Genomic DNA, 72,089 nt, shown 5'->3' on the forward strand with positions numbered 1-72,089 from the left:
CAAGAAGTCTCCCACTGGCCTTTAATTGTATTTTATGGTCAAATATCTCTTCTGTATTTAAGCAAATGTAAAAGATAAAAAATATAAGTGAAAGCACAGAAGTTAATGTTTAGTTTGCAATTTTCAAATGCTCAGAAAACATTCTACACCTATATTTAAGAATATAACTTTATCTTGATATTATTAGGTTTTTCCAAATTTTTAATATTACATTAAAAAATTATAAACCTGGTATCATTGTCAGAATAATGTGTACATCAGAAAACAGAAATTGCATTACACCCCAAAATTATTTTCCTCACAATGACTACAAAAATCATAGAATGTGGGTGGCTTATAAAATAAAGTCTTACTTATTAAAACTACTTTTCTATTCTGTTCTAATATCCAATTTCATGTCAAGAAACATCTTTGATTAGAAGATGTGACAGAAAAAAAGGAGACTAATCACAAAAATTTTTTTAAGTAACCACTCATTTTTTAGTAGTTAATTAGTTCATAGTTATATGAATTTTTTCATTTTTTAATTATTTTTAATTCTCACTTGAGGATCTGTTTATTGACTTCTAAAGAGAGAGGAAGGAAAGAAGAAAGAAAAAAATTGATGTAAGAAAAGAATATCAATCATTTGCTTCCCAGGCACAACCCAACCAGGGACTGAAACCACAGCAAGGTATGTCCTCTGACCTGGAATGAAACCTGCAGCTTTTTGGTGTATATGAAGCTGCTCCAACCAACTGAGCCACCCACCCATGCAAAACAGTTTTTATTGCATGAGAAATTTGTGTGATGTAGTCAGTTATTGCTTATAACTTTATAGCCTGGCACAGAAGACTCTTAAAATATTATTTAAATATATGTTTTCCCAAATAAATAATATAGAGTATCCTATTCAATTGTTATGCATGTAAAATAATTTATTAATTCATATTTATTCAATAAAATAATGATAGTTTATTCATGTATCATTCAAAAAATATTTGGTGTTGCTGTAATAGATTTCAGTTTTTAACATATACACTCCAGACATGCTTTCTGATTTTCTATTTTCTTACAGTAATTATGAATGTAAACTGAGTATTAGGTTTCACAACAAATGAAGGAAGGGTCCTTCAGTTTTTAGCATCTTCAAAGGCCTAAGCACTGTAGATCAGAATTTCAAGCCCAATACCTGCTGGGCTTATTTCACAAATGCTTAAAGATTGTGGACCTGTGGCAAACTAGTGAATGCATGCTCTTGCCAAGTTATTTATATTTGTAAAAAGTACTTATGCATCATGATGAGCAAAGAAACCATATTTGTGAGTCTAAGTCAACCCATGGGCATCAAGGTTGCAATTCTTTCATGGAAATGCTTTCATGTAATCCTTATAAAATCTCCATGGCTCAAATTGCTGTGAACTTATTCTGGTCTATGTCTTTCCAATGGCCCTAGAAACTATAGGAACTTGATAAGGCATTCCCATGGGCAGAGATCCAAGGACCAAGCTCTGAAGGATCCTGAAAATAAACAGTGCTAGGAGCATCTCTACGGGTGAAAAGTGTAGTGAGAAATTAGCTATTATTTACCAAATTGAAGACTGTGCCAAAGAATACTTAAAAAGCCTTCAGTACATAGCCAGTTGCGTAGACCGAACAATTCTCTGGCACCAAAGACAATATTTCTTAATAGATTATTTTCCCCAAGATCTAAAACAAAGCATTTAATTGTCATCCAAAGTAAAAATTCACTTTTATTAGCCTCCACAACACCCAGCTCTCCCACATATTCTTCCATAGCATGCAAAGTAACAGAAGGCACAAGGAAGCACAAAGCACAGTCTTGAAAAGGGCAATATGTACAGGCATATACAAGAAACGAGACAGTGAAACTGTTATTTCTAGAGAACAGGGAAGTTATGTCAGACAAGGAGAATTTAGGGAGCTTTCTATTTATAGTGTCCTTATCTACATGCCTTAACTTTCACCTCCAATAAACACACACATTAGCAGGTGCTGCTATCATTTTAGATTCACTAAACTCCTGCATACACCTTGGTAGGTGTCACTCTCTTAAAAAGGCGCATTTATTTCTTTACACATGTCTTTGCTAGCGTCCTAAATTTGGGTTCCAGGTGATCCAGAAACTCAAGCCCTTCTTCTTCCGGCCGGTCACTGCAGCAGCCTACGGAGCCAGCCATGGACCCCTTTCCTTCATAGTTGTAGGAATGAACACAGTCTTCGGAATGTTTATGCTCCTCATCTTGTCCACACAGGTACACTTTCTGTATTAAAGAAGAGCACATTTTATTATTTTTTAAAAACACTTGAATATATTAGCATAAAAATAATGTCTTTGATTTACCTTTTACTGTTTAATTTTTAATCAGAGTGTGTCCTCTAATGGATTCCTACATATAAAAAATGCACATGATTGGTCTATATTATAGTCATTCTTAAAATATAGCAAATATATAAATGCTCCCTGTGAAAACATTTATGAAAACTAAAGCTACATGTATATCATACAACCAACTTATTATTTCCCACTTGAACATAAGATTTATATAGTTGAACTGGATCTCCGTAGCTTCACATGTTTTGGGGGAAATCAATATTTGCTAGGATTTTTACTGTTCATACACCATTAAATAGCAATATTAATAGAATATATTAAACTGGCTAATATTAACTTATAATGATTGATCTGAACATAAAACAGGGAACTAAAACCCCAAATAAAAGTTGAAGAGTTTATCTGGTTGATATTGACAGCCAGGATTTTATAACCACGTGAAGGATTTAACACACTAAAAATTGTTTATAATTTATGATCTGTGTATTACTCTTTAACAAACATTTCACTCTAGGTGAGATTTCCTCATAATTTTTAGGGCAGAAGCTATCATGTCTACATCGCCACTCCTAGATAAAGTTCTGTCATCCTTATTTTAAACATTGAACTTTACAAAATCATTTTTCCTTTTGGGTTTGGACTTGACATCCCTAGCCATAATAATTCAATATTTACTAAGTGGTGAATTCTGGGTGTCAGAGAAATAAAACTTTTGGAAAATCCTGATTTATAAACAGTGTCTAACTTTCACGGAATAGGAACTCAGAGACATTGGCACTCACTTCGCCAAGCCGAGGCTGGGTAAAGCTGTGCCAGTCGGTGTATGCGTATCGGCTGGTATCTGTTAGTCCTTGTCCCGCTCCCTTGACAGATTCCAAGGTCTGCTGTCCAACTCCTCTGCCAGAATCCAAAGTGTAGCCGCCTTTGACCATCTCAAAGTTTTGCTGTGTTTTGACTCCCTGGCCAAGAGTGCCAACAGATATGCTTGTGTCACAGACGTTGGATGTCTGTGTGGGGAGTCTAATATTTGCTTCCTACAAATAAAGTTAGAATTGTAAAATGAAAAAATCAAATTGAAACTAACAATTTGCCTTTATGTTTTTCCCACCATAGGCAACTCACTTACTTACTGGGGTTCTCAGTTCCCCATACCTAAAATCAGGATAATAATAGTACCCATATGTTAGGTATTATGGGTTGAATTGTGTCCCCCCCAAAATTCGTATGTTGAAGTCATAACTCTTAGTGCCTCAGAATGTGATCTTATTTGAAGATAAGGTCATTATAGATGTAATTAGTGAAATTAAGATGAAGTCATCAGTTGGAAAGGGCTTCTAATCCAAAAGGTGAAATTTGGACACAGATATGCACACAGGGAGAATCTGAAGATTTGATTTATGCTGCCATAAGCTGGGGAACTACCCAGCAGGTGCTAGGAGAGAGGCCTAAGACGGGCTCTTCCCTAGCACCTTCAGAAGGAGCATGTCCCTGCCAACACCTTGATCTTTTAAACTTCAGATCTGTGAGACCATGAATTTCTGTTGTTTAAGTCACTCACTTTGTAGTACTTTATTATGGCAGCCCTAGAAAACTAATACAACAGAATTATGAATTTTAATTTCACTAATACATTCAGGGCACTGAGCTCTGCTGGGCATAGTAAGTGCTCAATAAACATTAGAGGTATTATTAATACTATTATTATATAATAATCGACTGTCATCATTGTGTCACCATACAGTCCAAAAAAAGTGAAATATGGTTTACCATTACTTCTTCTCCAGGTCCTTCAGTATTTGATATAATTAAATTTTGTTGGGCTACATCCTCTGGAAAACATTTCTTTACTGTTTTCTTAGCAGTAACACAGAAACATGTAAAAAGGGAACCTAAAAAATAAAAATATTTAGGCAAGTAGAATTATTTTTTGATGCCGTTATATACTATATCATTTGAATCATATTGTTTAAAAGGTTCTTCAGAGAACTTAAACAATTTTATTCCATACAGTACCCTCGGGTCATATAATTTAAAATAGAATGTTAACAAACATATTAGTATTCAGACCATCTCTATCTTAGTGAGATTATTTTATTAGAGTAAATAAGAAATAGATCAATAAAAAGTAAGGAAGATGAAGTGAGCATAGTTTATTAATAATTCTCTTCCCGGGTCAAGAATTAATTTAAATATTTCTCTTATTTTCTCCACACTGAAATACTAACTTCATTTGATTGAAATTTAAGCTAGTATTATTAGTATTTAAAACCCACACAGAGCACTCTTAATGGGCTTAGAGTCATCAAACAAATGGTTGTAGGCATAACCACATTACGTATCAGGCATAAATACAAACAGGAAAGGCAATTACATAAAATCAGTGACTGGTTTTGAAAGTGTATATCACTAACATAGCACTAAGAGGAACAACCAGTTTAACTTGAAACTCAAATCAATGAATTAGGAACAGCAAAAACTGTGACAAAAACTTATAAATGTGAATAGGATGTGTGTAGCCAAATAGATTGTTAATAAAGAAAGAAAAGAGGGAGGGAGGAAAGTGTGGGCCATGATTTTCATCACTTTTGCATCTCTAAAAAACAGTTCGCAAAATGCAAAATCTTAGCATTCTTTGCATGCATTGCTTTTCCTCAGTAGCTCACCATATGACTATTTTCCATTCATTCCACTCATTAAAGTTTTCTTAAGATATATTCTGTATCATATCATTAATAACATTGAGCATAAACATCTAAATAAATTTTGGAGCTACTCTTTTCACTAATTCTTTTTGTGCATTCACTACTAATATTTTATATGAGAGGGAATCTTGATATTAATTTTATCCAACCTCTTCATTCCACATATGGATAAAAGAACTTAAGAAGAGGAAATGATTTACCCAATGTCTCACAGATAATTATGGGAAGAATTAGGGCTACACCTCTGGAAATTACTTTAATCTGCTCTTAATGATATGTTTCTTCTTCTATGACTCAGAACCCTAAGTCTTCTATCACATGCGAGATTTTCAAAAAGAGCACATTGACCAAAAGGCTATAAATGTCATTGATATAAAGAATTGTCATGTTTTTTTAAAAATATTGGCAACATTCCAGCTAACGCATTCTAGATAATTATACTTACATAACAACAATGCAGAACCCAACACCATGGAAAGAATTGCCCATTTTCCAAGTACGACTTTGGCTACCTTGACATCACGCTCTTTTATTTCCATAGGCATTCTACACTCAGATGGGGTTGTACAGTCACATACTCTGACTGACAGTACGTGTCTTGCAGCAAGACCATGTTTATCTTTTATTTCAATAGGCACGCTATAAATGTTATAATCGAGTTGTTGCTTTGCACGAAGAAATGCAGTCTTATCTATGGGAAAAATAGAAGAGAATATATATTGACATCACCTTTCAATAATAATGTTATTCTGACTGGCATTCTTGGGGTGGGGATCAGGGATAGGAGGCAGAGAGTTTACCTTAGAAGAAAATTTCTAGTGGTTCATTTTTTTCTGAAAAATGATTTTGAATTCTTGACAAATAAGGAAGACTAATTGATATAGCTCTATGCTTATATTAGACTAATCTATACTTAACATGTTCTTCAAATATTATATTAAGAAAATGTGTTCTCTTAAAATATATTCAAAATGAGTCTAAATCCCATAAATACATTATTAAAATAGCAAGGGATTATTCTTATGAGATCGCTAAAATAATTTCATAAATTTAATGCTTAGTTATCATCATAAAGTTAGATGAAAGTCAAAACCATCATCCACCTCAAGTTCCTATTGATTACAAGATTTAGCATAATTACCCACCATCCTTTTTTTCTAAGGTCCAAAGTCTGTTGACAGAATTATCCAGACGGAATTCAAAAGGTGGACCATTCTCAGGTCCATCTGGATCCATAGGTGCCAGAAGAGCAAAATCCTGATTATGCTGGCAAATTGTCACATCTCTGTCAATTTGTGGCGGGTGATCATTATGATCTTCCAACAGAACGACTAATGTGCCAGTGCAAGATCTGCCATCTAAGAAAAAATGAAGAATAACACATATCTTCACTTAAAAATTTGTTTTCCACCATCTCTAAGATACACACTTGACTGCTTTGTACTAATTATCTGAACTTGAATTTCACATTTCTCAGATCACATTACTACAGGTACACAATTATGACAGGTGCTTTTTAAAACTAGAGGTATGAGATTGTGAATAATGCCACTAATATAATAATGAGTTGATTATTGAATAATCAATAAAGTAAAATTGATTCCTTACATTCATCTTTCTGAAGACCTATATTCATGTTCAAAATATAAAGACTTTACATTTGGTCATTGATCACTTCTTCAACCTATTCTCCTGACCCTTTTCCTCACATACTCTTTGCTCAAACTTTAAAATTGGTCATCAAACCCACTAGGTATGCTCCTTCTCATGTCTATTTTGATACATTTTGTTGCTGCTGCCGGAAATACTTTTCCCTTCCTCTTTGTCTGAAAAAACTTCATTATCCTTCCAGAATCCACTCAAATATCACTTCCTCATGAAACTTTCTGTCATTTGCATGAATAATGGCAGCCATATTCTCCTTTCATATCTCACAACACTTGGCTTATCGTTGGCTCACACATTGAACTGTGAACATTGCTCATCCTCAGAGCTAAATCAGATTCATCTTGAGAGCCTAGTGAAATGCCTAGTATGTCTTGGTTAACTTATAACTTAATACTAACACCTTGAGCTGAAAGCACATACTCTTTCTGTAATCTATAAAACAAAAACTTAATTAAATAAGCCATAAACACAAGTTTGCACCCCACCCTGAATCAATTAATTTGTTCTTGAGAATAGGGACTCTTATTCATTACTACATGGCCACTATTATTGGACTAATGGCTCCTACAAGTTTCAATAAATATTTTTAAGTAAAATAGTGCCTATTAGTTGTGTTTAATAGATGATTAAGTTCAGAAAACATGCTCAAATTTTACCATATGTGATAAGATAACAAGCTACAATAAATGTTAACTTTCAAAATTGAAATAAGATAATAATTGATGAGATTTCTCACTGTTTTGCTATAATGCTGGTCTAAATTTTGAAGCATTTATGTTGTTTATCATGAGAACTACTAAAAATCATATGCAAATAAAATCTGATTTTTTTCTTTCGAGTTTGAAATATCACTTAATGTGTATAATGTAGTACATTTCAGTGATTTTTTTCTGTTGAATAACTATAGAATCAATCAATTAAAGGTGATTTTTAATTAATTATTTATAAAAGATAATTACTATATGTACCTATTTTAAAACCATTCTATCTGACAAGTTTTAAAATATCTGTAAATAATAGAGGGGTATATCTCTTATAAAATGAAATCTGAAATAGTATATAAACATTTTGAGACTGCCAGAAAGTTGTAAATGAATCTGAATACATGTAACTATAAAATCAGTAAACTAACAAAGAAGTGAGTTATGGAAAAAAAACTATTTTTAAAGTTCAAAAATATAGTTATAGACACTACAACCTGAGCCAACATGTGTGCTGATTTCATTTAAAAAGTTTTAAACAGAGAGCCATTTCTCTCCTTGGAACAATAGAGAGAAACCACACTACAAGACCAATAGAGAAGTAGGACAACCAACCAAAAGTAAATCAAGACTCATTTAATCCTATAGTTAACCAACATTTACCACATGAATTATTATTTTCCATCTCAGTCTCTATTTTAAGTATATTGTTAAAAATGAATGCTTGATAAAATGGAAAGACTCATAGATTGGCCTTCTGTCCAAGATGGAGGCATAGGTAGATACACTGTGTCTCCTCGCACAACCAAAAGAAGGACAGCAAATTTAAAAACAAAAAATAACCAGAACTTCCAGAAAATTGAACTGTATGGAAGTCCTACAACCAAGGAGTTGACAAAGAAACATTCATCTAGACCAGAAGGAGTGGTGGAGATGGGAAGAAGGGTGGAGAAGACTCGAGGCAAGGTGGCAGCTGGCAGAGCTGGCAGCCCACATTCACATGCAGGTAAACCAGGAGGAACAACTGGGGAGTGAGACAGACAGCACAGCCCAGTATTCCAGCACAGCGAAATAAAGCCTCAAAACCTCTGACTAAAAAAACCTATGAGGGTGGAAGTGCCAGGAGAAACTCACAGAAGTGTTTGTAGAGGGACCTACAGGGTACTATACACAAACCCACAAACCCACCCACCTGAGAACATACACAAACCCACCCACCTGGGAATCAGCACCAGAAGGGCACAATTTGCTCGTGGGTAGTGGGAGAAGTGACTGAAAACTCAACAGAGAGCTGAGTAAGAGGCATTGCTCCCTCTCAAATAGAAAGGTCAATGCTATCCTAGACAGAGGGTGTATTAAAGAGTGCTTTCCAGGGTGACGACAGGAAGACCAGCCTGAATGAGATGATTGACACAAGAAAGACCAGGAAATAAACTGGACTTTTTAAAAAGCTACAAGAATATTTAGGTCATCATCCCGAAGTGTTTGTGAGCATCAAAACTAAATGTTCACGTGGATATATAAACAATTATTTATATATTTGGCCTTTGATGGAATAAAGTTCTAATAAATAAAACCCTTCATGTCACCAATATGGTTTTCCATTCAAATTTATAACACCCTTATCTTTACTTCTTTTTGAGCATATCCAGGTTATCCATAAGCCTGAGGCATAGATTCCTACATTCTAGATTAAGCATTTCATTGCTTCAGGTTATGGTCACTGAATTTCTTTTAGCACTAAAAGACAAAGTTAATATCTTATAGTTCTGTTCTGCATGTTTTTCATCTCTCCAAATAGTACTTCACTCACCAAGCTAATGTATTTCTGTGACACCTCTTACTTTCATCCTTGAATCTGGACAGCTTTTAACTTATTTTCACTTCTTATGATATTTATACTTTCTTTTATGGGGACAGTTTTCATACCATAGAAATGCTTATGAGACTATAACAATCCTTTAATTGATATCATGTGAGATTTTGACCTTGTCTATGAATTCTATTTTTCATAGTAACTCTCCTACACAGTCAACATTTGTGGAATAAATAAGCAAATATAATTATTGCTCAACAGCATAATTATCGTTTTGAAACATTCAGATTCTACTTTTACTTATACAAAAGTAGCAAATCACCCAAAACTACAGAGAAATGACAATATTAATTCTATTTCTCAGTTAATATTGTCCCCATTCTTTAGCATATTTTCTTAACCTATACTGAAAAAATTACATTAAAAGGTCTCAGCCTGTTGATGACCAATGTTATGGGTAGACCGGCCACTTTTCAAAGGAAACTTTGAAAACACAAATTTATTACCTATTTTTCAAAAACAAGAAATTTCATGGCACAGCAGGGGCTACCCAGTGTGGTCACAGGGCAGGGATACAGATGGAGGAGGAAAATTCTCTCATGGACCTTCAAGTCGGGATGGGGAAGCCTAGGATTTCATAGGCTTACTCTTTATCAGTGATTTTAAAACACATGAGCAGGAATTTAAAGAACAAGGGATGGGGAAAGCAGCCTGGCTCCTTTTTCTAGTCCTGTAGCTGGCAAAATATTTATTCGAAAGAGCCATCTTTGAAGTGGATGTCTTAGCAAACACTCCTTAAGTCAGGCACTTGCATTATGAAACGAAAAGCCAGCAGTCAGTAAATATACGAATTACACCACAATGTTACATGTTCACAATGGTTTATTGCCTGGAGTGTCATTCTCAAGGGTTTGGAGAGACTACTTTATGACATTTGAAAAACATTTCTTCTCAAAATAGGTTCTAGAATTAGCCTTGGAAAAGGATTGCAGAGTATAGCAAAAGACTTGCTCAAGAGTCACTGTGTGAGCGTACCTTTAGGCCATAGGGGAAAATTTTGTTCCCCACTAAGAGAAGCTCAAAATCAACCTGCCTTGAACCCAGCTGTTTTAGGCAGTTTAAATTCTTTCAGCCTGTCCAAGTCATAGTGATCTAAACCTAAATTCCCGTACAAAAATGGAGATCCTTGAGGATGCTGCAAGTCCAAGGCAGATATCAAGTAACAAGGACCATGAAACTTGGACTCCCACTTCCTAGCTTTGTGTATTGTTTACTGGAGACTAAATTGAGGTGGTCTCCAAAACATTAAACAATCACAATGCACATTTTTTATATAAAATTTCGATCTGGAAATAAACAAATTTCACCCCAAGATTTTCTATAAAGTATACCCTATATTTATATTTTATTTCTAGAAAATTGCACTCACCTCTATCAGTTGCAACCACTGAAACATTGTATTGGTTGTTCTTTACAAATTTTGATTCTCTATCTAATACTTTTACAGTCCTCAAGTCACCAGTCTGTTCATTAATGTCAAACCAGTTATCTTCATCTCCTATCTTCTTATACCTAATTTTAAGAAATCAATGTAAATGATCAAACCAAAAACTAGATATAATCTCAAATTTTATCACTTAAAAAATACATATAACTTTCCTAAACTTAAAATCAATTCACATCACAATTAAAAATAGGGAACTTTTTGAAAAATACAATACCTTAAGCCTTCCCCACTGCGCGTTTCTGGATCCAATGCTTTGTATCCAAGGAGCTCTTGGCCAGCTGGGAGGCCATCTCTACTCTGAATAACTTTTACTGGTGGTTGGCATTCAGGGCCCTCATCACTGTCTTTAACTTTAACAGTGACAGTTGCAGTGCACATAGTAGGAGTTTTAGAGTTTGGTGCGCTAGAGAATTGCGCTTCATTAACTACGCCAATTTTCAAAATAATTTGGTGGTTGACTTCATAGTTCAATGCCTGTTAAATGACATACTTTAATTAGTCAATGTGTAACACTACATATAGAAGACTTATAATCATAATCCAAGCCTTAGCACAAAAGGGAATATTGCTTTTTTGTATAAAATGTCACCAAAAGAAAGTGCTCATGTAGTTCAAGACTCATAATTAGCTTCCTAAAATGACAAAAATGATCAAATGCAAAACTGCTGTTTTAAATTTCACTTAGCATAATTATCTCCAGGTCTATTCATGTTGTCACAAAAGGCAAGATTTCCTTCTTTTGTACCGCCAAGTAACATTCGGTTGTGTGAACGTACCACAGTTTTCAATCTACACATCTACAGATCTTCGCTATGTAAAAAATGTTGCAATAAACACAAGGATGCATATGTTCTTTCAAATTAGTATTTCAGGATGCTTAGGATATATTCCAAGAGGTGAGATCACAAAATGAAAAAGCAGTTCCACTTTTAATTTTTTGAGGAAATTCCATACTGTTTTCCACAGTGGCTGCACCAGTCTGCATTCCCACCAACAGTACACAAGCGTTTCCTTTTCTTCACATTCTCACCAGTTGTGTGTTGATTTATTGATGACAGCCATTCTGGCAGGTGTGAGGCGACACCTCCCTATGGTTTTAATTTGCATCTCTCTGATGCTTAGTGACATTGAACATTTTTTTACATGTCTATTGGCCATCAGTATGTCCTTTTTCAGAAAAGTGTCTATTCAGGTCCTCTACCCATTTTTTTAATTGGATTGTTTGTGTTCCTGGTGTTGGGCTGTATGGGTTCTTTGTATATTTTGAACATTAACCCCTTATAAAAGCCAGTCAGAGATAGACAAATACCATATGATTTCACTTACATGTGAAATCTAGTGAAAAAAATAAACCAATGAACAAAATAAAACAGAGGCATGGGAATATGGAACAGACTGAGAGCTGACAGAGGGGGGAGGAGAGAAGACTGGATGAAAGAAGGTGAGAGATTAGCCAAAAATCATACATACATAACACACAGACACAGACAACAGTGTGGTGATGGCCAGAGGGAAAGGGGAGAAGCAGGTGGGGGCTAGATGGAGGCAGAGGGCAGGGGATGGGGATAGAAAGAGATTTGCTTGGGACAAAGTGTTCACGATGCGGTGTGTAGATGATGTTTTTTATTGAGTTGTACAATTGAAACCTGCATAATTTTGCAAATCAATGTCACCTCAATAAGTTCAATTAAAGACAAGAAAAGGGACATCAGTGAATAAACTATGAAATCTAAAGGGTCTAAGAAAAAAATAAAGAGTCTGTGGTTTGGCTAATAGTACTATACACCAATGTTAAATTCTTTGGGCAAGTGTAGCATGGTTACATGAGACATTAACACTGGAAGAAGCTGAGCAGGAAGAAGCTGAGAAAGGGTCTGTGGGAATTAATTCCATACTATTTTTGCAACTTTTCCATTAATCTAAAATTCTTGCAAAATAAAAGTTGAGTTTCAAAAGCCAAAAATACTAAACTAAACTAAAATTTAATCAATTTTTCTTCTCACTTTTCTTTGGAAAGTTCTTGCCTTCATTTTTTGCATTATTAATTTAAACATTAATAGTAATACAGAACTGAGGTGTGAATTATTCCAGTTCAAATAGATTACTATACTTATCAAATGGTATAACAGTGATAAACAGAATAGTGGCAGCCACCTCCAAGCTATTATTAGACTCTCAGCATATGTCATTAGGCTATAATGGAACAGTTATCTGAGTACATGAGTCAAAATATATAATCATATTATTAAGCAGCACCTTTAAAAGCACATTATACTTGATTTGCTTTGTTTCTGATCAAAATGCTCAGTCACTAACTGAATAATCGGAAAGAATCCTAAATAATAGTTATATTAGAGACTGAAATCTATCAAGAAAACAAAAAAGGGAAAACATGAAAAGGAAACATAGGAGAAAAAGGGGGCAGGAGAAGCAGAGGAGGAGGAGGAGGAGGAAAAATGGGAGAAGGGGGAGGAGGGGAGGAAGATGGGAGAGGGCAGGAGGGGGGGAGGGGAAGGAAAAGAGAAAGAATAGATGATGTAATTTTTAAAAGATCTCGTTTATTTACTTTTAGAGAGAGGGGAAGGGAGGGAGTAAGAGAGGGAGAGAACATCAGTGTGTGGTTGCCTCTCCCATTCCCCCCACTGGGAACTAACCTACAACCCAGGCATGTGCCCTGACTGGGAATCAAACTGGCAACCCTTTGGTTCGCAGGCCCACACTCAATCCACTGAGCTACAACAGCCAGTGTGGCAATATAATAATTAAAAGATATTTTCTATAAACCTTATGAGGGAAACAAAATTTGTACATAAAGATTCTAAGAAAGTACAGTCTATAAATAATTAATTATGAAAGTATGTTACAGGTTAGTGACAGCAATGGGAGAAGGATTTAGAAGAGAACCAGGTTCAGTTAAAATAATAATTTTAGGTGCCTGTAATAGCAATTGAATTTTTAAAATTCTAAAGCCATGGCTACCTCAAAATATAGGGTCATTAATAGGCATACCTGCTTTATATTTAGTAAAGTGCCTTATAAAATAGACTACAGAAAGGTAAAAGTATAATATGATCATCAAAGAAATTGAAAAGTCAGGAGGTTTGATTTCAAATAGTGATGCTTTCATTTTTCTCTATCTTGTGTTTTATAAAATAAGGGTTTTGGCCCTGACCAGGTGTGGCTCAGTGGACCTCCAGGTCCTGTAGACCTAAACGTTGTACATTCAATTCTTGGTCAGAGCACACATCTGGGTTACAGGTCCTGTCCCCAGGTAGGGCGCATATGAGAGGCAGTCTATCAATGCTTCTCCATCATATCGATGTTTCTCTCCCTCTCTCTCTCTATCCCTCCCTTCCCCCTCTCTCTGAAATCAATGAGCATGTCTTCAGGTGAAGATAAAAAAATAAGTAAATAATAAATAAATAAAATAAAATAAAAAGGATTTTGGGTAAGTGAGTATCTAAAAATGCCTCTAAAGCTACTATCTAATTACTAATTCAATATTTCTCTGCTTTGCTTTGTCACATCTATAGAACAGTAAGTTTCGTACCTGCCATGCTTTTCCTCTAAGAAAGAAAATGAAGGTAAAATAATAATAATAAATGTTTAAACCAATGTAATCATTTCATTGAAATTCTCTAGTCATGTGCACACAGAAATTTAGATACATATATGTGTATATACACAAATGTCTCTATATCAGTGAAGTTAGAAATTTATGAATCAGGTTAAAATTTTTTTAAGGACTGCTTGATTATTTTTGTTTGTTTACCTTGACAACACACAAGACTGCTTCATTTGTTTTGGGATCTGTGCTAATTTTAAAGTTTCCATTTTCATTTCCTTCCAGGATTTTATATACAGCCTTTGAGGAAGGAGTATTTGGCAAATCCAGGTCATGTACAGCCATTCGTAAAATCTCAACATCAATTCTGTTTTCTTCTACTTCTGCAAAATACTAGAAAAAAGTCTCTCATTGTTATACATTTATAGCTTTAACAATATCATTTTCTCCTCTAAAACTTATATTTAAAGTAAAAGAGAGCAAAGTAATATAGAAATGTGCAATCATATATTGGGAAGAATTTGTAAGTGTAATGCAGAATTTGCTTCTTTCCTCACTACTTTTTCAAATCTTATCCATCTTTGAAAAACCAACTTATGCCTTAACTTTGCAACTTCTTTGGCAATTTTCCTACTCATCCAAGCCCTCACACTTACCCCTACCCATAATATTTACACTCTGTCACCCTTCTTAGACATAGCAAGTGCTTCTGTTAGTACATTTAGCCTTTAATATTCGTGGCTAGTTACAACCTACAATGATTTCTTATTATTACTGGATGACCTGTTATGCCAATTTTTTAAAAAATTTACCTTTGATTCTCTAGCAGACATTTTAAAGAGTTTTTCCTTTTTTTGAGAAATTAAATCATAGTTTTCCCCATATCCAAAAATTAAATAAGGTTATGGAAGCATATGATATTAAAAGACTAAAATAAGTAGTCAATCAGAATCTTCTAGAGATGCAGGAGGAATTCATAGAAGGATGACAGCCTGATAGTCATGGGAGCACAGTGGATCTTGAGTCTCACCCCACTGTTTCCTCTTACGTGGTGTATATGTATGAGATCATACACAAGTCACTTAACTGACCTTCCATTTTCTCATGTAAAATAAAGGATAGGAATAATGCCTGTCCTTACAAGTTATAGCAATTGATATAAAAATACTATGGATGGATCTATCACTGTAGGTTTTCCTTTCTTTCACTTGTACTATGATATAGATAAATGAAAAACTGAAGACGACTTACTAAAAGGTCAAGAAAGAAGAACTATTCCCTGGAATTCTCCTGCTATCTATATTTCTTGGAGAAATATAGTTCCCAATGGAACGTTTGTTCATACACAGCACAGAAGAGCCTGTGTGTCTATGGCAGTGGGCAGCCTGTATTACTGACTCCCCAGCAGAGCAAAGGGTATAAAGCTAGTCTTTTGTCTTCTCAAGATGTTGAAGTATAAATGATGCCAGAGACAGGGCCTCATCTCCTTCATTACATGAAAGGCATTTAAATCCAGGGAATCTGATATCGTAACTTGGCATCCAAGAATACACTGAATACATGAACATCTTCAAGGGCTAAGAAGCTTTTATACATTATTTCCCTAGCATCCAGAATAACTGGCACTTCAATGATTTCTAGAGAAATTGTATTTTTTGTCTGTGTTATTTGTAAGTGGTAGCTGTTAAAACTAAAATGTGTAACCTCACAGAGCTACCAAATTCCAGATTTGTTTTCAGAAAAAGTAAGTGAACTTAGATAAATGAATACAGAAAATATACTCACAGCAGTTTCTGTGAAATATGGTGCATTGTCATTTTCATCTTCAAGTGAAATAGTAATGGTTCCTGTATTAAACAAGCCAAAATGTTGGCCCCCCATGTCTCGTACTTCCATTATTAACTGGTATGTATCACATTTCTGAATAAAAGAAAAAAGGAACATTGATGAACTTCCCCCCCCCAAAAAAAAAAAAAACAGCATAACTAAAAATAGAACAAGAGATTGGTCAGTTACTTAGGACAATGGAAAGTTGATGTGTCTAAGAACATCACAACATTCAAAAGCTATTTTTTTACTATTTCAGCATCCACACATCAAATTAAGTCAATAATCACAAGTGAGACCTCCTTTAATACCTTGTACCTTCCCAAATTCTCTATACAGACAAAACAGGTGTCCAGAGAAGCCCTAACCAATCCTGTGCGGAAGCAGGATTGGAGAGGAGGCCACGAACGGCTTACTTTTATTTCTCTGGGAGTTTTTATCAGTTTAAATATAGTGTAGTGACTGGGGAAAAATGAATTAATTCATTACTTCTCTATCCAATAAAAGTGACGTTGTGGAGATGACGCCCGTGTCTGGGTGTACAGTGAAATGCTTTGGGTGATCTGGGATTTGCTGTAAGATTTTAAATTTCAGACGAGTATGGAGAGTGTCCGGTTCATCAAGATCTATGGCGGTCACTTTTGCCACTGAAGTTCCTGTTTAAAGAAAGCCAATGCCGTCAATAATTTAAAATAACAACATCGCAAAAATAATTAAGGCACTGCTGTCGCATATTCTCCCCCCAAACCACAAATATAATACATGGAAGAGTATAAATACTCTCCAAACTCTAAGCTTCCCTTACTTAGAAACTTCAATTAAGTAATTACTGTGAAGAACATGATTTGTATTCTACCTATATGAGAACGTTCACCCCACCCTTGGTAAGAGTGGTTCTAAAATTCTTCCCCCAACCCACCACCCCAGTTCATGGGCCATTTTTGCATAGGATCCTCTCTGTATATCTTGTTTCTTTTATAGCTCATCTTAATAATGTTGTTAGAAGTAGTACAGCTTTCTATAGGGTAACAGATTTTATGCATTTATATTTTAATAAATGTGCTGAATTATTAACATGCATAGTAATTATTAATGAATGTTAGACAAAAACATTATGCATCAGTCTGAGTATCAAGAGTCGGGCTTTAGGGCCCAGAAATCAGTGTAGAATGTTGCTTTAACAAACCACTTACTGTGAGAGAACAATAAATATACACATGTAATGGCAACAGACTAGCGGATCAAAGAACTGACAACATTTCTTGCAGATTCTGTGAAAAGCTGGGCAATCTTGTTATGCCCCTGAGTAGACCAAGATCACACATTTGGCTGCCCATAGCATCAAATAAGTTTAATTTTTTTTTCAGTTTGTCTGGAAAATATGCCAAGTAAAGCAACGTGTATGTTGTCATAAGTCAGATTAGCATTTTCATACTGTGATATTGTTTCAGTCCTTGAAAATGTGTTGAGACTTCATAGATATTCATATTATTCGTTGCTTTCCAAATACATCTGTGACATATATGCAAATCAGAAGATACATACAGCATTTGTCATATATTCCTGCTCATTGAGGATTGATCTAACAAAGTTAGTAGCTTTATGTATTACTTGCCTTCTATATAGGCATAGCAAAATGAGCACAAAAAGTTTGCATTTGAAGGGTATAAGACTACAAAGTTTTATGTTTAGAGACTACAAAGACTACAAAGAATATTCTTGAAAGTCAAGCATTTAAATATGTTTAGCATAACCGTGTTTAAAACATTAATGAGTAATTCAATTGAAACAAAAATCTAGTGTTTTCCTAAAATATGAACTTACCAATTCGGCAATTTTCAGGCACGTTAAAGACAGTCACTTTGGTTTCAAAATAGGGGGCATTATCATTATCGTCTTCAACTTTGAATAATAGGGGGAGTGGGTACTCCGGCGCATAACCATCAGCAGTTGTGGCATAGGCATATATCTGAAAGGTAAACAAAAGCCATCAGCTTACTCTTAAATAACAAGTTATGCACAAAATTGAACCTAGCAATTGGGCAAAAACATGTGTAAAAGGTACATGTACGTAACTAAGAACTTATGCAAACAGACAAGACAAAAACCAGCACAGTCGGTATGACTTCAGTCTTCTTTAAGCATTCTCATTATTCTCCCACGTACCACGCACTCCAGCTGCATGAGGCTGCTCTACTCCCGGCATTAACTGCATGCTGTTCTACTCATTAGAATGCATGTAGACTTCCACCAGCTATGTTAATTAATAAGTATTTGTGTAAGTTTATAAAAATATAAATCTTTTTCCTTGTCATTGATATACCATCCACCTCTGGGTGATTCAATTATGCTTTTTTTCTCTATGTACCTGCGTTTTCTTAGTTTTTACCATAAGCATGCACTTCTTGTGTAATAAAAATGCTAATAAATGCATGTGCACATTCCAAATTCCACTTCAAAATTATATATATATATATATATATATGCCTCAAATGAAGCTATTTAATGTCCTTTCCCTTTAAGCACCATCAAACTACTTCTGCATCTTCTTATGTGCTTTATGCATGGTTACGTGTTTAATGGATGGTTGTTGAGTGAAACAGATTCTCTTCACTGACGGGCCCAACTAAACCTGCCCAAAGTGAAATCTGTATTAACTCCATTCTTTACCACACAACTAGCTTTCTGATTTCCCTGCTGTAGCCATCTTCTAAAATGATCCAGAATTATGATTCCTGGTAACTCCTCCCTCTCTTTCATTAGTCTTTTTCATCTGTTGCCAAGTTCTGGCAATGACGGCATTTTTATGTCTTCATCATGTGTCTTTTCTTTTCTATTCCCATGCAATCATCCTCCCATGACTTCAGATGCATCCTACCAACTTTCATGTTGTATTCTACCAACTTGGCTGCAATCGTTCTAAGTGACCTCCTCCCATCCATGTGCAGCTCAGGAGTCAGGTTCGCTTCCATAAAGCACAACTTCAATCTTGACACTCCCTAATCACACTCTTCAGCGACCTGCCTATCTTCAACCAGAGTAACAACAAAATCCCCACTGTTGTGTTAAAGGGCAACATTTATCTTCACTGCTCTTGTTAACGTGGAGAAGCAATTTCCAGTCCAAGCTCTAAGACAGCAAGTTTTGAAGTAACCACCCATGTTCTATCTGTCCCCTTCTTCACTTTTTCCCCAACAACCCCCAGGTGGGCTTTTTGGGTAATAAAATTTATACTCTGATGTCCATCAGTCTGATCCCTATATCTTATTTCTCAATAAATTCTGAACTCAGGAGTATAATACAGAAGTGTATCATTCCCCTTCCCCACCACTACCATCACCACCACCATCATCATCATTATCATCACCATCACATCCAGATGTCATACTGTTTAGCCCCCCTCCCTCTCCCCCTAGATTTGATATGAGGTTTTTTTTCTTTAAACTGCTGCCATTTTGAGAGTTTTGACTAGAGAAAATTATGGAATTATTTTATGTCTCTATTAGATTATAATTGTTCTCTGGGATAGAGCCTGAGTCTTATGGATATTTGTATGTCTAAACACCTAACATGGAGACTTACATTGGGTAATTCCTTAATAATCTGCTTTTGCATTCAATTCTACTCATTTTTTTCCTTTTAGGAAGGCTAACTACCCCTTAAGTTTTCTTTGGGCATGATAAGATAAAATAAAATGAATTGGTAAACTTATTTTGGATTACTAAGGAAATAAAATGATATTCAAGATTCTTGTTGCTAAAGGCACTCAAAGGGAAAGAAAGAACAGTACAATGCTACCGAGGCTGGAGCAGCAGATCTCAGCCTCCTTTGGCTACATTTAGAATCACCTTGGATGGCTCCAAATTTTCAACTCGCTGGACATATCACTCCAATTAAATCTCAGAACAATTAAATCCGAATTTCTGGGGATAGACCAGAACATTAGCATTTTTTAAGGTTCTGATGTCATTTCTAACATACAGGCAGAGTTGAGAATAATTGAACTATATTATTAAACAGAACTTTGAGGTCAATACAATTTACTACTGCTGTCCTAGGATTCTACAAAGCAAAACTTATCCTTTAGAATTCTATCATTATATTTTCTATAGTTATCCCCCACGTTTCTTCCCTTATGTCTATTGTTTTTCTTCATCCATGGCATCAATAGAGATTGAAGTTTATATTACATATTGATAATACTTAAAATATGAAATCAAATGTATGTTTCATCTAATATGTAAACAAACACTGAACATATTAAACCAGTAATAAACATAATTCTATATAAGTAACCCAATAATCTTACCGGGAACTCTTGATATTGCTCACGATCTATGCTTCGTGTACAAAAAATATCCCCAGTATCTTTGTCAATGAAGAACAAATTCAAGGGATCTTTGTCCACTCCTGGTCCACTTATGGAGTAAAAGATGGTGTAGTTCTGTGCAGTATCAGATTGGACCTGTAATAACAAGCGACAATTTAGAATAAAAAGTATCTTCAATCTAATATCTGTGACAGTTTGTTTTTTGTCACCTGCTTTTTTTCCTACTAACCTATCCTTTCTTTCCTCTGTTTATCTAACCAGTATGACCCATATTTTTAAATTCTTGTTCATAGTCTGAATGTGCAAATCCTCAAACTCTATCACTTATTTGAGCTCACATTCTTTTATGTTATCTGCATATTCATGGAATACTCATGGAGTTAAATATACTCTTACAATTATTTTTCTAAAATTTATTTATTTATTTTTAGAAAGAGGGGAAGGGAGGGAGAAAGAGAGGACGAGAAACATCAATGTGTGGTTGCTTAATTGGTACTCGGCCCACAACCCAGGCATGTGCCCTCAACAAGGAATTGAACCAGCAACCCCTTGGTGTGCGGGCCAGCACTCAACCACCGAGCCACACCAGCCATGGCTACTTTTATAATTCTCATTCATTTGTTTTTATTTCCATATGAATTATAGCAATGGTTTCAGTCATTTTGAGTTATTTAAAATTGAAGTTTTTATGATTTAAAAAAGTAGAAATAATGCAACTTTCCTCCCACAATTAATTCTTCAATAATTGTGCAATTTTAAAGCTGGTTTGTGTTTACACTACAGCTGTGTGACAGTGACATCACCTTTCTGGTACACAGAAATATTGGACTTTTGGGGGGTAAAGCTATGTGATAAATGGAGAGTCGAATTATGTCAAATCTGTAGGCATGTTCTCTGTACTTGAATGCTAAAGTCTAGTAAGATATTTAGGAAAATCGGGGTATAGACTGAACAGCATCAGAAACCCAAAATAAGAAACCTTGTTTAAGTGCTAAATATGGTTTCTAAAAAAAAGTAACAAATGACACTGACTCGCTTCTACAGGATCCTATTTCTGGTGAACACGTGATCCTTAAAATTAACAACAGGTTAGAGCTCTGATTCAAAATACTATGCAATTCAAACTGAGATTTTAAAACAACAACAAAAAACCCTCCAATATGTAAAATTGAGCAAGATGAAATGTACCTGCTGGACATGTTGTGGAAATGGACCTAGTGAGTTCTCCATCAGTGAACATGGAATAGGAGCCCACCGTCTCTTGCTGCGCTGGAGGACCGTGTCTTTGCTATGTCTCCTTTTAGAAACCTGCATTTGTTGAGAGAGAAAGACACACAGCATTGCTTATCATTCTAGGAACTGTGATTGTTATATATACAGGGTCCAGCAGAAGTAATGCCTGCTCGAGTGTGGTTGGTGGGGTAATAATATGGGTGTAATAATTTATAGTTTTAATATGAACATTTCACCTAAAATGTCATATGGTGTGCTTGAGTATGATATTATTATATTACAGAATTAGATGCTCATGATTTTGTAATAAAAGATTTAGTAATAAAAAGGGATGTTATTTCTGCTGGACCATGTATATCACATGAAAATAAGGGATGTACATAACAATATCGTGAATAACCAACCCCCAAATTATTTCTGTTTAGTTATTTTATTAATAAGATAAACACACATATACACACAAGGGTAAGAACCAGTTCCTCACCTAATTCCTGATTTAACCAGTTAAGCAACCAGAACTTTATAAGACATTGGTAAAATAGGCCATTTTGAGAATAGACCCCCTAAAAAAGATAATTCATTAAAAAATATTTAAGAATTGATCTTTTTCCACTAGAAGTGGTAGAGCGAAAATTCTTTAAAACACTATCTGCATTTCAAAGCATCTGTATACCTATATAAAGATACAGATGAGTAGTTTGTTCAAGTATGTTTTATTTTACATAGTATGGAGACTTTAAAATTTGGACATAAGAATTTTTTTTAGTTGAATCTTTTAAAAAACATTTTATTTATTTATTTTTAGAAAAGAGGAAGGGAAGGAGAAAGAGTTAGAGAAACATCAGTGTGTGGTTGCCTCTCATGTGGCCCCCTCTGGGGGGACCTGGCCTGCAACCTAGGCATGTGCCCTGACTGAAAATCGAACCAGTGACCCTCTGGTTCCTAGCCTGCGCTCAATCCACTGAGCTACACCAGCCAGGGCATGTTTTTTTAATTGAAACTTAATGTATTTTTTGCCATTACCATTTACTCCCTTAATACCCTTTTTCCCCCAGTGATCACCACACTCGTTGTCCACGTCCCTGAGTCTTTATGCCTTCTGGCTCAATCCCTCCACTCTCTCTCTTCCTCCCCACCCCCACTAGCTGTCACCTGTTCTCCATCTATGAGTCTGTCTCTGTTTTGCTTGTTAGTTCAGTTTGTTTTGTAAGCTTTAATGAAGAAGAGTTCTCATAATTAAAAGGAATTTAGCTGGGAAAGTATCACAAATCGAATCACTTAGATTTTGTAATACCAAATTCAAGTGCAGAATTGGCTTAAAGTGAGATTTGTGTGAGTTCCAGTAATTCTCTCCCTTCATATTCTTCCATCACCACCACTCACTACAAGAAAGTGAGACTGGGCTCAGAACAAACCAATCCTGTGGACTGGTCATTAGTTCATTTTCTGAACAGAAGGATCCCATGGGATTTTCAGTTAAGGTAGGAATAAGCTTTGGATAATCTCCCTCCTTAAAGAGAGACTCACACCCCTAGAGTCACTGGAGAGAGAGAGCCACCAGGGTGGAGTTCCACACCTCCACCGTGAATCAGCCTGCACTGTTTCACACCCACCCCTGCCTCGTTCTTCAGATTAGTGTTCTCAGTGCCGCCCCACAAAGCACGGTCTGACAGCTTTGATATCCTGACTCTGCTCCGTGGCTTCAGAGTTGTTCATTTTTATGCCATGTTGTATACAGCTCTACCACTCCTTAAAACAGTCTAGTATTTGCACGTGTCAATTATCAGTCAAACAGACAAACAAGTGAGTATTAAAGAACAATGATTTTTAACGTGGAAAAAAGTCTATGAAATGAAGGACTCACATAAGCCGATTAATATAGTCAAATCTTTGCCTAAAATACCTTCTTTCCTCTTGCTTCCAGTTCAATTTCTATCTCTTTCTGTTCCTGCTTCTGACTGTCTGAAAGAAAAATGGAAAAACTCTTCCTTTGGGGAGACAAAATGAGGTCACGTGTTGCGTAAATGGAGCCATCTTCAAGAACTCTGAAGTCAGGGTCATTGGACAGGATTAGGCTGGCTGACTGGAGACACTCCTCCAGATTCACTGCGGGGAAGAAATATCACAGTCATTTGTGAGATGAAACCGGAATAGAACAAGTTTTACAGGAAGAACAACTACAAGTTGGTGCACGAGAAGCAAAAAGTCGAACTTGGAATTTGGTGAGTGCCTCCTATTCTGAAACAGAGGGTCATGAAAATTAAATAATGAAATTAATGAAGTCACAGTTTCTAGCACTTTCATCATAAATTAATTTATGAATAAGCATTTAATGTTTTCTTTGTGTCACTGGATTTATTGTTTCCATTTTAGCTTTTACTTATGGATTTGTGCATATAGAAATTTGTCATTTTATATTATATATAGTATAACTATGACATCAGTAGATTTTGAAATTGTCTACTATAACCTTGGATAGCTAAATCTTGCAAAAAATAAGAAAATTGGTGTGTACTTATATAATATTGCTCAACAATATTGCAAATAATCACTTTATAATGTATTTGGGGATTTAATAAACTCAACACTTAGTAAATGTTGTGTTTGTTGTCAAATGTCAAACTATTTTCTTCACAAATCCATATCTAATGCATTTAGCATATTTACTGTGTATCTTTAGAGTACAGACTGTATACCTTTGAAATGTGTTAAGAATATGTAAGGGATTAATTTAAAGCACAGGTCCAAGCAATCTCTATCTTGAAAAGGGTATCACTTCTGAATTCAAAATATATTTTTCTTTTTTTTTTAATTTTATTTCTTCCTAATTCTTTTTTTTTAATATTTTGTTTATTTATCTTTAGAGGGGAAGGGAAGGAGAGAGGGAGAGAAACATCAATGTATGGTTGCCTTTCGTGCGTCCCCTCCTGGGAACTGGCCTGCAGGGAACTGGTCCGCAACCCAGGTATGTGCCCTGACTGGGAATCGAACCGCGATTGTCTGGTTCACAGACCCACGTTCAATCCACTGAGCTACACCAGCCAGGGCCAAAATATATTTTTCTAAATGTAAACTTAAGCCAATAAAAATCTTTGATGAAAGGAATGTTATATTTGGACTCAGAACAGCCAACCTGTGCTTCTGGTAAGGCTGTGCTAGCAAGACTAGTTGAAATGTTATTTGCCTTCATAAGCTATTTTGTGAAATAGATCATGTAAATTCTTGCTGGAAACTGGTGCATTGCAATCAACCTCAAGCACTAATTTTCTTCAGAGGCATTTAAGTTTTGACACATCTGTTTTATATGTAATCAATTAAAGAATCTTGACTTTGGAATTTTGGCAGCAGATTAGTTAATATGAATTAAAATATGCTTTTGGTTTTTTTGTCTTGCTTTGTTTGAACTAAACTACGAGAAGTCAGCCCTCTAATGTTTACTAATTTTACTGGCATGAAAAGTATACAATGAACTTGGCACTTTAGTTGTTTCTAACCACTTTCAAAAGACAAGTAGTTCATCTTTCATTTATGTTGAATTTTAATGCCAAGTATCTACTATATGGCTTTTAACCCAAACTTTACAAGAGTAGCCTGAAACTAAGTGTAGCAGTTAAAACTATGAAATTTTTAACACCGTTTCTCACCTTTGCCTATCAGTCTGTCAGCCTGAAGATGAGAAGGAACTCGAAGAGAAATTTTCTGACAAGCATCGCAAAACAATATTAACACCTCAAAAGAAAAAAAGCACAAGTTACATTTGATTACAAACTTTCACATTACAGTTTTGTCTTACTGATAAAAGTATTGTCCCTTTTAGCAACAAAGAAGTCCTCTAATCCTTTCATTTTTTTTCACATTCATTTTTAAACAGCAAAGAAAGTGTCATTTAGTATCAATGAAAAAATTAAAGTGAACAGTAATTCTTAGAACCTAAAACATATCGTGTAATTTTAAGAAAATGTATTACAAACCACTGATTTTATATAGACGTTACCATCTCTAAGGGTATTCATAAGTGTCATTCTGATTTTTTTAGCATAAAGAAAGTACTTAACTCTGGAATATAAAAATCACATATTTGTACACAAATCATCATTTTCACAGACCCCCCAAAATTTGAGGATGTAAGTCAAGTCTAAAAATATTTGAAAAAATGTTTAACCTTTTAAAGAACAACACCCACTCCTTACATTGGCTTGGCATAAATGTCAGTCTAAGTAATCTCATTCACAAGCTAATCTAAAAATATTTATATTTCAAAATATAGAGAGTGGTTGTCAATGAAGTAGAGATATTTAAATAAATTCAAGACACAACTATTGTCTTATTAAAAAACTAGGTAGTTTGTCCTGGCTGGGTAGCTCAGGTGGCTAGAGCATTGCTCTGATACCTCAAAGTTGTGGCTTCTACCCCCAGTCAGGGCACATACAAGAAACAACCAGTGAATCCATAAATAAGTGGACACCAACTTAATGTTTCTCTTTCTCCCCTTCTCTCTCTGTTCAAAGTCAATTTAAAAAAACATACCTTAAAGCTAGGTAGTTCAAGGGAAAAAGGTTTATGTGCATCAGCATCACTGCAAACACACGAGTAATGTGTGCACTGTGGTGTTAGGACAGCTACAGTGTCACTAGGTGATAAGAATTCTTCAGTTCCACTAGAATCTTATGGGGCCACTGTTGTGTATGTGGTCCCACTGTCGACCCCAACGTTGTTATGTGGTGCATGATTGCAGTTTGTAGTCCTACAAAAACCCTATTAGGTAGATATTACCAAAGACTGGAATTGAAAAGATCATATTTATTTGTCTCTAGTTTTAATTTAAATAACTACTTTTTAAAACATGAGACATCTTAATTTATTTGACTTTTTAATATTTTTATTCCTCATGCCAAGGAATGAACTAAACTATATCTAAAAACATTTCTAAGCATAAAAGATTCTGTTACTTGATGATCTAAATAGTGTGGAAAGGGTATTTTGTAATTAGAAATATATATTCATATACACATCTGCATACGTATATATGAATAAACATACATACATATACACATATACATATACACACATTACGTTGGTAGGATATATCCACATTCCCATTCCTACACCCATCTTCTTTCCTTCTTGCTCAGGACCCCCCACTTCATTGGTTCTGCTTTTGCCAAGCAGAGCCAATGGAATGCTCCCAAAATACTATTACAAGTCTTCAGGTTAAATCAGCAGCTTAGCAATTGGAGGAAGGAGGAGTCAGACATTCATTTGGTCTTTATGAGGATCAGGGATGGATGAGCAAGGGAGGAACCAAAAGATGCTGAACAGAACACAGACCAAAAGAAAAGAATCCCTGGAAAGCTTTCATAACATTTTAACTAACCCATACTAACTCGAGTAGGGTTCTGAGTTTTATTCTACACTTCCCCTCACCTAGGCAGTTACAGGGTGAAAACAAGACCACCAATCCCACATCATGTATTAGTTATATGGAAAAAATACTTATCCCCATACAATAAAATTATTCAATTCCGAAAACATAATTTGAAGTTAAAATATTTTGCCAAAATGTAAAAAGAAGAAAAGTCATGGTTTAGAAATGCCAGATATGTAAAATCATTCCCCTTTACCCCCTCCCCACCAAAATAAAAATTAGCAGCTGAATACACAGGTACAAAGCTATTAAAATGTAAGTAGAAGCCAGTTTAATGTTATTTGTTTTCAAAACTGTTACATTTTCTTATCATTTTTCTCAAGTAAAACCCCTTGCCTGAACTAAGAGCTCCACCCTCCTGTGTAAAATTTAAAAAGTCTTGGATAATCCTCATCTTAGGTACCAGAATCCTTTTCAGCTTCTCACAGCTTAATGGAACTAAGCCTGTTAAATAACTATAGCTTATTTAATGACTAGCAGCAAAAGCAAACCTCAGAACCTTCTGGGACAAATGCCTGAGGAATAAATTCATTCCACTATTCCTTAAAAAAACAAAAACAAAACATCACAGCAAGACTGAACAGGGGATTCCCTTAAAAATCTGACAATCTGGCCTTGGGCCCTTGAAGAGTCGATGAAATAGCTGCCTTCCTGGGTCCTAAGTCTTTCCATTCTTCCTCAGTTTTTCTGAGATCTGTTTTTGTTTTTCCCAGGTTATCTTCTCTCCCTTCCACTCCCACCCCTACTCTCTTTCAAGCCTGAACTGGAGGGAGGAAGCACACAGCAACCTGCTTGAATTCCTTAACCCTTTGGTGGTTACTCACCAGGAGAGAGAAAAGGAGCTGCTTGCAGAAGAGGCTCCCTGGGGCAGCAGAGGCCACAGCCATCAGAAGTGGTCCCAATGGTCAAGGATGGTGACTGGATAATAGGACAGCTGGGGATGCACGACGCAGGTCCACAGTGGCTGGCACTGTGCAGGGTATTCTGCTGCGACACTGGTGCAATTAGCTTGATCTGGAGAAGAGTCAGAAGTCAAGTGTTGACAAGAGGAGGAGCAAGCAGCAAGAGACTTGCTTTTCTCCTATTCCTGGGTCAGTCTTTCTCCATCCAATTCAATTACTCTGAATGCAAAGAGGCTTCCTACAGCTGGGGAGGTACAAAAGAGCCCCAGACCCAGCCACTAGCTCCTCCTCACAGCAGCTTTCAAAACTTCTCCTACCACTTGACACATAAGCAGAAGCAAGAGGGAACACCCTCAGTCCTTGGCCCTCCGCCCTTTTCCCCCAGGTTGATGCTCTGATGTCCTCCCCAGTTATTACCCCCTCCTACGTCCTTCCCTCCTTCTTGGCCTTATTAACCTATCTTGCCCCTGGGTAGAGTTGTGCACAAACTCCATGCACGGAAGTGATACCTACTCAGCTGCCATTGGCAAATCAGGGGACATATGAACAAGCAATCGCATCATCAGAAGTTATCTCCCCATCTGGGCACTGAGGTGGAGGCTGTCTTTTACAGCATTGTAGTCCTCAGAGAGCTGGCACTTGTCTATAGCAGTAACTTCAGAGATGCATTGTGCCCACTCCCTTTGCTGTCTGCCCACTGTGCTTTGGTCTTCTAGATGTTCCAAGGAATTTACCAGAATGTATGTAGACCTCCTAAAAGTAAAAGAATAAAGAAATAGCCGAGATAAGATTTTATTACTGCATTTTTTTTGTTATTTATGAAGCGACATTTTTTCAGTATCTTTATTCAAAAACACCTGCTATCTGAGACCAACTATTTTTAAAATCAATCTATTCATCACAGTTACTTGTACATTACCTGCAGGATACCTTAGCCTGAAAGTACGGTATATCACCCACTTTAGTTTTTTAAACAATAATGACTGCTGCACTGAGGACTTTAGCATTGTTTCTCCTCTCACACCTTAGTGAGTTCAATATCAATTGCATACAATATCAATGATGGAATTTAGGAAATGAGGGGAAATATTTTCAAATGTAATTGTTCAATTTGGGATCTAGAAAGGGAACTGTAAGTCTTATTTTCTGAGCCACTGCCAAGAATCAGGAACCATGTCAGGCATTTTGGTGAATCCTCCGAACTAGTCTAATGAGGACTCCTTTTAAATGTTGAAACCACGAGAAATTAAGTAATTATCCTTTGCCCATTAACCCACAGATAATGGAGAAGTGAACATTTGCACCTAAGTCTGACTGCCATTAAGTGTAGTCACTTTGAAAAGGAACAGAAAATGATGATCAGGCATGAGAGGATTCTGTCTTGCTGAGCAATAAGCAACTTAGAGACTAGTAAGATGTGTTCAGAAGCACTTACAATCTACGCCTCTTAGAAATAACAGCCAGTTATTCTAGAATACTGGCTTGTGAGCTCTTCTGTGAGAATTATTCTATAGTTAAGTAAAATGAATGTTTAAAAAAGTGTATAAAAAGTATATACTTACTTTATAAATTTTTATACCAGAAATCACTCTTCCCTGCTCTTACTACTTATGTTTATACTTAATGTTTAACTAGAAAGTGAAGGTCCAGCCGAATGCCCAGGCTGCTGAGTAAAGAAGGATGAAAAATTTTCTTTTGTTTATTTGACACTAAGAGTAATTCTTTCTTGTATATAGAGGTGAAATTAATAATATAACTGCTTCTTTGTGATTATGAGCCCAGAAGATTTGGGAAATAAAAACTCTAGAGCAAGAACTAAAAGATACCTTGTAGTGTTTTATTGCCAAAGTATAGCTGCCAATAAATATATTTTGTGTCTGCATTGAAATGTGATTTCTCAATAAGAAAATAAAATCACTTTAACTGAGTATTTCATATATGCTATTTTGGGGAAAAAGAAGAGAATGGGAATATAGAAATAGGATTAATTACCTAAGTTTATAAGTGTACATCCAAGAGTAATTCTGTTTGTGTATGTTTAAGCATACTTACCTAAGTGTATATCTAAATGTATATGCCTATAGCATAAAGAATTCGAAGATTCAAGTTCTTCAGCTCTCCAGTCCTGGAAAGTGGGGATGGATTTTCCATCTAATGAAGTCATCATTATATCTTCCTATATTATGAAAATGAGAAAGAATGTGTTACAAAACTTAAATTGGTGATACTGAAGAAAGTAGCATATATTGGCCTATTGAAGAGATGCAAGGCATTGCTAAGTTCAAGTGAACCCACAATACTCTCCACGGTTCTGCAGAATTGGCTCTATTGGTCCTCTCTCTTTTAGACTGCCATTACATGTTTTGTTCTCCCATTATGTCTCTTGAAAGTAACAAAAAAAATACTTGTACAAAAGTTCATTCCAAGCCATTGGCTTGCAAACTGGTCACATCAGAAATATTTCTCTCATATTTTCTACTTATACACAAAATTTTCCTTATCTAAGTAGTTTGTAATAAAACAATTTGTTAGAATAAAATTGATTACTTTCAAATCATTAAATAAAAACAAAATTAATCTTTTCCAATTGCCTGCCATCAGATTCTTCAGAAACAGCTCTACCTTTGCCCTGAATTGTGTGGCTCATTTGATTGGGTATCACCCCACAAAATGAAAGGTCACCAGTTCAGTCCCCGGTCCGGGTGTGTACTAGAGGCAACCAATCAGTGTTTCTCTCTCATTTGATATTTCTCTATCTCTTTTTCTCCCTCCCTCCTGCTCCCTAAAAATAAATAAATAAAATTCTTTTTTAAACAACAGAAAGAGCTCTGTTTTATTTTTATGTGACTTGTATGTTTGTTTTAATCTATTTTGAACAACCTAATTAAGTCATTGATAATGTAGTAGAGCGGTTAAAAGCTTAGATTCTGCAGCTAGACTCCCTGGGCTGAACAGCTGGCTTTATGACTTATTAGCAATATACTATTGGGCCAGGTACTTAAACCCTTATGCTTCAGTCTCTTCATAAGATAGGAGTAATAATAGCTGAAATTAAGAATAGGTAATAATTACATTCTTAGTGCAGAGACTCCTGTAGAAGAGAAGAATTTATTTTAAATATGTAAATGCTGCATGATCTGTTTTCCACCACAAATTTATGGTCATACAGAGAAGATTTAAATCTAAAGACCCATATGGCCCTTGTAGTTCTTTAGTTTTTAGCTTAATGCATGTCAAGAAAATGTGCTTTCTTATGAAGTTTAAAGTATATGTCTTACAGAAATACAGTAACAAATTTCATGTTTATACACAACCTACTTGCAGAAAGTGCTGGGTATAAATAAATTACAGGCCTAAAATAGCCACTTATCAATAGAATTATTATCTCTGTCAGGGGACACAGTTTATTCTAAAAGACTTAGAACTGGAAGGAATGCTGTACACATGCAGGAAGCCATAACAAGGCTCTTCTATTAACTATACATGACCAAAGATAAGAGACACTACAGGCATTTACAGGGGTAAAGCAGGATATGTGATCTTAGTATGGGAGAGTAGAAATCTTGGATCCCATGAATTCAATGTCTTGCAGTGGAAAGCCCCTTCAATTCCACTAGACTCATAACTTTTATCTGGTAAAAAGTTATTAAGAATTTAAAATGACACATAGGTAACAGTAATTGCTAGCGATGATTACTTAAGGCTGTTTGCATAGAATACTGATTAATTTTATGTAAAATGACCACTTTGTTACTATCAGAACTGTTGGCACACTTATGAAAAAAATGTCAGCATATGTGTCTATATAATTTAGAGCTCTCTCTATTCGGCTCACATAGCGACTCAAACTGTCATAAGAGAAACAAACAAAAAAATTGTTGAGGATAAAGGAATTTGTTGGATCATGTAATGAAAAGTCCGGGGATATCCTAAATTCAGGCATAGCTTAAGCCAAGTGACCAAATGATGTTAACAAGATGCTGTTTCTCTCCATTTCTTAGTTTTGCCTTTGTGTTGGCTTCATTATTATTGAATTTTCTTGGCAAAGATGATCACTAGAAACTCCAAGATTAAATCCTATTGCCTTAATATTCCAAAATTCAAAATTCAGGGTTTGTTTCTAATAATTTGAGCAAAAACAATCCCACTGGGCAAATCTTGTCTATTAGACTAAAGTGAAGGGATGAGCCAGACACAGGGGCAAAAAAGAGTTGAGGGGTCATTTCCCAGAGACAGTTCTGGTCTATTAACAGAAAAAGGAGGAATATCAGCTAGATAGGCAAATCAAAACATGTCTTCCATACTCGTCTTTTCTTTATTTTAATTTCAATAATTAGCTATCTACCATTCATTAACACCTCCTATACTCTAAGCATTATTGATGACCAAAAGGTGAAGAAGACATCATCTCTGGCCTCACAAAGTTTACAATCTACTATATGTTTTGAAAATGTGTTAGAGTGCTTCCTATGATGTGGTCAAGATTATATCCTGGTCCAATGAACAGAATGAATGACTCTTATTCACTTCCTGACATTTCCTTCAATTATTAATTTTCTTGGTGCCCTTCAAAGTTAAATGTGTAAAGAGTTTTTTTTCTGATAGATGAATTCATACTTTCAGTTATTTATCTTACATACTATAAATCATATTAGTAAATGCTAATTTTTAAAATAAGAATGTATATTCAGTACCTAAACTTTGTTAAGATAGAAAATTAGGAGGGGAACTTTGCCCATAATCTAAAGGTAATATTTCAATGCATAGCTTTCAATCTACTGTATACATATGAAAATTATAACATTGCTATACTATGCTGTAAATGTCAATTTATAGCATGTATTTCCTTATGAATAATAGAGAACAAACATTTGTCTATGTCATGGCTGGTCCTACATAGATATGTTAGTGACTGTATTAAATTTCTTCAAATAAATATATTCCAATTGATTTAGCCACTCCCTAAAATTGGGTATTCAAATTGTTTCCAATTTTTCATTATTGTAAAGACCACCTTGTTAGATAAAACTTTTCCGAATACAGGATCACTTCTACAGAGCGCCTCACAAGTATAAGTTCTAGGTCAAAAGAAATTATATTTAATGACTCTTGATATATAAAACCAACTTGTATCACAAAAGCAGAGTGCCAATGTACATTCTTACTGACAATGGATGTGATAATAAATATATAAGCCAAGATTGAATATTATTATTTCATTAATAATCCTGCTATTCTAATAATTAAGACATTATCATTATAATTATAATCTGACTTATTCGCTCAGTTATAATGGTGAGCATTTTCCACAACTGTCAAGCTACTGAATTTTCTTAATGATGTATATGCTCTTTCAATATATTGGCATACATTTGAAAGTATGTGGAAATCGGCACATTTGAAATAAATCAAGCAAGTTAATAATTAAAACTCTTCAATGGACTTTGAGACTAGAAAGTTGTTACACTTTTAGTTTATAGCCTTTTATATCCTTGCAATTCAATCTGATAACATGCAAAAGTATTTTTGCCTTATAAATCCTTTGAAATGTTTACCTTCCCTAAAAAAACTATTGGTATTTTCTGAAGTAGTAACCACAAAATTCACCCAGAATTTTACCAATTGATTTGTTGGCTAGATAGAAAAAAAGTATTGTCATTTCTATATAGCAAATGTGATACACACTCAGAGGATCCATTTCTAAATTTTCTGCTATTGAACTACAAATTAAACCCATTCCCTAAGGTTTCTGTAGCTTGTTTTGGATATAAAAAAATAAATGTCTGTTACTCAGATCCTGCATAGTATTTCATGAAATGTGCCTCAGAATTTGTTCTTACGTAAGGTTAATTTAAAACAGACTGTCATTGCAATGGTCCTGCTGCTGCTTTTCAGGACTAAGAGCGAAGGTGAGGATTAGATTGCTGGTCTTGACAATGGTTGCTGTGAACCTCGAGTATTCCTGGAAAGTCATGAGAAAGATGATAACGGGAAGCAGAAACTGCTCTACATGATCAAGCAAAAAATTTTGTCCTGTGTGGGCAGAGAAATACTTTGTACACTGAGCTCACCTTTGGTAAAAGTTTCATCATGCGAATTCGAAGCAAAATGTTTCTGATGATTTTTGCCTGTACTTTGAAGATGAGCATGGTGCCTGCACATTGTGTTTCTCCTAAGACGGATCAGAGGTCCCCGGTCCAGAGAAAAAGTTCAGCTTTACCTTAAGTTAGCCTCCAATGTTATGTTGACTCCTTTGATATTTTAGCACTGTTCTGAAAGGGTAGCACATTGTGGTATGTTGTGCCGAAGTCCTGATAGTGTAAGCAAATAATTTGAATTCTAGGGAAGGCATTTTTTTAACCACTATGTCCTGTGGACTGTTCTGATGAGCAGAGAAGGATGCATATTGATCTTAATGAACAGGAAGGATATACAGATTCACACTGTGAACAACTGTTGACAGGATATTGGGCCAGACTAGGAAGTAGAATCAATGATTAACTTCTGGTGACTTTTTCTTTTCTTTTTTTTTTTCTGCTTGGACTTGAGAGCAATATTCATGACTTGAATTATTTTAATTTTTCCTGATGTTATGAAATTTCATATATATTCTATATTTATAATTTTAAATATGTAAATTTTAATTTATATAATATATATGACATATGGGGAAAGAGAAAAGAAAACCAAGGCTAGGAAAAGAATCACAGGAGAGAGGAGGAACCAGGTAATAGACAGAAACAGCTTGCAACTCTCACTGGTTTATGGGTAGCCTGACACATTCCTCGTTTATTTTATATGCTAGAAAATGGATAATAGAAAATGAATATAAGCTTGAAGGAAGAGTTTAGTTGTACTATTTTAAAAGTGGAACAGGAAGCATTCTATAATTCTAGTCTTTATTAAATAAAATATCTGCATACATCTTGATGTATCAGAACAAAACCACAAAATTTATGATTTTTTAAGTTCTATAGCACAAAATTAGTAAAGATAACAAAAAAATTAACAGAAAATACTCATATAAATTTTACAATAATATGCTTCATTAAAACATTTAAAATGAATAAGAGTTAAATAAATTAGAGGAGTGAAAAAGAGAGAAGATTAGAGAAAAGGTAGAGGAGAAGAGGCTAGAAGAGGGATGACTGACTCCGCCAGTTTGTTGAATGCTATCAGGATCCTCTCAAACAAGTCAACGGCGATCTGACTACAATAAGCTCTCTCTCTGGTGGGAGGACAAGGGAGTAATAATTAAACAATTCGGAGCAGAAGAGGCGGGGAGATCTTCCCAGAAACTGACATTTGAAACGAATCTTGAGGAAGGAATTAATAAGGAAGAAAGAAAGTCTTCCTGTGTTCGTAGCACGATAAACAGTGGCACAAAGGAGGGAGAGTGCACGGTTTACAACATGAGCAAGGCAACTCAACTCTGCGTGGCTAGAACGAAGGGAAGCGTGATAAAACATGTTTATTTCAGAGTTGATTAAACAAAGTACCGTAAACCCACTTGGAACAATACCTTTATGCTATGTATGTGTGTCCTGACCTAACTGGGAAAGCCTGAATAAATGTAAAATTGCTTTAACCAAAGAGGATGAAAAATGTTGTTAAATTGATGTTTTAGGTCCCTGATGCTAAAGACCTTGAACCATGGAGATCTAAAGGATAGTAGTTATTCAGACTTTCCTTATTTTCTTCAAATTTTAATGTTTATAATATCTTCTTAAAAGTAGTAAAATGCCAAATTACAGTTTGCAGAACCTTTTCATGTACATTTCCTTTAATCCTCCATTTCCACATGATAAAACTCAGAAAAAAATGACATGCCCAAGATTACATGATTAATTTTGGTTAGAGCCAAATTTAGGTCTTTCTATTAAGTCCTTAGATCTGGGTTACTGATTTGAATAATAAATTGGTGGAAAATAAAAAATCAAACTGTAAAATAGAGTTTTTTCATAATTATAGTTCATAGAATTAAATGATAGGTGCTTATGGTTATAATATATTATTCAGACCTCTAAATTCTGTATACTTCATAGTAGTGAGTTTCAGTTAAAAGCAATGTTAAATATTGGGAAAATCTTTTATATTATCTGTTGTAGCATACAAAAAATAGACAAAATCTAGAATGAAAAGAAATATTTACTTAGACATCTATATTTCTATTTTTATTAATAAAATATATAAGAAGTTTTAACTTTCATATATATAACATATAAAATCGTTATGCAGTGGAGTAAGGGGAGATAGTAACCCATAAATATTTTTCAGCTAAACTACTTTAAAAATACACTTCACATTTGTCAACTGTGGTTCCCTTTGTGTAATTGGAATAAGAGTGATGAACATTTATACAAAAGAAACTACACCCCATACAGCAGACTCACTTTATGAAATAGCCTCAATTAGCCACCAGGCTCAAATTATCATTGCATTACAGGGCTTCTGCAATCAATTGTTTATAGACAACTCCCCTGCAATGGGATAATTAAGGGAAAGTGAGTCTAGAAAATGCTGAGTTTAGGAACTTCCTTGGAGTTTGGACTCAGATTGCAACAGGCCCAGTATTTTGCCAGGTCCTCGCATAGTGACCACCACACATGTTCAAAGTCAGAGGTTATGTTTACATTTTTATTTCATTCTGGAAAGTTGGTTGTTAACTGAGTATAACATTAATTGCCTATTCTATATGATTTGTTTCATTTTTAGACTTAGACAGCCTGACTCTATTTCCAATTGTGAGGAAAAAAGAAGGAAGGAAGGAAGGGAGGAAGGAAGGAAGGAAGGAAGGGAGGAAGGAAGGAAGGAAGGAAGGAAGGAAGGAAGGAAGGAAGGAAATACTAATACACTTTACTTTCTAGTAGAAGAATTAAAACAAAATAAACATATTGAAATTAAGTAAAAAATAACTACAGAGGGTTGGAAGATCTAAGTGAAAAAATCTATAGGTAAAAAAGGAAGAATACAGTGAAACCAAAAAAATAAGGAAAGTAAACCTGATTTGTTACTGTTTTAGAATGTGTTCTTTTGTTTTAGTTGATGACGATACTGTTTTGTTTATTTTTATTGTTTTGTTTGTTGGTTACATGTGGAAATTCTACTTTCTGCAGCCACAACTTCATATTTCCTGAATATCAGTTACAAAAATACCTTTCTAGATGAAATATGTATTTCTAGAACCCCATGTCAATTTGAGAGGTACAAATGTGCGTAACAAATACTGTAATTAGAATGGACAACAGGGTGGGGGCTGACCGGGGGGATGGGTGGGGGAGAGCAAGGGATGGGGGAAACTGGGACAACTGTAGTCGAACAACAATATAAAAGAACACTGCATATAATATTTAAAGTATGAAAATATAGGACTTTTTCATCCCCACCCCACCCACCTGGACGTGGTAGTTACAATCTGATCCCTGGTTGAAAGATACTTGTCTAACAAGAAGCAGTTTTGTAGAGAGTATCATTGGGCAGAGCCACTTGAACAGGCTGGTCAGCAGAATGGAATTCCCTCCCCACCCCCAATTACTGCTGTTAGCTCCCAAATAAAGATGAGAAGAAGGAGGTGTTCAGGCAGGGAAGGCCTGGAGGAAATGGAAGGAAGTGTGCTTGAATATATGCATCTTAGACCCAGTACTGCCAGCCATGAAGAATGTCAATTAAGAACACCAAATTTGGCTAGAACATGGTCATTCAGATTCATGAAGAAAGCAGAATCTGATTGTAAAGAAATAAATGCTCCCCAAACAGAAATATCATTTTAAAAGGTGTGTGTGTGTGTGTGTGTGTGTGTGTGTTTAAAGCAATTACATATACACAAATATTTTACCACTATTTAATGTATTGTGTGCATTTTGTATAAGGTAAATATCACAAATTGGTTTTTGAATGCTCTTGACAGCTGAGCCAAATCCACACGTGCAAACACACACAGCAGTAAAATGAGTCTGAGGAAATTTTGTTGTAAAGCAAAAAGCAGACCAGTCTAGCTTGTTTCACATTTTTATTGGATGTCCTCAGGTTTCTCAAACTGGCTAATTATCAGAAGTCCCAAGGGTGCTTGTAAAAATACAAGATACCCTTAGCTCACCTCAGAATTATAGCATTAGATTCTTGAGGGAGTGGCCTAGGAATCTATAGTTTTAACAAAAGCCCAGGGTAATTTGATGAGTAGCCAAGGATGAGGAACACCACCTTAGATCAGGAGTTCTCCACTTTGGCAACACATTTCCATCAGTTGTAGAGTTTAAAAAAAGTGATATGTAAGCCTCATCCAAACCAATTAAATCAGTATCTCAGGGACTGAAGCACACACACATTCATTTAAAAAGAAAAGAAAGGAAAACACCCTTCCAGGTGAGTTTATGTGCTGCCAAGAGTGAGAACCACTGGCTTTCTTAAATAGTCTACTGACACAGTCCTGCTCTGGGACAGGAACCAATGAAGCCCTGGGAAGACACCTACTGTCCAATCACTTGACATCCACAGAAGTTTAGAAGAAAAATTAGCAATTTGGGGGCGCTTCTGGATGTTTTAATGACTACAAAGAGGTGAATTTATCTCCTCCCTTTGTATTTCATGTGTACATTTTTGACTAGATAGAGAAGTGAAAGGGAGGAAATACAGTGAAAGAACTCCCTCTCATGTTCAGAGTATTTACGAGTTCTAAGGACATCTCATTCATGCTCCTAAATATTTTTTCATGCTCCTAAATATTTAAACTGGAGCCTAAATTATGTACACAAAAATCTACTTGTTGTTTAAAAATTACCTTGTTATTTTTATTATCCAATCATGTGCAGAAAATACACTTCTTTGATATTAATAAATTCCAACAAACGTCTAAATAAAAGAATACAACCAAGTGCCCAGTGAGGTTGCTCCCACCTTCAGAATGTGCAAGTCCAGCAGAGTGCAGTGCATGGTACAATTAAAACATGACTAAGATTAATATAGTTAGAGAAAACCTTATCTTTAAAAAATTATGTTTTAGATTGATTGATTGTGAATACCTTAGTTACTTATGCAATAAGATAGAGAGCTAATATAGTTATCAAGTACAATTTATGAATCTGGCATATTTACCTTTGAATAATTTTCTTTGAAGAAACAGGAGAAATATAATTTCTATTTACTGAATTAAGAAAATTCATTTTGCTTTCACATACCTTGTGGTCTATTTTAACTTACAAGCTCTATGAAACGAGGTATAAGGCCATTTAATAAGATTAACTTTTTAGATCAGTTTTAGGTTCACGGCGATGCTGAGGGGGAACTAGAGGTTTTTCATACACCTCCTACCCCCACACCTTACCAACACCCCGCACAAGGGTGCTGTTTGTTACAACTGATAACATGTTGCCCCATCCTTATCATCCAAAGCCCACAGTTCACATTGGAATTCGCTCTTGGTGGCATACATTGTGTGTCTGGACAAGTGTATGAACATGAGTCCATCATTATGGTACCATACACAGTTTTACTGCCCCCAAAAATCCTCTGTGCTCTGCCTAATCATCCTTTTTCTTTCTCCTTATCTCTGACAACCGCTGATCTCTCTTTACTATTTCCAGTTTTGCCTTTTCCAGAATGTGCTATAGTTGGAATCAGTTTTCTAGAACTACTGTAACCAAATACCCCAAATTGGATGAGTTAAGCCCCAGAAATGCATTATCTCACAGTTTACAAGATGCCAGCAGGGCCGATTCCTTCTGAGGGAAGGATCTGCTGCGGTCCTCCCTCCTTGAGCCGTCTTTCCCATGCCGCTTCACATTGTCTTTCCTTTAGATGTGTCTCTGTGCCTAAATTTCCCCTTTTTATCCTTTTACGTCCTTGTTTCTAAATAAGGGCACTCTCTGAAGCATGGGGCGGGTTAGGACTTCATCATATGAATTTTGGGGGAACACAATTCGACCCATAACACTGTTGAAGTCACTTATTTAACTCTTTCTATCCAATGAGAAAAGACGATTGCACCACTGTGTTCCCATGCACTGTTACATGCAAGGCCTATGTATGCACAGGTTTCTGCTTAGACATCACCTGTGTGGGCAGCCTTTCCGGGTTCTGTTGCCACACCCAAATCAGTGTTAGGTGCCCTTCTCTGATAAAGCCTCTTCACTGCAGTTAGTCATCTTCAGTTGACTTCCTGGAAGATAAACTCTTTGTGTTTAGGGACTGTGTGGAACCAGTGGCTGGGATTCTTTCTTCCCCATGAAGGGGAGCCAAAAGAATATTGGTTAAATACAAAAAAAAAAAAACTTTATTAAATATTGAGAAATTAACTTGGCCACACAAAACCACACACTTCAGCAGTCATTTTTTCTCTCGATTTCATCACTGCCTGTCCCCCCGTGTAGAATGCCTACTCCCCAAATAGCAGGCAGGGCCAGCTCATTCTCATCTACTGGGAATCAGCCTAAATCATCTTCTCAGAGTTTCTCCTGGCCACCCAATTTCAAGTAGATCCCATGCCCCCATTAGTTTCTCTGCAGCTCCTTCTTCATTTCCTTCTTAGTAGTTATTACAACCTAATACTATATTTTACTTTTGATTTTTGTCTCTTTACCTGCCTTTCCCATTAGACTATGCCCTTCATAATGACAGTCTAGTCCATCATTGTGGAATCCTGCACAATGCCCAAGAAATGGACTTTGTCCCTTTTGCTCCTGCTGCAGTTTCACTGGGAAATATGCACATAATAAATTGATTATTTCTCTCTTCTTCCTTGCTCAAAAGTCTGTTTGTTAAACTGTTTGTTTCTTTATTTCTTTTTTCAAGCACAGAAATAAAGGGATGAATATAAACAGGAAAAAAAAGAGGAAGAAGTGGGCAACAGTGCCAAGCTCCTGGATTAATGTTCTCACCCGCATAATAGGTAGTCAGACAGAACCAGATTTATATGTTAGTCTCACCTTTTACACTTACATACTTTGAGTAAGTTCAAAAACTTCTCTGCAAATCAGTTACTTAAATTGTGAAGTGTGCTTTCAACCTGGTTAAATACAAAAATACTTTTTTTCAGGGTAGGTACATATTTGTGAACTTGAAAATATTTGAAATTGGGTTTGTATTGACTTCACACAAGGTAGACAATTCGTTAGGGTATAATATTCTTGGGTCACAGTTTTTATTTATTTTTATCTAACATATTTTGTTTTACTTTCCTTTTGTTTTTATATGCCTGACTGGGCACTTTAGAATTCTTTTGGAATGGAGCAAAAAAAAGAAATGCCAGTATAACTCTAAGTGCAAGTTTCTCTTTGAATTTATTTTTCCTGCAATAAAGGCAGACACATAAATATTTATCTATTATAACTTTTGTGCTGTTTTCCCTTTTAAATTTATTTTTATTTATTACAAAGAGGTGTATAAATATCAAATACACTAATTTAAAAATATAGCAATTTATTGCCTTATTCCTCCTAAATCTTAAGACATACTCCTTAAACAGCAATGACATTCAACTCCCTCCTCCCCTCTACAGGCCATTCAACTTTCAAAACTATTTTTTCTGCTGTTTTCTACCACATTGCTAAATGATGGTAGAAATCTACCACATTTTTACAGAAATTGCCATTTTTTAGACTATTATTTATTGAGTTGCTACTGTAAAAAGTATGTGATTATCTCTCTCATAGCACTCCTATCTGTAACTCTCTACCTCACATACAATGTCTCTCTGAAGCTTTGATTAAGTCAATGTTCAATTTCTGTATTATCATGACAACTGATAAGATCAGACACATAGAGCAGGTGTTCAGTTCCATTTACACCTTGCAGGCATTCCCCTGAATATCTCCATCCCCCTGCTCCAGGAGCGACAGGCCTTGAGCATAGCTGACGTCCTGAGACTTCTCTTCAGTTACCACCATGGGAACTTCCTTTGTCAATTTTATCACTTTGTTCTGTAACCTTTGATGTCCCAGTAGCAATAAGGACCACAGTACCCAGATCTTGGTTTCTGAATCTCTAATAAATAATCTAAAAATCCTTGAAAACTGATTGATTGCAAGTCTGGGGTAGGAAAAATACAAGATGATCCTAGAGCATTTTAAGATGTCAAAAAGTAGGGAAATTTTCAAAAATAAAAAAGGATGGCAGCATGCCACAAAAGCATAGAAGTAAGCCTAAAAGAGTTCCCAATGGCCAAGTTAGAGTAACAAGAATGAAATAATTACATATAATTGGACTACAAACCTCAAAATTAAAATAAATATTACAAGCCCATACTGATATAGACTTATAAATAAATGGGAGTAAATAGACAATTCTTTACAGACGACCTTTAATTCCTAAAAACTGTATAAGAAAAGAAGGAAATAGAAACTTACTGCTAGAGTACCGCAATAGTAAATGCATACGCAAAATCAACCTATGGTTGCAAAAATGTGTAGATAAAAGTTTAAACACAAATAACATTTTTGCATAGCTTTGAAGTATCTCCCCCAAATACTAATCATAAAAGAAAAAATTATGACCTTATAATAGAGAATCCTGTCAGAGACCACATTAATGACACAATAATGGTCAACACCATCAATAATATATATCAGGTCCATGCACTGTCTGATACAATGCACTGAGAAAGTAACATCACCTCTGTGGTGTCCTTCGAAAAATGCAGAACCTAAATTTAATCATGAGAAAACATCATAGATTCCTAAATTGAGGGACATTCTAGAACATATTGATCAGTATCCCTCGAGATGTTGAGGCAAGGGAAGATAAAGAAAGACTTGAACCCTTACAGATTGGAGAAATCAGGTGACAGGACAATTAAATGTAAATAATATCTTGGATTAGATTCTGAAACAGAAAATGATACTCATAAATAATTGGAGGACCCTACTTCCCCAATTCTATAGTTTCATTAATATTATTTTACGAAGATAAATTTCTTAGTTTTTATGATGGTTCTATAGGTATGTAAGATGTTAATGGAAGAGAGAGCTGGGCACACAATATATCTGTACCATTTGCACAATTCTCGTGTAAGTCTGAATTTGTCTCATGATACAATATTGCAAAATTAAAAACCAAGTTCCTGAATATAGACATACATATCTTGCATTTTGTGACTTGTTAGTACACAAGTCAAATAGTCAAGTCATTTTGATGGCTTCAGCAAATATTCATAAACGATCCCATAAAACGTAAGTACATTTTATAATAAGCATTGTCCTGATGTAAGGCTGCAGGACTTTTTGTTCCATTTTGTTTTGTTTAACTCTTTATTTGTACTACATAGAATATTTTAATATAAATTGTTTGACTGCATTCCACTTTATTGAGGGTATTAAATGCTAAACTCTAGTATTAGGTTAATGACAGGAGAATCTAATTAATAAATAGCGTTAAGCAATATTCTTAGTATGTTTACTTGTTTAATGTAACCATTCCAATAAAATAGCTGTTGGATTTATCAAGAGAATTTTTTAATAAAGATGTCTCCTACCGTTATAAGCTAGAAGCCACTAAATGTCTTTACAAACAACAAACATATAAGGAATAAATCCCCAATTATTCCCCCTGCGAATGAGGAGCCATTCTTATTTAGGTTCTGCTTATAATGGATGTTGCTATGTGTTAAACTTTATTAAATTAAAATATTTTCTGAACAATAATTTATTCAAGACTTTATGTCACTCCAAATTTATGTGGTGTCCGTAATAAGGAAGGGAAGTGACAAGAGGCTGTCTATGTGAGCAGGAGGCAAGAAGCTTTCTTTGTGTCTATGTTAAGTCAACCAGGAACCATACACATCTGGGAGAGAGACAAGAGGAGGGCAAGGGTGAGAGATCTAAAGTGAAACAGATGTATCTGAAGCACTGTATTTCTTTCCCAAAGATTCACTGAGAGCATTTGTATGTGTCTTTGCATTTCTAGTACTTCATAACTCACATTAAGGCTTGTGCAATGGTCCTTGAGTTGATTAGTCTGCATTGAAATAATTTGAATAGAATTAGTTTGTGTGACATGAGGAAAACAGAGAAATACCTAAAATTGTTGAGCCAGGGACCATGATTAGATTTGCATTTTTAAATGTGCAAGTAGAGAACATGTTACAGCTGTTCAGCCTAAGAAACAAAGATCATAAATAAAGCAGTAGCAACAGGAGAAGAGAATGGGGGGGAGGGAAGAGTCAGAATGATTCTTGCGTAATTTTGGCTTATGTATTACTTACTGAGGGAGAGTACAGGGATATGAGCTGATTCAGGTGTAGAAGATGATAGAGTCAGTTTATACGACTCATATAATAAGTAGGAAGTCAAACATTGCATGTAGGAACAGTTGCATTGAATTTGAAGTAGTTGAAGACATTGACATGGATGAGCTCAATCAGAGAGAATGAAAATAATGAGAGAAAAAGAAAATTCAAGGTTATAGAGTTAAAGATTATGGTTTTTGGCAGTGAAATCAGAGAACTATGAATCTGAGGAGTGTGCAGGCAGTAATAAAGGAATGATGTTCCCCAGTGGAGCACAGCACCTCTAGAAGCAGTAGTGTTCACTGCAGTCATTAGGGTTTCCAGCCCCAAACAAGGGAAAGAGATATCAGTTAACACAATAGAACAGAAATTTAATGAAATAATAAAAGATACATTACAGAATCACCAGAACAGCTGATGAACCAGGCTCAGAAAACTGGGAGGGGCCAGGGAGACTATCCACCGGGAGCACTACCAGAGGACACTCAACATTGACAGCCTCACAGACTGTCAAAGTCCCTGACACGCCCTTGAATACCTCTCTCCTGTCCCTCAGCCTTTGTTTCCCTTGCTTGGGCATCAAATCCCTGAGAGAGAGGATGTAATCTCCGAGCTCAGGAATCCAGAAGGCAGGGGGAGGGGATCTCCCATTTGCTCTGCCTCCCACTAAGCCTCTCAATGGATGTACCCCCTCCATCAAGAACAACTGCTATTTCTTATGAGACCTTCATTACATTCCAGTTCTGTCTGAGCAGTTTACAGACATTAACTTATGCTCACAACCATCCTATGTAATAAGTAGTAGTAGTAGTAGTAGTAGTAGTAGTAGTAGTAGTAATAGAGGTTAAACGGAGAAACCCAGGAAGTAATGACTTCCCAGATAGTACACTACTGGAAAGTGGCAAAGATTGAAAGCCTAGCAGCCAGGTTCCAGGCTCTTCTGAGGAAGAGTCTCACACACTGACTAGCACATCTAGGTAACACAAGGTTCACTGATTCAGTGAAGCAAGAACTAATGTTAAATTCTTAGATTTAGACCATGGTGCAACATATCTTCTGAGACAGGAGGAAAGGAGGGAGGAAGGGTAAGATGCCCAAGTATGTGCAAACAAGCAAGAAGAGGAGGGTGGTTCTGAGGTCTTCCATGTCAGGATTTCGGTTCCCTCTCAGAAGTAAGGATATCATTGCAGAGCAGAAGTAAGATTGGGCCAGAAGTCAACTTCAAATGATAAACCTTTGAGATACCCACTATGTGGAAAACAGCAGTTACTCTAGTTAAAGCTAGGGACCCTGAAGAGGAATAAGTCCTAATCCTGTCTAACTCTGCTCCAATGGTCCCATTGAAATGAAGAGACTATAAATGCAGGTTAAAGTTTATTGGTCAGGACCAGAAGAAACCCAAGGGTCAAAAGGTAACAGAGTACATGAAGTAATGAACGGTAGTTGGACAAATGTCATTATTATAATCACCATCATAATCATAATAACTATCATCTAGTGACTGATATCTATGTGTCAGACACTGTTAAATGTTTTACATGCACTATCTCCAGTTGTGGACATAACAACTCTAAAAAGTTAATACTGTTATTATCCCATTTTATAGGTAAGAATACTGAGGCCTACAATGTTCAAGTAACTTCCCCAAGGTCAGAGAGCTAGCAAGGGATGGAGACAGGATTTGAACCTAATGAAACCAGTAGGGCCTGTGAATAAAACAAAATGCAAGAATCAAAGATTGGGGGTTAGAAAGCAGGTAAAATGTAAATAAGAAAGCGATAGGATTGAGTTAGAAGAGATCTATTATGGTCAGAAAACAGAACATTTGAGTTTATTATTTTATCTCTCAAGTATTTAGTTCTCTGTGACAAGTTTCAAAGTACGTTATGGAAGCAGTGAGTCTGTATGGTGTTCATCTGAGTGCAATATGGAGCACAATCTTGAACAATCGAGGGTGCAAGCTGATGGATAAATATTCTCCCTTTCATTCTCTGGCCAGACAGTTCTAGGAGGTATTTCATAAGTCTCTCTGTACATCAATCATCTGTGCTAGTGACAAACTCAGTAATGTGCCTAGGTATTAGCTTTTCCTTCTTTCATGTTTCTCTCCCCTGCCCTTCACTCCTGCTCCCTGGGATCAATTCCTACATAAACAACCTGAACTCAAGGCTCTACTTCGCCTCAGGATCTGCTTCTGGAAGAATCCACACCAAGACAACAGGAAGTAGCCCCACAAGACAAACCCTCAAGTTGAATGCTCCTGGGTGGAACCAAGCAGCCTCTTTTAAGGTCATCCCTCTCTTTTCTTTGCTTCAGGCCCATACAAGGTCTGTCTAGACAGTATCCAGACATGTAACAAGAAAAATAGAGACATTTATTGAAGAAGATACAAAAAACACTGTACACAGGACAATGATGCTCAGTCCTCTTCAAAGAGGTACCTTGGGACCTCACACAGTTCTCCTAATCACCATTATTTGCCCCATTGTATTTTCCTGAATCATTGATGGTCTGAAACTTCTTCCCTTTCAAAGGTGATTTTAGTTTTCATAAAAGCCAGAAGTCACTGTAGGGGGCCTGAGTCACCTGGGTAATTTAATGTTTCACTAAAAAAACTGCACAAGATGTGATGCATGAGTAGGCACATTGTTGACAATCATCAGTTGCCTATTGCTGCAGCCTTCTGAATCATCTAAATAGTTTCTGTGGAGGAATGTTCAAGCTTAACACAAAATTTAATGCATGTTCATTGCTCTACCCATTCAGTCATTTTGAATGTGATGGCCACACCATACATATGCTCACTCAAGGGTGTCTACTGCCCCCACTGACTAGTACAGTGAAGATGTCATTGTTCACACGTGCACATTCTAATCCACTCAACTTGGCTGCCAGGTTACATTGATGTCACACAAACTGTTCTCGTTATATTAACGATGACTGGACTTTTTCTGGACATTGCAAAATCAAATTTAAGTCTTGTATTTAGTTATGCAGAGAATGAGAACTAAGAGAACCAAAGTACAGGGGTGGAAAAAGTGGATTTACACTTGTGAGTATGTGAAATACAGAATGTATTCTTATATTCTTATTTATTAATTATTTTATATTTCCACACAAACAACTGTAAACCTACTTTTGTCCACCCCCTGCATATCTCATAGTATATGTACATGTGTGTGTATGTGTGTGTATGAAGAGAGAGTTATTTTAACAAATTGGCTCATGTGAAATTAAGGTAACAGTTAATATCTTCAGTCCAAATTCCACACAGCAGAGTCTAAAAACTCCAGCAGGTTTTGCAGTCTTGAGAATTTCTCTACTTCCAGGAAACTGTCTTTGCTTTTAAGGCCTTCAATTATGCGGATGAGGGCCACCCTTATATGGAGGATAATCTGTTTTACTCAGTCTACTGACTAATCACATCTAAAAAATACCTGAACAACATCTAGGCTGGTGTTTGACCAAACAACTGATACCATAGTCTAGCTAAGGTACACATAGATTAAATATCACAGATCTTAACATAGCCTTATGGGTAAATACAATCTCTTTTCTGGAGAGAAATAGCTTATATGCCAAAGAAATTGGTCCCTTTGTATTGGCAGGACTATGAAATCACAGATGGAAGTTAGTGTTGGTCTAAAGACAATAGAATATGAAACTGGATTAGAGAGAATTTTTTATGGGAGAGCACTCCTCTATGACTAAGGATTTAATGTTTTCCAAGAATACTTGGAACCAGTCCTAATCTGCTACTGAGAATGGAAGTGGTCTATAGTAAATGAATTGGAGATTTTGGAGGTTGGAGGTCAGAAGTTTGGGGATGTGGGAATATTTTAATGGATTTATTATGTGAGATGGTAGAGTCCATCATCTGACTACTCCCTTGAGAAGGACCGGTGAGTACTACTGAAACTCAGACAATGAGAAGTGCAATGGTGCAGGGACATTGACACTTTAAAGAAATGGATAGTGATTGTCCTCAATAGGCTGGAGTTTACTGTGCAAGATGCTCCCACAACTTCGAACTAGCAGTGGGGATGATTAAATTTCAGGCTGGCGGAAACCAGATATAAGTTGGACATAGTTATTATGCATAACAAAGCTGGAGTGTTAATTAACGTGCCTGGACACAATGATATCTATGGTGATGGATAATAAAATAGTCTTCTGAGAGCTGAGGTAGATGATGAGCCATCAGGACACTGCTTCATCAAGACGTGACGAGCCAAAGGCTGATGGTCATGATAATAGAAAATTGATTGTTTCTCATCCAGTTTTGAGATGTAAGTGGGCCTACACATCCATAGTCCATTGATTGAAGGGTATATGGGGTCTTTTTGAGGAAGGACCCTGTGACGCAGCTGAGCCTTTCTAGCATGTTCTGGATGTTTTAAAATTCACCGAGACATATGACCTTGGTCTCGCTTGTGAAAGCATAAAAAAATCATTAGATGATGGATATTATATCTTTGGGATTGGGCCCAAGAAGGCTCAGAAGTCACAAATAAATTATTTGAACAGATGGCACAGACTCTCATGGCATTCATTTCTTTTGTATTCATGTCTCTTCCCTAAATCATACACATAACCTCATGGGGTTAATTATGGTCAACTGATGATATAGGGGAAAAACAGAAGCAAAAACAAAACCTGCTCCTGGTTAACACATGGGTTGGCACAATATGTTAGAGCTAATTATTAATATGCTGCTGCCACATCGCAGCCCCACTCAGAGGTAGCCCAGGTGGTGAAGGCAAATTCTCCCAGTGGGTAAAGCCAAGAGCAGAACACTTGGGTGTTTTTTTTTACATAGTATAGAGGAAGAAGTTCTCTGAGCTATGAATATTCATGAACTCCTGGGCAGCAATAATAAATAGCCAGGCTGTTTGGTTAACGTCCTCAAAAGAAATAAGATTACAAGACTAAGAAAATTTTAGATGAAGGGTGGTGGTGATGGTGATAGTAGTGATAAAAATGAACAATAATATATAGACCCACTTGTTAATAGTACTTCCATCTTATCAACAGTATCAGTGTACTTGTAATAAATGACTCTGCCTTTCAGCTCTCTTACCTTTTTTCTTAGTGCCTAAAAGTTGTCCCCAGTTGGGAGTGAGTATTGTTTATACAAACTTGGAAAGTTTAAGAGGACACATATTTCTGTGCCTTCTATGGGGTTGTGTTTTCTGATCTAAGAAACACGTATTGGATCCCCTGGCCTCTGCTATAGAGTACTGTATTTTCTAAATAGTGGAGTTTCCAAAGTCCGTATATGCTTGCATGGATAATTGATGTCAACAAAATATTTAATTTTTCAACTTAGGTGCAAGCTATAACTTTCAATTTTTAATTTCATATTTATCTGTAAATTTTTGCAATTTTCCTTATATAGATTATGTACATATCTTGTCTATGGCCATACCACCCTGAACGCGCCTGATCTCGTCTGATCTCGGAAGCTAAGCAGGGTCGGGCCTGGTTAGTACTTGGATGGGAGATTCTGTACATATCTTATTCAGGTCAATCCTAACTGTATTATATTTTATTGTGGTTGTGGTTGTTGTTGCTAATAAGTTCTCTTTTCAGAAATCTACTGCATATGTTTATCTGGGTTGTGCCCTGAATAAGTGTACCTAGGGAAGGGTGAGTGGGTGATGAAATTCAACTGTATATCTCTTGCACTGGCTGTGTGCCCTGGCATTGAGTTGTGTCTGCCACAACAAAGAGCTTCTTTTTCTATTTCACACAGACATTCCTAGCAGACCCCACATGGTATTTGTAGGTGCTCTAAAGTGCCTTTCTGCTTTTATGTAAGAAATATGTATATAAATATATCACTGTACCTCCTCACAATCAAGTATTTTGTTTTGGAAGTAGGCTTTGTGGTTTAAAATATATTTTCAAATGCCAAGCTATAAAAAATATTCATAAGCATAAGTATCTGTTGCTAAGTTCAGTAACATAGAGGGGTAGGCAAAAGTAGATTTACAGTTGTGAGTGTGCCAAACAGGTTTTACTCTTTTATTATTTATTAATTACTGTATTATTTATTTGTATTACAGCTCTAAACTTAATTCTGCCCACCCATGCATAGTGATTGTACCACTTCTTATAGCATTAGGGCACATCAGATCTTCTAACATATAATTGAGCCAAAAAAAGAATGTCTCAAATTTATAAGTCAATGGGAATTAAGTAAAAGAGAAATTGAAATCATTTTTTCACATTGAATTTCCTAATTGTATGTATTTTAATTGCATCACAATAACTTTATTTAATAGAATATAGTTAGTGTCAACTTCCTTGTTCTTTAGTTTAACATAAAATGGTAGCATTGTTCCTAAAACTTGCAAGTTTTAAGAGAGTAAAGTAAAACTGGACAAGATTCTGATAATTTAGCTTTCTCTAAACTTGAATCGCTTTGGATAATGCTGATAAATTCATTCTTCTTTTGTTTGGTAGTCAGCTCTTTCAAGGCAATTTGAACAAGTTTCTACCTGTATTATATTAGTGCTTATCCCAACTCAAAATATGAGTCAGTGTACTTGCACATGTGGAACAAGTTTTAGTTTCTTGTTAAGTAACAATCACACAGAGCATTTCTCACTATGGATTGACTAAACATATGCTGATCCAAATTCATGAAATTCATTAGAAGACACTACCAAGTGGATTTTTGAAGTTCATTTCTTCAGTGGTACTCACATTCAGAGAGCATCCCAGGGTCTGTTTATTTTAATATCTTATAACGTCAAACCATCTTTCATGAGGGATCTTAAAAGGACTCTACAAATACTAATTTCACCTTTTCCTGAGATAAGTAGGGATAGCAATTGCACAGGACTGAGCAAAGAGTTGGAGAACAGCTCCAACCTGTTCAACCCTGGAGAAACTGAGTGGATGGGAGGCCAACAGTGAGCTGTCTGATCCTGGGTCGGCACAATGCCATGCAGGACTGAACTTCACCTCAACTGTTATCCTGAAGGAGTTAAAGACATCCTCTTTTGTTCTGATTTTTTTTCAGAAACTCAGGTGAATTTAGGTAAAAATACATCATTTGAGAAAACAAGGAAAAAACTTCTTAAATAAATCTTGATATAAATTGATATATTCTTTCTACTACTAGTCATAGAGACAGGGGCCATGAGAGCTAGAAATAAAAGATGCAATTACTGTGATCGAGTTCTTAAGCTACAGTGTTCCTAACCGGGACCTCTTGATGGCTTAGGAGTGACCTTAAGATGTGGTAACCAGAGGTCCAGGTTTGCTCAGACAATCCCACTTGATACCTTTTGTTGGCACATAATTATGAGTTCAATCCCCAAAGCCATCTGGATTGGGCGAGATACATGCAGTCACTAAGATCACCTTAACATAAGTGCGTAGTTCTAGATTTAAAGACTTTTCCTTAAAAGAAAGGAGCTAGAAAGCCACAGTGGGTGAAGAGAAAATGCTTAACCCTTAATGATAATCCTTCCAAACATTCAGTTTCTTGAAAAGAATACAGATAATTACACCTTCTTCACAAGGTTGTTATGAGGATTAAGTGCAGGAACGTAAGTAAAGTACTCCCCTCTACACAACCTGTTGAAGGAAACAGTAAGTGCTCAAGAAATTCGGGTCTCAGTCCATTCATTTCCCTTTGCCCTTTATTACACCAAAAGAAAAGTCTAAGATGGATTCCATTGTTCCAAAGAGATGGCAGAGAGTAAAAACATCTTCTTCACCACATAGAGCCTTCAGGGTCACGGGAATTTTCATACAATTCCAGGAAGCTTCAAGGTCCCTAATAATCCTTGTTTGAAGAAATATAAATGAGAAGACAAGAGCTCAGTTCCTCCTGAAGGGACATCTGATTCTATGACCAGTCTGCAGATGGTAGAGGCCCAGCTATAAGATGGTGTGAAAACTTTCAGTCCAGATTCATCTCAAACATGGGGAAATTTTTTTCTGATTATGAGTTTCCCTACAAGGCAAGTTCCTTGTCACTAATGAGGACATATATGGGTATGGATTAATCATTTGATTAGGATATTATACAGGAGGGTTCCTCTTCAGAAGGGGGTTAGCCCAAGTGCTAGAAATATCTTCTTCTTCCCTTTTTCTGTCTATACATCTCACTTATTTTGGTACAGTATAGTTCCTATATTTTCAAAGGAAACAGATTTGGCCTATATTTTTCCTTTTCTGAACCTCTAATGAAAAGCGCAACGTAGTCCTGGTTGTTGTCTCATGGTTTTTATGCACATTAATTCAAAGGAACCATGCCCTGCACGCGTCCTGACTCTTTCACAATTCCTATCTCTTACAGCAGCTGCTCAGCAAGAATCTGCTGCTGAGAAATGCAGACACATTCCTGCAGAGACTTTTCCCATGACTGTCTTAAAGACAGATTATAGTCAGCCTCACCCGTGGCCTTCCAACATATTTTTCGGGACTTCACATGAAGCAAGAAACATGGCACTTGGCAAACAAAAAATGCACTGGCCTTTTGATAATGACTCAAACTTTTAGACTGAAATGACAAAAGTCTGTGGTAATTAGGCAGGTGATAGATAAAAATACAATATGCTTTACAGTATAGTAAACATTAAAAGCCGGGCCTGATAAACTAATAAAAATGCAAGTAAAATAATTAAAATTACTCAGAATGTAAGACATCTGAGGATATTTTGCTCTTCGAAAGTTTTAAAATGTTTCATGTTAGGTCAAATAATATCCAAACTGAGATTATAGATAAAAGAAGATAAACATGACAGATTTTGACAAAGCCATTCATCATTTCAGATTACTCAGATTTTTAGCACAATATAATTAACTTAAAATCCACTTGAAGAAAGAGATAGCTAACAACCTATCAGAACTTACAAATGTTTGAGTATTAAGCTTAGCTTATTTGGGAAGCTTTCTCTAAAATTACTTATATTTTGAACTCAAAATGCAGTATCAAATGTAGTCTACAAGAAATTGAGGTCTGCAAATATTAACATTTATGTGAGTGATAAATACAAAGTCTATTTAGCAGTAACTATTGAAATTAACTCTCATAGCCTAATTTAACCTAGCCTAACTCTTTTGGTTTAATCTTACATTTTCTAAGAGGGTTTATTGTTGCTGCTGTTTTTAACTTCCTATTTTTCCCAGAGAATACCCAGCAATGAAAATTTATGTGAGACTAACTAGTAATAAAATTGCTCTGCCATCCCCTCTCCTTAAAGTGCAAGAAAATTAAATAATGTGATTTTCCCTAAACACTCTATGAAATATAAAGGAATGTTGAATTTTTATTGAATTAAAACTTTTTTGGTGGCAAGTTACAGAAACCCAGTAAAAACTGGGTTTTGAGGCCAAAAAGAAAAGCTTATTGAGTCCCCAAAACAAAGAACTGGGGATGGAGAGGAGGGGTAGATGGCTCACAGGAGGACAGGGTAGGACTCCAGCACCTTCAGGACTCTGTCTGCCTTGCCCTATTTTTCATGCCTCCATTCACCTTCACTTTCTGCAAAAGGTTGTCTTGTTTCTTCGCCAGCAGAGATGAGAGGGTTTTCTTTTCCCTTTTAACTTTAATGTCAAGATATTGTACAGATATTTCTCAGTCATATGTCTACCCTTGTGCCCAGGTGAGAAGAATATTATGATTAAAATCTCCCTCTAAAGATACAAGCTTAAAAGGAAAGGAACCTTAATTCCTGGAGGAACGGGAGAGTTGCTCCCAGGAGAATGAAGGAGTGTCAAGGAGAGAATGCTATGCTTGTCCCCTAGAATTCATTACTGTCCTTGGGGGCTGAGGTATCTTGGCTCTGGCCTATTTTGGGCCTTAAAATGTAATAGACACCATCAGAACCACCTTTCTTGGCCATTTAACTATGTAGGTTGTTGAAGCAACGAGCAGGGGCACAATTAGAAAGAGAATGGAAAAGATCTTGGAATGTCCGTGTTTATCAAATCCTATGTGATACATGTCTTCTATACATCAAGCTTGACTTGTGAGTTAGTCTGTACCCATGATGCCATTTTGTCAATAACATGGTCTAAGATGCTGTGGTATCTGGGTTTATTATATATTATTCTTGGACACCACCAGTCAGCTACAGACACCTTTATACTACTAATAAAAAAATGTAACTGGGGGGACTTCTGGTTAAGATGGTGGCATAGGTAATCACAAGTCACCACCTCACACAACTGCATCAAAACTACAACTAGAATATAGAACAACCATCACTCAAAACCATCAGAAATCAAGTTGAATGGAAGCCCAACAACTATGGAATTAAAGAAACCGCATCCATCCAGACTGGTAGGAGGGGCAGATGTGGACTGGTCTGGTCCCCCATCCATGTGTTGAGTATAACAATTTGGGAGGGATATTTTGGGAGTGAGGAGTCCCAGCCCAACACCAGGCTCTCTAGCCCAGGTGTCCAGTGGCAGGAAGATAAGTCCCCAAAACTTTCGGCTGTAAATGCCAGCAGGGATTGTATTGATAGAAGAAACTTCTGGAGTTCCGAGCACTTCTTCTTAAAGAACCCGCATGTGGACCTACTCAGACTCATTCCCTCTGAGCTCCAACACTGAGGTAGCAGCTTGAAAGGCACCACAGCATATGGAGAGAAACTGAAGTATCTGGCATCAAGGTGAGAGCTGGGGGACAGCTTTCTCCCAGATAGAAAAGAGTGTAGAAGTCATTGTCTCTTTTCTGAGCCCTCCCCACAGAAAGCCACAGAACCGGCAGGAGGATGCCATATCTGAGACTCTATCAACCTGGCTTACACTGTTTGTGTCACTCTGGAGATCCTCTGAGACTCTGTCCCACCCAAATTAGGGCTCACTCAAAGTGTTAAGCATGACTTTTCCAAATGAATGGAGTGTCTTGGTTCATGCTTCACAACTTCCTAAATCTTACCAAACAATCAACAGCCAGCCTCAGCAAGCCCCTGGTTCCTGTACTTCTTACTAAGTGACCCCAGGCCCAGCACTAACAGCAGACAGCCTAGATTAACAGCTTGGCTCTGTCTGAGAATCTCCAAGTCTAGCACAAGTACCAGCCATCTCAGATTGCTTTTTAGCCAAGGCAGGGTGGTCCCAGACAAAACACAGGTAGGGGCTCACTTTGGCCTACACAACCCAGAAAACCTCAGAGCTTGTGCACCTAGTGGACAGCTATGGACCGCAATGGAGCACCACCATCCTGCCCTGAGTATCTGATCTGGCATGGAGGATGCAGGTTGGTGGTCACTAGTCATAGCCAGGCCTTGCAACTGACCAGCCTGTGTAAATACCTCCCACTGACCTGCCTACAGCAACCAAGGCTCCACAAAGAGAGGAGGGTGTATTCAGCCCACATGAAGTATGTACCTCAACTACTCAGCTAGGGTGATAGGGGATGCTCTGCCACTGGACCCTATTGGACACCAAGATGAGGAGTCATACCAGTTCTACCTAATAAACGGAAATACACATATGGAGGCTGCCAAAATGAGATACAAGGAAACATCACCCAAATGGAAGAACAGATCAAAATTCCAGAAAAAGAACTAAACAAAATGGAGATAAACAATTTATCAGATGCAAAGGTCAAAACACTACTTATAATGATGCTCAAGGAAATTAATGAGAATCTTAGAAGCATAAAAAAGATCCAGTCAGAAACAAAATATACACTAATTGAAATAAAGAGCAAGTTACAGGGAAACAACAGTAGAATGGGTGAAGCTAAGAATCAAAACAATGATTTGGAACATAAGGAAGCAAAAAACAAACAAACAAACAATCATAACAATAAGAAGAAAATCCAAAAAATGAGGATAGAATAAGAAGACTCTGGGACAACTTCAGGATGTCCAACATTTGCATCATAGGGGTGCCAGAAGGAGAAGAGAAAAAGCAAGAAATTGGAAATCTAGTTGAAAAATTAATGAAAGAAAACTTCCCTGATTCAGCGAAGAAAATAGACATGCCAGTCCAGGAAGCACAGAGTCCCAAATAAGATGGATGCAAAGAGGCCCACTCCAAGAGACAGAATAGTTAAAATGCCAAACATTAAAGATAAAGAAAGAAGCTTAAAAATAGCAAGGGAAAAGCAGTCAGTTACCTACAGGGGAGTTCCCATAAGACTGTCAGCTGATTTCTCAAAAGAAACTTCACAGGCTTGAAGGGATTGACATGAAATATTCAATGTCATGAAAAGCAGGAACCTACAGCCAAGATTGCTTTACCCAGCAAAGCTTTCATTTAGAATTGAATAGCAGATAAAGACTTTACCATACAAGAAAAAACTAAAGGAGTTCATCATCACCAAACCATTATTAAATGAGATCTTAAAGGGACTTATTTAAGGAAAAGATCAAAACTCTGAACAATAAAATGGCAATAAATGCATATCTATCAACAATTGAATCTTTTAAAAAAACCCTAAGCAAACAAGAAGAACAGAGACAGAATTATTGATATGGAGAGCATTTTTATGGTTGTCAAATGGGTGTGGGTATGGGGGAGTGGATGAAGGGGTGAGGGGATTAAGAGGTACAAATAGGTAGTTACAGAATAGCCATGGGGATGTAAAGTACAGTATAGCAAATGGAGTAACCAAAGGACTTGTACACATGACCCACGGACGTGAACAATGGTGTGGGGATTTCCTGAGAGACTGGAGTGTGCTGGGTGGAGAGCGGCAAAGGGGAAAAAATTGGGACAATTCTAAGAGCATAATAAGTAAAATACAATTTTAAAAATGTAGTCTTCATTAATTACTATTGCATATTTATTTGGAATTTTGTTAAAACAGTTCTCAATTTAAGATCTTCCAACATTTATTTTGATCATGAAGTCAGTATAAATCCCTACATAATAACTCAGTAGACTTGACTTTTAGTAAAGCTCAAAGATTATTTTACATACACCACAAATGAAATAATGACAGCAAAAAGCCTTGAAAGAAATAGCCTGAATTTAAAAATTATTGGGGTTTTGCAAAGCTAAAATTTTACAGTTATATTCCTTAAGTAGCTGGATACTTGAGCTCATTACCTCAGCCTACTTTCTGTTGAACTGACTTGGAAAGCAAACACAGGCCCATTAGAACTTACTATCTCCCAGACATGGATTCACACTTAAGACTTCAAAAACCTCTGGAGAGTTTTTTAATACAATAATGCCAACCTTACCAGATTCTGAGTCAGTAAGTCGGTTTTGGGTCTTTCGACTGTTTTATTTTTCAACTGTTTTTTTTTTAATTTTTCAGGTGATTCAGGTTACTGCCATTTGGGAAACCATGAATTTAAACTCAAATGCCTAGAATAGTCATGGGGATATAAAGTGCAGCACAGGGAACATAGCCAATAATATTCTCGTAACTATATATGGTGTCAGATGGGTATGAGATTTATCAGATGATCATTTAGTAAGTTATATAATGTCTAATCACTTGGGTGTACACTTGAAACTAATATAATGTATGTCAACCTTAACTGAAAAATTTTTAAATGATTAAATTTTTTTAAAAAGATAAATAAATAAAATACTTATCTGGTGGTAAAAAAATAAAAATAAAATGAACTCAAATGCCTACTCTTTCTGTAGATTTTATTAGTGATAATTTACAAATTCTATTCATTTTATGTAATTCATGAAATAATTCTGTTCTTAAAAATTGGAGTATTAGTAGTGGAGACTGGATTTTTGTCCTAGCAAAAATCTGATACTATGTGGTGGTAGAATAGGCCTCTATTTTCTCACCTATGACTAATTAGATGAGTCATAAAGTTTCTAGAAACCATAAATGTATTTAACCTAAGTAATTCTACAAAATTAGTTGTAGTCCTGGCTCGTGTGGCTCAGTGGATTGAGCACCAGCCTGCTAACCAAAGGGTCATCAGGTCCCCAGTAGGGGGTGCATGAGAGACAACCACACAGTGATGTTTCTCTCCCTCCTTTTCTCCCTCCTTTCCCGTGTCTAAAAATAAACAAATAAAACATTAAAAGAGACCATTAAAAAACTAGTTGTAGAAAAGAAATGTAAGTAGAAACATATATGCCAATTTTCCTCAAAATATATACAGGTCATATAAAATGCTGAAAAAAATGTAGAACAAATCAAAAAGTCATGTATACATGAGTTTAGCTCTTGAATTGAAAAAATATCACACTCATAGCTGAATCTATCTGACAAGGCCAGCATTATAGTTGTATAATAATTTAACCTTCCCTGCTCAGTATTTTCACGTAATTTCCTTGCCAATCCAGAAAAAGTATAGTGACATGTCTAGAAAGTAGTCAGTGTGCTGAGCTTGGGCAAAGGAGCCTTTCCAGGTGGGTGGGGCGAACTTTTTTTTTTTTTAGGAGAAGTCACACCGGTCCGGTTAGGACACTGAGTCACTGCGTATGTGGCCCACTCTCAGCGGAAACATACCTTTGCTTTTCTCCCTTTGGTCTCTCCCTCACTTATCATCATGGGAAAAGATAAATTCACAAACTATAGATTAAGATATTGCTTCTCAAAAGAAACATCCCATTTTGACTACACACCTAACTTCTCAGAATCTTATATTGGTTGGCTTATCTTCACCCCCCAAATATTATTTGTCATAAAAGTCTCTAAGTTATTGCATTGCTTTTTTATGTTTCTTATTCTTAAACTGTGCCGAGCATACTTACTCTTTGTCCCATCAGGAAATGGTTGTATTAAGTAGTGATTGCTACAATTTCAGGCGGCATTATTACACACCATTTTCTAAACATCTGAGGTTATTTTGTCTTTACTGCCTTGTACCCTTAAAGGCCCACAGCACTACCATGCTTCTATTCATCTCCTAGTCAATGCTACTATGCAGATACCAACACCATAGTGAAGAAGAAGAGACATTACCATGTGTTTTATTTAGGGTAAATAGCTTTATCTAAGCAAACTTTCCAAGATGTTGTTTATGTTGCCTCTACTTCTCATTTACTTTGAATGAAGGAGAAAGTCACTTCCTTTTGAGTTATTCAACAAAGAATCTGGTTCTTTATTGCAAATTTAACTTTGGACCTTGGCAGTAAATTGCTTTCAGCAAGACAATGACACCGAAAATGTTCTCTCCCGCCCTGGATCCTGCTGTACAGATCACAGATGTCCTCTTGTGGCCTCAGAGCAGCTCTGATATCACCAGCTCCTCCTCTCCTCTCTTGGGTCTTTATACTTCAAGCCCAAACATCTCCCTGATCTGAAGAGCTCAGAAACCTGACACTGACTTTCAGATTAATACAAGCAGATGAAACTTGATTTTCTTCCAAGACTCCAGCTGAATTTTCATGATTGACTTCATTATAGAGCTCACAAAGTGGTGACAACTCTAGGGTTGCCTGGTCAAAGAATTAGGCCGCCTCTCCCACTTGGCAAGAAATAGTCTGTTGGCACCTTCAACCCCATCTTGAGGCATACATCTAGTAGTCTGGTCAAAATAAAAATGCACATGTACTAAATGTACTGTCTAAAAGCAAAACTTTTAGACTACACCAAAACAAAAATATTTGACACATGAATAGAATGCATGAATAAAGTTTAAAAATAAATTGCAAAATTTAGGCATATAGTTAATATTTGCATGGACAAGGGCAGGTAATATTTCTGGCCAGCTGTCAGGCCCATTTCCCGAAGAGTAAAGCGGCAATCAAGCTGTTACAGTAGGCCTTGGGTGTCTCCCACTTTTCCTGCTGGAGATGGTTTCTGTGCACCCATCTCCCCACCCCTGCATCTGAGCCCAGAGCTCCTCCATGTTGAGACTCGCCCCATTCATCCTCTGAGGCCAGACTAACTCCAGGCGAAAGTCCTGATTGCTGGTTGAGATAATCCGGAATAACTTGATTGCATTATGCAACTCGCCAGCTGGGTAGTGCTGGCGGTGTACTGATTATAATTCAGGGAGGGATCCCATCCTGGTATCTGTATCAAAAACCCTCATGTTTACCTTGACAGTATTTGATTTGTCTGGCAAGTTTAAACTCTGCAAACTTCAGAAAGTCTCTTACCATGAGAGTTTGACAGCTCTGTTTACATCAGTCTTGACTTTTACTTTAGCGGAGAAAAGTCACTTTATTGCCTCGTGGAGGAAACAACTCTCATATGACAATGCCTGGTATTATAAAACTGCAAAATGCACAGCAAGAGAAGTTAGTGTTGAAGGCGTCTCCATCTGTGACTTTCTCTGCTTGAAGCAATTTCTGGGCCTTTACTCCATGTGTTCTCTGTGTTAGAAGCAAGAGTCCTATTAGAGGAATGTACATGTACACATTTTTTAAAAATAAGTTTAAAACGAAAACTAGGTCTTTGGACTATTTTTGTTTAGATAAATTTTTTTGTTGTTCTCATTTTAAATCTGTGGAGTTGTTCTAGCTTATGAGTATCCAAACTGCTTTCATTCAGATACATATTATGAAATATTTTGAAAATTGGAATGGGGGAAGATTTTCAGCCTTGGGAGGGTGGGAAAAAGCAGTGGCTAGACTTCTGCCAGGTGAAAAAACAAGGCAAAGAGATGAGGGATTCATTTTTTGACTGGCATCAGCTACAAGCCAGTTTAGAACCTGAGAGTGGGGTTTAGAAAGGCGTGCAGAATTGAATTTTAAAATGGTTAGCACGTTTACACAGCCTCCTTCCCTTATTCATGGCAACATCAGGCATTGAACTACACAGTTTATTTACTTCACCTAAAGATGAAATTCAGCTAGCGCTGTCTAACTTTCTCCTTTCTAGAACAAACCCAATTTCTCAGACACCACAGGAAAGCAGGGAAGTATTTGCATTTGTGCTCCTCTCCCTTTAAATCATGCATTCGACCATACAATAAGATTTCTTTGGGTGAGTCTAACTAAACTGTACTAAGACTTTATAAAAATTCAACTTAAAGGAATGGGAAGATTATATCTTATCTTTTACCTTTAAATCTTTTAAATTAGGAGCAGAAAAAAGCAAGAGGTTCTTGACAAGTATGAAGTCTCTGTGAGAAGTAGAATCAGCCATAGAAATTACTATAATGTAGGCTCAAGTTAATAGCTATATATTTTACTCACAGAATTAAAATTATCAAGGCATGGACAATTTTAAAAAATGGGTTCCAGTTAGATGAAAACATCTAGTTTTGTTTGCTTCCTCTAGAAAAATAGTAATCAATGGTTAAAGGCATGCAAGAAGATATTATATTATGTCTCAAACATTTTCTAAATCTCACTACACCTCATAGGAAAATTCACTTCTGAATTGTGAAAATGGCAAATGTATGTATGTATATTTTACGAAGTCTAAAGTGTCAGTAGCCAATTAATGGTTCTGAATTCAAGGGCCCAGAAGTTTCAATGACATGTTATGTAAATTTGTAAATCAAAGATATTTCTTTAATAAAATGTTATTTTAATACAATTACATTCAACTATTAATAATGGATAAATAAAACATGCGATCAGGCTTCATGTAAAAAATATCTGATTTTGAGGTGCACTTACTATGTGTTCAATATTGGGTTTAACAATTTCCACTCATTATGATGTATAATCCTCAGAAGAACCCAGGGAGTTAGTTAATATCTATTTAATGGTGAGGAACCTGAGATGCAGAGATTATGCAAGTTGCTCAGTTCACTCAATTAATAAAAGATAGAGACAGAATTCAGACTTGGACATTCCGTTCCCAAAAATATGCCACTATGATAAATGCTGCTGATAGCCAGCCACATTGGTTTCCTTGGGGACAGTACTGGTGTGTATTTGAATAAAGTGAACACGGTCCATCAGGTGGAATAATAAAGTGGGGCTTGGGCACCTGGACTCAGTGAACACAAAGGCAACTGCTGTATCTGCTGTATCCCTGGTACGTTAGAAAGAGCATGAGTGAGTAGACCAGCCTGACCCCCACAAACTGACTCTGCCGGCTTGAGCAAGCTGCTTGGCTGCTCTGTGCTTTGTGTTCTTTTCTGTAAAATGAAAACTGACTGTGGCACCTTGTGCAGGTTGTCAAGAGGATAAAACAAATATGAAAGCACAACCAACATAGTCATTTTATCAATACACGCTTGTATGCCCTCATCTTCACGTTCTAAAGAACATTTCTGATTCAAGAGGAAAAGATGAGACTAAATGCCTGCTTAACTTACATGAGCCATAGACATTGAAATAATGTAATATTTCAGAAATTATGACTCAGCCCTGGCCAGTGTGGCTCAGTTGGTTGGAGCGTCGTCCCATACACCAAAAGACTGTGGGTTTGATTTCCAATGAGGACACACACCTCAGTTGTGAGTTCGATCCTCAGTCGGGGAGTTTAAGAGAGGCAGCCAATTGATGCTTCTTTCTTACATGAGTGTTTCTCTCTGTTCCCTTCTTGTTCTCTCTCCAAAAGCAATGAAAAATGTCCTTGGGTCAGGATTAAATTGAAAAAAAAAGAAATAATAACTCAAAAATACTTTTCTGAAGCAAAATAATCTACAAGTAAGACAAGATATGACTATTTAGGGTAAAACATATTCCATAACCAGAAAAGGCACATCCGCTCAGGATACATGCTTGGCATTTTATCAATTTCTTGATAGTATGTCTTGCAATTATTTCTACATTTAATCATATGTGGACCAAACACAATATTTATTTCATCTATATTTTGAAGATGATTATATTCTCTTTCTTTATTTTTAAATTAAAATAACATTTTCACTTTCTACATTATATTGTGTTTAAATTAGGAGTACCCAATCAAGCCCTTTAATTTTAGAATGTTACTGTCACAGCTTTTAAACAGGAGCCACCTACTGTCATGTTTAATATTGCTTGCTTTGGCACAAAGCAAACTGGTGCAAACTGGCGCAAATCCTCAAGACTAGAAAAAGTGTTCATTATCATTTAAAAGCAAAAGATGTAGAGAAAATAACATGCAGGTTTGTGGTATTATAGCTGACTACAATTTTCTGGAAAGCTCAGGTTATACACTTCATTTTCTTCTTTGAGACACTGGCTTCACAAACTGTGGCAGTACACTTTTATGCATACAGTTACTCATTCAACAAATATTTATGGAGATCCGGTGCTGTCCTATGCCAGGCATGGAGTTAGGCCCCAGGGTACGGTGGTGAACAGGAGAACTGGGAGTCCTGCCCTCAGGAACAGGAGTCTTATGCGGGTAGTGGGGGTGGTAAGTAAACACCACTGCAGTGTGTATGAAGGGCAGTGGCCAGGAAAAGGGAGTGGGCATCAGAGTACACACCAGGAAGTCCATCTCAGGCTTCAGGGAGGGTGGTCTGGAAGACAAGCTGGTGGAAATGACCCTCACACTGCTCTCTGAAGGGTAAGAATTACCAAGGGAAAAGGAAGAGTAGAGGAAACAGCACACGTCTGCTGTATAGACATTAAATATCTTGATCTGGCTTAAGCATAGAATTTGAGGTGGACAGCACAAAAAGATGAAGATGAATATCTGAAAAAGAGCCAGCTTTGCAGGGTTTTTCTAGCAATACTTAAAATATTTGGGCTTTTTTTAAGGGCCGTGAGCTCCAGCCAGTGTAGCGACATAACAGGGGTGGCAGTGACCTTGAGAAAAACCACTGATGTCCACTTTGAGGTCATACTTTTTAGACTAGCTAGATTAATCTTCCACAGAGGAAGGGCCTTCACAAAAGTGCCTGGCATCTATCTGTACTGGGTCTCTTTGTTAGCATGCACAGGTGATGGTCACTGTAGTCATTTCATAGGTGAAAATGCAAACTGCCTTTGTGGCAGCTGTCTGCTTTTCAAAATGATCACTGACTGCAGCAGGAGAAGCCTTCAACCCGCCCATACTTTCTCCCACTGTCGCATACCTTTGGCCATCTCCCTGGTACACCTGTGTGCAGAGGTACCTCCCTCTTTGTGAATGAAGAGGATATTGTTCTAGATGTTCAGAGCTACGAGGTTGAGCAGGTCTATGAAAAGCTTCTCAAACCCAAATGACTGCCCCCAAACCAGACTCCATTTCACAGAACTAGAATATGTGGTGCTTTTTATATCGTACTGACAAATGGAACACTAGCCTGAATAAATGCCAAATGGTGGTCTTGATTATTTCTTAATAGTGTCTTTATATCACGTGTGGGAAGGACACTGGGCTAGAAAGTCAAAAGACTTGAACTTGACTTCTAGTTTTAGTACCCATCAATTCTATGATTCCAGCAAATAGCTTGACCAGTATAACCTCGTGCCCTTCCTCTGTGAAAGTGGGGTTGCACTCTCGCCTTGATGGTTTTGAAAATACATGTGAGATAACTACACAAAAAGTGCTAAGAAGGGGAGGTTAAGGGGGTGGAGGGACTGAGAAAAAAAAACTCATGGACCTGGACAACAATGGGGTGATGGCAGGGGGAAGAGAGTATAAGGAGGTTAAATGGTAATGGAAAAAAATAAAAATTTAAAAAAAGAAACAAAAAGCACAAACTTAAAACTTAATAAATAATAACAGCGGTGATTTGTTGAGTACGCACTACATCCGGCTCCGTTACATATTTTATTTAAGCCCATACCAGCCCTTTAATAGGTATTACTTTTTACTCTCAGTGGGTGAGGAAAGTAAGGCCTAATGAGGTTAAGTAACCTGCCTAAAGCCACACAGCTAAATGGCAGAGCTGGGATCTGAACCCAGTTCTTACGTAGTGAAGCCATGCTCTTCATCCCAATGGTCCTCTCTCTTTGTCTTATTTCTTACATACCAACCACATAGTGCTATAGGTTATAATTTAAAATACAGAATTAAAAAATATATTTATAATCACAAAAGCCTACATACATACTTATGTATGTATCATGCACATAACTTCATGGGTAACACATTTTTGCAATATAATTATTTCAAGTAATAATTCTGTCCCACCCTGATATTACGTTTGTCCCACTCCTGATACCATCTTCTGTGTCCCAGAGATGCGCAATCCTGCTTGTGCTTGCTCAAGCAGGACAGACGCAACTGCTCCCTGCCTCTCACTCCCAGAGCGGCGTGAAGCCTTCTAGCTGCCTCAGGTGAGTAATGGAGTGACTAAAGCCAACACCGAAAGGAAGCAGTGCCCTTTTAATAGAGCCACAATACAAAGGAAGACAGACACCCAAACCAGTTCCAGCAACGGCAAATGATTTTACTGGGAGAACCCCACCCCAGAGGCTCAGCAATTTCCCATTTGCAGTTTCCAATCCTGCCCTTCCCACATCCCCACCCTCCTGCTGCCTGCCTTTTCCAGGACCTCCCTCTTTTTTATGGTGGTTGCACCTGTCCACGGCCAGCTCACACACCACACCCTGTCTACTACACGAGCTCTGACTTCAGCAGATTCTCTCTGCCCGCACCCTTTGTCTCTCAGCTTGTCCCTTAATGAAGCCTCTCATTAACGTGTCCTCTCTGACTCCCACAGACAGTTCCCACCTAGATTTTTCAACTTGTCTTTCTGCATTTTCCTTTTTGGTTTTTATGAATCCTTTCCACATGACTTCAGATCATGAGCAAACCAGATGAACTGAGTAAACCTTCTGGAAGGCTCTTCACAAAGACAGATCATCTTACATGAAGGGGCTGCTAGACTCTTAATTAGCCAGGTCAGTCCCCCGGAATGTTAATGCCTCATGGAAATGCTGCACGGTGTCCATTCTAGTACAGAAGATAGTCATTAATAATTAGGATGCTGCTTAGTTCCTTAATCATAATAATAACAGTAATAATAATAACTTCAAATAACTTCAACTTATGGGTCCAGAACTCACTGTATGGCAGGTGCATTTCATGTAGTTGCTCACTTAGTCTTCATAACAATCCTGTTTAGATAGACATTTTACCCCAGTATAGAGATGCGCAAACTAAGGAAAAAAGAAATTACAACACCTGTTTGTTATAGTGTAGAGTAAGGTGACAGAAAAGATGCAAACCCAGTCTCTGTAAATGTAAAGCTTGTCTGTGCTTCTCAGTGCATCCAGCATCTGCTCTCCCATTCATCTGTTGCTGGTATTGTGATCCTCTTCATCACAAAGACCAGAAACCTCATAGTCATTAATCACTCCTCCTTATCAATCACTCTCTTTAAACAATTCATTGCTAGAACCCTATAGGTTTTAACTGTTGAACAAGATTTCAGTCTGTCTTTTCGTTCCCTTCCCACAGCAGCCACCTTAGCTCAGGCCTTCATTACCTTTCCCCCAAACCATCCTCTGCCCTTCAGATTAGTCAGACTCATCTAGACTGCCTCCCTCTCTTTCTTCAAGTCTGATCCTCACGCTGCTGCATATTTCTCTTACTTAAGGAAAGATCAGTGTCTTTCGTCTGCCACTTGAGTAAATGAAACTTTTTACTCCGATATTAAAAAATATATATAAATCATATCTGAAATAGGCATTATCATATTTACCTTAGTGGTCATTCACTATCACAGGGGAGGGTGGGAACAGAGAACAACCACACAAATAAATTCAGGAGGAGGACAAAAATATCTCAAAGACTTCAATTCTAGAAGAAAGGACACTGGGCAGGAAACCAAAGCAAAGCTTCATGCAGAGAGAGGTGAAAAGTTTTGAGGGAAGAATGTTGTAGTAGCAGAAAGAGCATCAGAAAAAAATGGATTCATTCAGGAGATATTGCAGATAGAAGACAGAGCAACTTAGTGAGAAATAGGGGTGGTGGTGAAGGAAGCAGGGAAAAGAATGAGTCCCAGATGGTGTGGCTTGGGTCTAAGTGAATTGGAAGGTGCTTATAACAACAAAGAAGAAACACTAAGAGAACACTTCATCCAGAAAGACAAGAATTCTGCTTTGGACATGCAGTTCTAACCTAACTTATCCTTAAATCTTGAGATAACAAATTTTGGTGCTACCGACATAACTCAATACACCTATCAAAATGAAAAAGCATATGTAAATTTTTGCTTCAATCGTCCAAGAACTGTCTCATCTTTTAAATGGCATGTTCATTCTAAAAATTAAATCCTAGATACTGTACTAAAAAAAAACTGTGTTATGATTCAATCAGTCAGGAACTTGTTGGCATATTTGGAATCTCTTTTTTGTAACTTATTTCTGTGATTCCCTTTGGCTTTAAGTAGTAGGTGGGGGATTTTTCTTCAAAAGCTTTTTGGTAACATTCACATATTATGGATTAAAAAAAAGAGAATCCCACCTCATGCTCTTGTTATTAACCTCCTCCATACTTTAAATGGAGCATTTCCATTAATCTCTCTACATTTCAAAGCTATTGATTAGTGACAGTAGGATTACATTACGAGTAATGAACCCAAAATGAACACGTGTTGAACAACAGCTTTCACGGTGCTTAAAATTTCCATCTGTTTATTCTTTTTTGCATGTGTGCATATAATTTAAGAAAGTATTTGAAAGGATTCTTAGAAATGTGAATAAGGCTGATTATAATTAAATTTTTTCACCATTTTTCCTTTGGGGAGCAAAGCAATGTCAATTGAATAGCTAAGCCATGTAAGTATGTCACTTGGAACAAACTTAGCCAAGGACAGCATGTTTCCAAGACACCTCATAGCTCTTTAGCACGCCCACAAGCCATCTCTAATTAATTAACAATCAGATGCCTTGTAAAATGATGGAGAGAGAGAGTAACAGTGAGTATTTGTGAGGAAGAAGAAAAGGATTTATCTAAATGTTAAGTAGTTAAGAAACAATTAATTTTTAAATTAGTAAGTATTATAATACACATTATGTTGAATCTGGGTAGGTGATAGAACCAGTGGGAAATTCATTCCAGTTCTAAATTAGTGTTGTCTATTAGGGCAGAGTGTTTGACAAAGCACTCTCTTGGGATTTCACCCTGGAACCATTCAAACATTAAAGGGTAAGAACAAATTTGAATTGTATGTACAATATAATTGCTAAACATTACCAGCCCTAAAAACTACTCCAATTCCAAACCCTGTGTACAGCGACACAAACAATTTACGTCATTTCACAAACATATTTTCTAACTTTGAGTAAAATTTACCCCTTGTGGTCTGGAGTTCTAAACATTTTCACATATACACCCAGTCATACTTCCATCAAAATTATGAAAACAGTTGCATCAACCCCCCAAATTTCTTTGTGTTGCCTTTTTATACTACACTTCTACTACAGCCCATCTCAACAAGAAATCAGTTCTCCAAATCTATACTTTTGTCTTTCTCAGATTTTCATGTAAATGAAATCCACTGGTATGTTGGTGCTCAGATTTGGCTTCTTTCTCTTACCGAGTGTTTTCAAGATTCAGCCATTTTTTTGTGTATCAGGTTTGTTCCTTTTTACTCCATTGTTTCATGGTTTGTTCATCCATTCAAGATGTTTGTGTTTTTTGCCAATTCTTAACAATTATTAATTAATTTAATAAATATTTACACATTGTTTTTGTGTGATCACATGTTCTTATTTCTCATGGGGATTTAGTGGAATTCCTGGACCATATGGTAAGTGTATGCTTGACTTTACTAAAAACGAGCCGACTGTTTTCCAAAGTAGTTGTACCATTTTGCATTCTCACTACCAGAGAAGTACAGTTTAGATCTCTGTACTTCAGTTTGAGTAAGGTCTAGCTATTGACCTAATGCCAATTATCTCATTAACTAACTCTTCCCTTAGCTGCATCAAGTCTTCTAATGAGCCTTATCATTTTATTATTTGTTTCTATTACTACGTTTTTCATTTACAACATTTCTATTTTATTCCACGTTATCGTTTCCATCTTTCTGCTGAAATTGCCTATCTATTTTTGTGTGCTGTCAATCTTTCCCTATAGAGTCTTCAACATATTCATTGTAATTATTTTAAATTCTTTTTCCGATAATCCCATCATCTCTACCATATATGAATTCAGTTCTACTGACTGCTTTTACCTTGGTAGTTTGCTGCCTTTTCTTGCCTCTCTGTATGCCTTATAATTTTTGGCTGAAAGTTGGACAGCTTGTGTAAAAACAGAAACAAAGGTAGCTTCTATGCTTGCATGCAATGTACCTTTAATTGTACCTGAACTTTATTTTAGGTAGGTAAGTCAATCTAGGAAGAGGTTGCATTGGTTCTGATGTTTTCTATGCTATGATTGCAGTCACTATTAACATAGCATTAAAGCTCTTCAGGAGGCATCTTGCATTTAGGGTTGTGTGTTGCGACCGTTCAAGGTCTCTCAGGTTCATGGGATTCATGCAGACAGAAAATATTTATGGAATTGTTGGGATGTCTGGTATGCCTTTATTCACAGGTGGACGAGCCACACATGCTGAAAGCTGGGTGTCTTCCTGAATGTCTCTGTGTGGCACACGTCATGGCCCTTGCTCCCCAGCATGACACCCCAGCATGTTACCCCACAGGGAGCCCCTAGCCCCTCTTAAATACTTGAACAAACAATGCCAGCAAAAAGCCAGAAAATTATATAACGAAGCATAATTCTGTGTGTGCAAGCCCACTTCATGTTATGGGAACAGTTTATAAGACCCAGTCTCAAGGCTATGAGAACACTACTTATCAGGCCCCTCCAAGGCTGTGGTAATACTGCTTCCCTTCACTACCCAGACACCTGGGTAAGGAAGCCAGGCTGCCTCCACTTACCCTACAGGTGGTGACTAAATTGTAGAGGGCTTTTTCTCCATACTTGCTTCATCTTTAGCTGGAGGTCTTCCTTTTCTGCTGTGCCTCAGAGAAAGTCTCACTTTTCTTACTCCTGCAATTCCCCCAGTGTTATTCCACCATTACTTGCTGCTCAATGCGTGTTAGCTTGGTGGGTGGGAGAGGGAGTCTCTGTTATTCTGGTTAGTCCTTGGTCTCATAGAAGCACTGTGTCCCTGGAGCTTGAGGATGTGACATTTTTAGGGTTCCTGCCCCACCTACAAGCTATAGTTCTGGACCCTACACGTGGCCCTGGCTTTCTCCAGGGCTAGAGAGGGATTTCTGTTCCCCACACACAGCTAGATTGGTTTTCCCCAGTGACATAACGCAGCAATGTTTGTTGGCCTTCTGCCTGCTGTTTTAGGCCCCTTTTTCATAGGAGCAGTAAGCGAGAAGGATCTGCACAGGAGTTTTTACCTTTCCTACGTGGACTTCTACTCCCCTCCCCCAGGTCTATGCCAATAAGTTGCTTTCTCAGGACTTTCACCAATCTGTCTGTGAGAACCAGGTGCAATTCCTGGGTTCCACCCATTCCTTAACTGAGTTCCTAAGCTGGCCTCTCAGTGTGCCTGGCGGCTTCTACACTAGGAAAACTGCTCACGTCCTCTCACCCTGCAGTGATTTTCCCTCCTCTTATCTTTTAAGTTTACTTACTTGCCCTGTGACTTGAGCTCTTTCCTAGATTTAAAGTCAAGTCATAAATTTGTAGTTTGTCTGACTTCTGTGGCACTATTATAAAAATGAGAGTAATGTTTTTTCTAGCTTTCAACATCCTATGAGAAAACTGGAAGTTTTCATATCTTTTTTGAGTGATCATATACATTTAAGAGTCCAGCCATTGTCCTTCGATACATTAGCCTTGAACAACACATGGACCTTTAGTATCTGCTTTGTTTATTAACATATCAGAAGTGTCAAATTCATTTTCACGGGGGGCCACATCAGCCCCATAGTTGCCTTCAAAGGGCCAAATATAATTTTAGAACTGTATAAATGTAACTGCTCCTTAACAGTTAAGCAAGAGCTTGGTGCTTCTGCCGGGTAGAAACAAGGTCCCAGGCCAGATAAAACAAGGTAGAGGGCTGGATTCAGCCTGTGGGCCTTTTGTTTGCCACCTGTGATATAGACTGAATTTCACTTACATAGCCAAAAGTCGTCACTTGTTATATCCATTTTACCCCTTTACAATCCCGATTACCTTTGTGTATATCTAAATTGCCTTGTTGAAACGTCATACTACATTGGGAATCAGGAGAATTGGTTTATCTGGTCTCTTATTAAAAGTATGACTTTAAGCTTTATTTTAATGTCTCTTCATCTTAACTTTCTCATCTTCAAATTGGGATGTTAGGGTAGATGGACTTTATAATCTTTCCCAGTATAACACTTTTCTAAATAGTATGTTATTTTTTTTATCTTTTGGGTTTGGGGCATTAAGAACTTGTGTCCTACTAGTTTCAGTTGTTATCATGCAGGTTCCCCAGAGCAACCAGCCTACTGCCCAGTAAGCTGACAAATCCAGGAGTAAAACTGCCTACATTCAAAATCTTGTTCTACCACTTTGATATTCTATATATCTTGGGAAAATTCCTTTTTCTAAGCCTCAGTTTTCTCATATGTAAAGTGAAAAATAATAAAATAAGATACAGTTCTCATAAAATAAAGGTGGAAGTTACCTAGCTCAGAGTCTATACTATCTCAACAGACATTACTCAAAAGTCTTCCAAAACAGTGATGAAAAGGAAACTGGGCCCAGCCACTTGACTGCTGTCTAATTGAGCACAGCAGTGGAGGAAGATCGACTGACATTTGCACATGTTCCAATTGGAGCTTAACATGTGGGACTTTTTAAGCGTTCACTGAACATTAAGAAAAATCAAGACTCACCATCATACTGAAGTTTTGGAAAACAACTCACCAGGCAAAGTTGTGCTGGCCCTTATATTTTTGGATCAACCATTTGATTGTTCTTCGATCTTGTTTCATTGCTTTATTTGCCATACTTTAAAATTCTATTTTGATTTTGCTTCAGTGTCAAGGGGAATTTTTTGAGAAAGAGTGTTTTATAAGAAGTAAATAATTTTTTTGAGTTTTAAGGTATTTCTCGGGTTAGCTAAAAAATGTTTTCTTCCGTAAGATGTCTCTAGTAGTGCTTACTTGTCTTCAACTGCATTCAAAACAATTTTGTTACATTGTATTGTGACAGCTGTCATATCAGCATGCATTAAAAACATCA

The 72,089-nt window shown here is 36.7% G+C and overlaps 1 protein-coding gene across 1 annotated transcript; it reads right to left on the reverse strand.

Moving 5' to 3' along the window:
* Positions 1–1,636: 1,636 nt before the first annotated feature.
* Positions 1,637–28,009, reverse strand: DSC1 (desmocollin 1). The gene is made up of 16 exons (XM_037156801.2): positions 27,934–28,009; positions 25,329–25,413; positions 23,588–23,790; positions 21,640–21,759; positions 20,431–20,586; positions 17,946–18,090; positions 16,611–16,777; positions 16,080–16,214; positions 14,502–14,687; positions 10,944–11,203; positions 10,652–10,794; positions 6,183–6,395; positions 5,483–5,728; positions 4,103–4,224; positions 3,118–3,369; positions 1,637–2,264 (listed from the first exon to the last, which is right to left on the reverse strand). The coding sequence occupies exons 1-16, from the start codon at positions 27,994–27,996 to the stop codon at positions 2,067–2,069; spliced, it is 2,694 nt and encodes an 897-aa protein (XP_037012696.1). The 5' UTR covers positions 27,997–28,009; the 3' UTR covers positions 1,637–2,066.
* Between the last annotated feature and the right edge of the window lie 44,080 nt (positions 28,010–72,089).

The sequence above is a fragment of the Artibeus jamaicensis genome, unplaced genomic scaffold (assembly GCF_021234435.1).
Source record: "Artibeus jamaicensis isolate MK-2021 breed Jamaican fruit bat unplaced genomic scaffold, CSHL_Jam_final contig_354, whole genome shotgun sequence".
In the NCBI taxonomy this organism is placed as follows: domain Eukaryota; kingdom Metazoa; phylum Chordata; class Mammalia; order Chiroptera; family Phyllostomidae; genus Artibeus; species Artibeus jamaicensis.

Excerpts from the sequence above, each read along its gene's own strand:
- DSC1 (XM_037156801.2), bottom strand. The coding sequence starts at position 27,996 with ATGGCTGTGGCCTCTGCTGCCCCAGGGAGCCTCTTCTGCAAGCAGCTC. Across the intron at positions 16,215-16,610 it reads CACTTTTATTGGATAGAGAA|AAATGTGATACATACCAGTT; the intron begins GTAATGAATTAA and ends TCTTTTATTCAG. Across the intron at positions 14,688-16,079 it reads CATATTTCACAGAAACTGCT|TATTTTGCAGAAGTAGAAGA; the intron begins GTGAGTATATTT and ends ACTTTTTTCTAG.